This window comes from Triticum urartu, chromosome 3 (genome assembly GCF_003073215.2).
Source record: "Triticum urartu cultivar G1812 chromosome 3, Tu2.1, whole genome shotgun sequence".
Lineage (NCBI taxonomy): Eukaryota > Viridiplantae > Streptophyta > Magnoliopsida > Poales > Poaceae > Triticum > Triticum urartu.
In genome coordinates this window covers 704,105,663-704,177,751 of record NC_053024.1, presented here as the reverse complement: position 1 = coordinate 704,177,751, position 72,089 = coordinate 704,105,663, and the positions used below count along the sequence as shown (strand labels likewise).

General features: G+C 44.4%; 1 protein-coding gene and 1 pseudogene across 1 annotated transcript; one reads left to right on the top strand and one right to left on the bottom strand.

Annotated features, from left to right (window-relative positions):
• Window positions 1–6,202: 6,202 nt before the first annotated feature.
• On the bottom strand, window positions 6,203–9,303 carry LOC125547237 (annotated as a pseudogene).
• A 27,992-nt stretch (window positions 9,304–37,295) lies between these two features.
• LOC125547236 lies at window positions 37,296–39,818 on the top strand. Its single transcript, XM_048711193.1, has 9 exons — window positions 37,296–37,471; window positions 37,592–37,657; window positions 38,094–38,174; window positions 38,259–38,312; window positions 39,148–39,216; window positions 39,303–39,365; window positions 39,478–39,560; window positions 39,631–39,696; window positions 39,788–39,818. The coding sequence occupies exons 1-9, from the start codon at window positions 37,409–37,411 to the stop codon at window positions 39,816–39,818; spliced, it is 576 nt and encodes a 191-aa protein (XP_048567150.1). The 5' UTR covers window positions 37,296–37,408.
• The last annotated feature ends 32,271 nt before the right edge of the window (window positions 39,819–72,089 follow it).

Genomic DNA, 72,089 nt, shown 5'->3' with positions numbered 1-72,089 from the left:
ATACTAGTGGGGTGGTCCCGGCGATCGAAGGTGATCGGGTAAGAGGACCATGGGTTGAACTTCGGGGCGACTGGCTCCAACGCATAGACGTCCCTTAGCGCACGCTTCTGCTCCCTCTTGGGGATGTGGGCTGCGTATATCATGTTCATCGTCCGCACTTGTGGGGGGAACCTCTTCTGTCCTCCGGTGTTCGGCTGCCAGGGCTCCTCCTCGTCATCACTATGTGACCCCTTATCTTTGTTTTCGGCATTTAACTTGCCGGCTTGCTTGAACACCCAACAATCCCTGTTGGTGTGATTGGCTAGCTTGTCGGGGGTGTCGTGTATTTGACACGAACGGTCGAGTATACGGTCCAAACTGGACGGGCCCGGACTGCTTCTTTTGAATGGCTTTTTCCACTGACCGGGCTTAGAGCCTTTGAATCCGGCATTGACTGTCGTGTCCTTGGTATTGTCGCTGTTAATGCGGCGCTTGTGTTTGTTGCTACGTGACCTGCCATTGCCATCCTTGGTATCCGAAGTACCATGGTTCTTTGATATGTTATTACTGCGAGCCAGCCAGCTTTCTTCTCCCGCGCAAAAGCAGGTCATGAGTGTCGTGAGGGCTGCCATAGATTTCGGCTTTTCCTGGCCAAAGTGCCGGGCGAGCCACTCATCACGGATGTTGTGCTTAAAAGCTGCTATGGCCTCTGCATCTGGACAGTCGACGATTTGATTCTTCTTTGTTAGGAACCGTGTCCAGAATTGCCTGGCCGATTCCTCTGGCTGCTGGATTATGTGGCTTAAGTCATCGGCGTCTGGTGACCGCACATAAGTGCCCTGGAAGTTGTCGACGAATGCGGCTTCCAGGTCTTCCCAACAGCCAATGGACTCTGCTGGCAAGCTGTTGAGCCAATGCCGAGCTGGTCCTTTGAGCTTGAGTGGGAGGTATTTGATGGTGTGTAGATCATCACCGCGGGCCATGTGGATGTGCAGGAGGAAATCCTCGATCCATACCACAGGATCTGTCGTGTCGTCATATGATTCTATATTTACGGGTTTGAAACCCTCTGGGATTTGATGATCCATTACTTCTTTTGTGAAGCATAGGGGGTGTGCGGCGCCTCTGTACTGGGCTATATCGCGGCGCAGCTCAAATGAGTCTTGCCCACTGTGTTCAGCCCGACCGGACTTACTTTTACTGTATCTGGCGTGACAATTATCGTCTCGTATAGTGGCGCGCCCTCGTGATCCGTAGATCGATCTTGCATGTTTTGCTTTGTCCTCCAATGCGTCTCGTAGGTCTGGCGTATTTCCCCATGCCTTGACATTTTTATTGGAGTGGCGTCGGAGTGCGGGCTGAGCTTTTGGCTGAAATGCCCACGTGGCCGGTCAGCCGCACAGTATGCCGGAGATGTAGGTTTGAGTGCTTCCTCCTCCAGTCGGGGTTGCAACATATGCTTTGGGTAACTCTTGGAGGGGCGTTCGAGTTTATATTCCTCGGCCGCAAGGACTTCAGTCCATCTATCAGCTAGCAAATCTTGATCAGCTTGAAGCTGCTGTTGCTTTTTCTTAAGGCTAGTTGCCATGGCTATATGCCGGCGCTTGAAGCGCTCTTGTTCGACGGGATCCTCAGGCACGACGAACTCGTCATCGTCAAGGCTTACCTCGTCTTCGGAGGGAGGCATGTAATTATCATCCTCCGCCTCCCCATCTGCCACTCTCTCAGGAGGGCTGGCTTCTCCATCCTCCTGCCCTAAATCTTGCTGGAGGGGATTGTTGTCGTCTTTGGCACTGTCTGGAGTGGTATTATCTCCTATGTCGGTGTCACCGCTTTTGCTTTGGCGAGACTTAGAGCGGCGCCGCTGACGTTGGCGCTTGGGTTGCTTCTTGGAGGGGTCATCCTCTGTTGTCTCGTCGCCATTGCCTTCTTTGGGTGTGTCCACCATGTATATATCATATGATGAGGTGGTTGTCCAGTGCCCCGTGGGCAGTGGTTGCTCTTCGTCTCCTGCATCGTCGTCCATACCGTCGATGTCTTCGGAGTCGAAGTCGAGCATGTCGGTTAAGTCGTCAACAGTGGCTACTAAGTGGGTGGTGGGTGGGTGGTGAATTTCTTCGTCATCTGCATCCCAATCCTGCCGGACATAGTTCGGCCAGGATTCTCCTGACAAGGAGAGAGACCTTAGTAAGTTCAGTATGTAGCCGAAGGGCGGGTGCTGAAAAATATCCGTGGAGGTAAACTCCATGATCAGCGCCCAATCGGATTCGATAGGTACGGGCGCAGGCGGTTCAGAGTCCGTGGTCGGGGAGGAATCCGGTAATTCGGCGTCACGGCTCTTGTGAAGGGTAAGGTCGATACTTGGCTCGATCGCCGATGAGAGTGCGGCCTCCGTGGTGGGGTCTATCCACCCGCCCATGGAAGGCGCAGGTGGCTCCGAACTGAGGGTTGGAGCGGTTGCCGGCGCGATCTCCTGGACACTGTCCGATGGCAGAGCTAGATCATGCTCATCGTGGTCGTGCGGCGCACTAGGCAGGGGCTCGAATCCATCGAAAATCAAGTCTCTGCGGATACTGGCCGTATAGTTTAAGCTTCCAAAACTGTCCTGGTGGCCAGGGGCGTAACTCTCGATCTGCTCCAGATGGCCAAGCGAGTTGGCCCGCAGTGCGAAGCCGCCGAATACAAAGATCTGTCCGGGGAGAAAAGTCTCACCCTGGACTGCATCGCAATCGATGATCGAAGGAGCCATCAAGCCTAATGGTGACGACACAGAGGAACTCTCAATGAAAGCACCAATGTCGGTGTCAAAACCGGCGGATCTCGGGTAGGGGGTCCCGAACTGTGCGTCTAAGGTGGATGGTAACAGGAGGCAGGGGACACGATGTTTTACCCAGGTTCGGGCCGCCCTCTTGATGGAGGTAAAACCCTACGTCCTGCTTGATTATTCTTGATAATATGTGTAGTACAAGAGTTGATCTACCACGAGACCGGAGAGGCTAAACCCTAGAAGCTAGCTTATGGTATGATTGTATGTTGTCCTACGGACTAAAATCCTCCAGTTTATATAGACACCGGAGGGGGCTAGGGTTACACAAGGTCGGTTACAAAGAAGGAGATATACATATCCGTATTGCCTAGCTTGGCTTCCACGCCAAGTAGAGTCCCATCCGGACACGGGACGAAGTCTTCAATCTTGTATCTTCATAATCCAACAGTCCGGCCAAAGGATATAGTCCGGCTATCCGGAGACTCCCTGATCCAGGACTCCCTCACTAGGGTTCGTGCTCAGGCATGCCAAGCTGGGAGGTGCCCGCGGGTGGTACTCGTGCTTTCCTCATGGGTGCGGTGCTCGAGGTGGTGGTAGTGTTACTGTTGTGTTGGTGCGCGGATCGACGCCGGTGACCACAGACATGGCATCGTGTGAGCTCGCCTGGCCATGGGTCGGGGCTAGCTCGTCGGTGGCCGACGGCAGTCTCGGAGTCATGTTCCCCAGTCCACCTGGCATTGGCTGGGGACGCGGGTGTGGGTGCCTCCTACGATGGAGGCGCCTACCCAAACTCGGGGACTGATGCCGGGCTATGAGTAGATGGAGTACCGTCACTCATCCTACCGTGGTTGAGTGTGTTTCGATGTGTGCGACACACAGTATCTAGCGACAGGGATGCCGGGGCGGCGGCCCCGGATGGCGGTCCGCATGGTTGCTCTTCGATGGGCCCCATAGCGGTGGTGGTGGCTCCACTCGTCCTGTGTTGTGTGGGCAACTGGTGGTGCAACATCAGGGAGCTCTGATGTGCCCCCTCCCCTAGATGGGCGGCGTCCCGATCTGGATCTGGGGTTCTTTCATCATCGCGCTCCTCCTAGCGGCCTCGTAGTGGCACGGGTGAGCTGCCGAGCGAAAGCTCCGTGCCTCGGCGCCGACGACGGCGACACCCGAGGGTGCCGCAATTTTCTTTTAAGACGTCGTTGTGGTTCTTCTCTTCGTGTGAGGGCTCCGGGTGAAGACATGTGTCCGTTGTGGACTCGGCAGCAATGACACTCTGCGTCGTCTTCCCTCTTGACGCCGTTGTGGTGGAGCTTAGGTGTGCTAGGTCGTAGCATGGAGGTGTTTAGTTCTTCCGGTGTTTGTGGCTGGTAAAGTAGTTGCGTGCGTTCTGCGTGTGCTGGATATCTCAGGATCGGCTTTGTAAGAGGGCTACCTCACCATCTTGTATCGTTCGACCGTGTACTTCTTCGCTTGGTGCTTTATCTATAATAAAGCGGGGCGAAAGTCTGTTTCGAGAGGAAAAATGACATTTCTCATCAACCTTACAACCTATCTTATGCAAACATAATGACCAATGTCATAAGAAACCAATTACTCAGCTAAACTATGGGTATTAACATTTAAATTATAGACTGTTAGATCTTAGGTAATGTGGCAAGGGTTAAATTGCACATATATACATGACCCGGAAAATCAATTTGGGAACAAGACTCCATCTGGATCATGGTAGTTGATCTATCGATTATTTACTCTATTATGACTTCCGCCATCTCATCCGATAAGTACGTTGTGGTATGCCGACCTAGAACTACGGAACAGCAATGGGGTTGCATTCAGCCACAAACTAAACGTGCATGCCATTCTCCCCTTGGACAACAGTGACAAAGATCTACATCTCACCATTTAACTCCATCGGTGACTCTCCTAGGTTGTTGACGGCTCTCCGGTTTCCATTTAAGTGCATGTAGGCTGCTGGACGCCTGGACTAAAAGCGGCTCAAATGGGCGAGACTAGAATCGTGTTTGGGCTCTAAGCGTCTTTAGTCAAAAGAACATGGTCCCCATCTTTCACTAAGTGGCAAGTCGATCCCAGAGTCTGATTCTCTACATTACTTCAACGGGTGCACAATTAATGGATTTCCTTCATCATATTTTAAAGATGCATTGCAACTTTTATTGCTAATTTAGTTGATAAAGTTCCCGTACAAGCACATATCAACTTAAACTATGATTTAAGGCAAAAATACAACTAGGCACCAGTATTTTGTCCCTGCATTTATATGATGTCAGGTGAGTACATGCGTCCAATTAACCCGTAGCAACTGAAATGTTCATCTACAAACCAATCTGAAAAGAATTTTCTCAGGTCAGTTCAAATTTAGTGACCATACAAATTGAATGACATATGCACATCTACACAAAACATTGAAAAAAATACAAATTTCAAATAGCATCGGTGCAAAATTCCATAAATAATTAGAGAAATACAATCTGTGCTTTTAATAATGTAAACTTGAAAATATACACCCTATCAAACTTAAATTTATTCAAATACCCAATTAAATTTAGACTTGTTCATATAATGACTAGTTTGTGTTATATAGAATCATTCGCCATGTGGTAGCAGGGCTTAAATTTAGACTCATTCATATATTGACTAGTATGTGTTATATAGAATTATTCGCCATGTGTAGGAAGGCTGATGACTAGTCTGCTGTAATGGAAACTCCATCTTTTGACTCCTAAATGGATTTCGCAACCTTAAAACAGCCTGACGTTACAATTACTCGATTTGCCCAATTATCAAACTAGCTGGACGACCCATCAGCCTTTTGCATGTGGGTGATCGAACTAGGCGGAGTTCAAGGTTAATCCCCCCAGGGACAGAGCCAGGATTCTAACATACGGGGTCAGGGGGGGAATTCGCCTTCAATGTGTAAACTTATAAGAAGATCATGCAGAGACACGATAGCCTAGTTTTTTTAGTGGGGCAATAGCCTATGTTGATGAACTATATACCCTAATCAAGCAAAGAAAATTGGCGCGAGCTATGAATAAAATTTCAATCAGAAGTTTTCATAAAGCAAATTCTGAAAGCAATTCAGATGTAACTAAATCATTCAACTACATGAACGGATAACCAATGCAAAGTCTTGTCTCGTAGTTAATATTTGTTTTTGTAGTCTATAAAGATCAAATCTTGTACTTTAATTTGGTTCTACTTCTTCGGTTAGATCATTCGACCTGCATAATTAGATCACAATCTTGGTTTGCGATATGCATATGTTCTATTATTACCAGGTAATAGTCTCCGTTCATTTCTTAAATACTAATTCCACTATTTGCTGATGTCATCATGCAGTGTTATAGAGAAATAAGTAAAGTATGCTCAACTAATTTAAAGGCCTTCTGTACATTATTATCAAATATTTGAAGTGAGTAGGATGTCCATTCATACCAAGTTCAAATACACACTTGTTGCTAATGAGTTCCTTGAAATATTTTGATATTAACAGACAGAAAACGTAAACTAAGCAATTATAACAAGTCACTTCTGTATAGTTTTGGTAGCAATTGTATTGCATCAACAAATGCTTGGAAGTACCCAAGCCCGTGGTCGTCCTGCGTAGTCGGCAACGAGTTCATGCGAAGATCCATCAACCAAAGAATACTTGATACACTGCCCATTGGACTTAATGATGTACAAGCAGTTCCCTCGAACTGCCGGATGATCCGGACCAAGACAACCTGCAAACTGGAAAACATTAAAGAACAAGCTACAGCCACCAAGGGTGGTATAGTCCTCACCCACTTCCTATTACCAGATTGCCACTGGAAAAGATGGTACCCCACCGGGAACCTCACCAGGGCCGGCCCTGGGGAGGGGCAGGGGGGCGGCCACCCAGGCCCCCACAAGGTAGGGGCCCTCACCCAGGTATGTACTAGGTATATACGTATAGCAGGCTGTAGGCCTATGTCAAACAAAATAGCCAAAGGCGAGGCCTTTCATCAGCCTTTCACGCACACGCAGAGTCTCGCAAGCGAAACGAGCCGCAGCGGCAGGATTAGAGACATGCGCGGCTTGATTAGCGATCGCTTTCCTTCATCCTCCACGTTAAAAAAAAGACAACATATGCTATCCTTTCACGGCTTCACCTAGAAAAAAAGGCCGATCGTGATCCTGTCGATTCTCGACAGTTCGACCCGTCTCATCACGCAGGCCACAGTTCGATCCTTTCTCGGAGGCATGCTAAAACACAATCCCTAGGCTGCCGCCCGCCGTCGCCGACGCGCCGTACTGCAGGTCTGCCGACTGCCATATGCCTCTTGCTAATTTCTAATTCTCTTCTCCTAATCTCCTTCCTAATACAGTTCACAGCTGATTTCAATTGAGGGGGCCCTCAGTCTTGGTCAATTGCTCATTGCTCTCCGAGTCTAGGCGCTGCAGACAGCACTCGGACTGACGCTATCAGAATTCAGACCATCAGAACCAGGTATACTATATTTGTGTTTGGCCGTTCCTTGATGCGTATGTGGTACTGTTCAATAATTGATGCAAAAATTACTTTTTCAGGATTGTGTTTTAGCATGCCTCCGAGAAATAGGAAGTATGCATCAGGTAGCAAAAAAAGGAAAAAGAAGAAGGCCGCAGATAAATTGGTACAATCACAACATGGACATGTGCACAGATATTTCAAGCGTACTTCCACTACTTCGATAAACTGAGGTGATGAGTTGGCGATAGTTGCCATAAAGGAAGAGCAACAAAATAATGTGAATTCAGAATCCGATCAGCAAGAAGAAAATGCCGACACCAACATCGACGACAACAATGTAAGTGGCTCCGAGAATATAGGTAATTCATCGGATGCACAAGAACAGTCTCCTAGTGTTGATGAACCAGTCTATACTCCTGATATTTATGATCCAAGAAATTGGGATAATCTTGACAATAAAGCAAGAGATGTATTAGTTGAGAAAGGGCCAATGAGAGAGGAAGAGGATAAAATGGAATACCGTGTAGATGATGCAGGAAGACATTTTTCCTATGTTCATTATCATAGGAAATTAAGCAATGGAGAGAAACATGATAGAAAATGGCTAGTTTATTCAGAAGGTGTTGACAAAGTTTTTTGCTTTTGTTGTAAGATCTTCAAGTCTAGCAGTAGCAGGAGTCAGAGTTCCTTAGCACATGATGGATTAGATCATTGGTTCATCTGATGTAGAGGTATATGATCTTATTTCTGAATTGAAGATTATGAGATTCACTTTGCCAAATGGCGTAATGTCTGCCATGGAGATTTTTGGGCATGTCAAAGAAGTTGATTGTTATCCAAATATCTTCATTGCTTATCGCATCTTATTTACTGTGCCTGTGACGGTCACATCGGCTGAAAGAAGCTTTTCAAAGCTGAAATTGTTGAAGAATTATTTGAGGTCAACAATGATTCAAGAGAGGTTAAATGGTTTGGCTACATCATGTATCGAGAAGAAATTATTGGATGAGATTGACATCGACCCCATCATAAGCGACTTTGCATCGAGGAATGTTAGAAGAAATTTTTAAAGTATTATGTATAAATTATTTGATACGCACACTGATTTTGAATGCATTGGAGTGTTATTGCTAAATATTCATATATACATAAATTTATTTTTACTACTATGATGTGTTTACTAAAGGCCCCGGATTTTAGGTTCGCCCCGGGCCCCCAAAATCTCAGGACCAGCCCTGAACCTCACAGCACTAATGAGCAATAGCTCACCACGGCACTCTGCTAGCCTCAACATCGAAGAATTTTCAACTATTTCTGCACTCGATTCACCTCCAAGAAACGACAGTACCGCGGAAGTGTTGTCAAGCTCGACGACAGCGAGGCTGTGATTTGGATAGATCAATGCGTAGAGGGTGCCTTTCACGAAAATCAGGTCACGAAACCTGTAGCCTTCATCGCACCACGCCTCTTGCCAGCGATTGTCCCCAATGCGGCAGTAGTGGACGGTGTGGTGGTAATGGTATCGATTAAAGGTGAGAATGAGGTCGCCGGCAAAGATGATTCCTTCGTAGTACTTCAGGGGATTGGGCAGGCGGACTCGCTCGCCTGTGAAGAGGTGGCAGATGTGGAGCTCGCGGTGGCTGCCCACGGCATCGCTGTCCTCGATGGCGACACGGCAACCAAAGGAATCGAATTCGTCATTGCTGGGGTCATGTTGAGCTAGGGCGGTGCGGGGGAGGCGGAAGCGGAGGATGCGGCGGAGTGGGATGTGGAAGAGGGCTTCCGAGGAAGATGCCTTGTGGGGGACGAGGAGGAGCGGAGCCTGGGAGGCGAGGTTGGACGGCGACAGCGGGAGGAGAGCCCGGTAGGTGCGGCAGGTGGCGCGGAGGGCGAAGAAATCCTGTAGGGTCGTCAGCCGGCTCGCGACCAGTGGGATCAGCTCGGGTAGGAAGTACGACGAGGACGAGGCGGTTTCTGCCGGGTCTGTGGAGGAGGTGGTGGTGTTGGAGGCGAGGTCGGTGCCCGACGGCGAGATGCTCGTCCCGTTCCTCCCTGACAAATACATTGCTCGCCGCCGCTTCTGCCGCTGAGTGCTGCCGATGCCGAGTTTCGAGGCGAGGGGCGGTGTACACCGTGTAGTGGCTTGGTGAATTTCTAGGTTTGCACACGCTAGAGTCCCGGCAGGGTTGGGCTTACCGGCCAAGTTTGTATTGGGTTCGTTTAGTTTTTTGGGGGATTCGTCTAGTTTCTAGAGTCCGGGCAAGGTTGGGCTCAACTCAAGATGGCAACGGGGATGAAATCTATCGGGTTTTGCCTTCCCAAACTCATCCTCATGAAAAAATCGTAAACCCGTCCCCGTCCCCGTCACCATGCGAGGGGCTAGTTTTTCGTCCGTCCCCTAAACCCATCGAATTTTCTAAACCCATGGGGAACCCGCGGGGAAATCGACATATATAAGGAAACATAGAACCAAGAAAGAATAATATTTCGACAACAAAACCATACCACATTTCAGCAACATAGATAATCAGATTTCAGCAACAAACAGGAGCATATTTCAGCCATACATGGTTAAACAAGATGTCCAATTACACAAGTTCTAAAATATAATTCTTGGTTCACAAATCAGAAGCACAAATGAGACGAAATAGTCCAATACATACGTTTTGAAATAGAATTCATAGTTCACAAGTCACTTTAAAGTAGGAATCAGCATAGCATCTTTCACATCTCCAAGCCTCCAAAAGACTATCTTCAAAGCTTCCAAAGCCAAATCAAAGTGCCAAGTCCTAGAGAAGATCAAAATACGCTCAAGCTTGATAAAAAATATGTATTTTGCCGGGTTTCGGATTCGGGGACTACTGAAACGGGTGCAAACCCATAAAACGTGTCGGGTTGTATAATGTGCCCAACAACAGCCCTGCGGGATGAAAAGCCGCCCATCCCCGTCCCCTAATAGGGTAAAAATCTGCGGGGACGCGGGTTTCGGGGCCCCATTACCATCTTGAGGCTCAACCACGTTCCACCTTTTTTCCATCTAAAAAAAGCTTTCACCCTCAATTACGTTCCACCTCAACTACGTTGCGTTACTATATCAGTACAGTTATTAAGCTCCCACGAAATCCACGCTCCTGGTGCATTGTGGCGAGTGTGCCGTTGTCTTGTGGTCCCGAGTCGCTAGGGATAGTCGGTTTGCTTTTTTTTTTTACCATCGTTGCCTAGCAATATCCCGATCTGAATCTTTGCAAGGCTGTCTCTCTTCTTCCTCCCATGTTTTCTTCGTGCTAGGGCCTCTGCCACCGCCTGCTGCTCGCCAGGCTCCGGCCGCCACCGCCCGCCCAGCTCCGGCCGCCACCCCCGCACCATCTTGCCACTGCCCGCATCCGATTCCGAGTCCAGCAACCTCCCAGGCATGTCTCTTCCCCCACGAACCAATCAAGGTGGCGCACCCACGAACCCTAGGATTCAGCGCCGGGCGCCGGCGATGCCTCCTGTTCTCCCTACCGCTCCTCCTCCGCCACCTGCTCCATGTCGTTTTCTACTTGCCTTGCCTTCTCCAAAGCGCTACCTACTCCAGTCGTCGGTGGGATGGAGACACTAGTATAAAACAGGGCTTTGGTCACAGCGTAATATACATATTAGTCCTGGTTGCATTACGAACCGGGACTAATGTGAGCATTAGTCCCGGTTCGAGCGGCTAAAGGCATTAGTCCCGGTTCAAATGGGTCCTTTAGTCCCGGTTTGAGACACAAACCGGGACAAAAGGGCATCACACCCTTTAGTCCCGGTTCAAGGTGTCTCAAACCGGGACTAAAGGGCCCATTTCTCAAACTCTACCCTCCCTGTATCGGCATTTCAGTTTTGAAAAAAAAAATGAAAATGATAAAAACTTCAAAAAATAAAATCCTTCGAGATGTAGTTATATTACTACATCTAATAGTTAGGAAAATTAAAAAACTTAAATTTGGATATGTTTTGCAAAAAAGTGTCATGAAAAAGTAAAACGACTATAACTTTTGCATACGATGTCAAAAAAAACGTATAATATATCAAAATGTTCAGCACGAAAATCCGCATCTGATTTTGACGGCCTACAACCTGTTTGCAAATTTTTAGAATCCTCAAATTCTAAAAGAAAAACAGATATGCTCAAATTTCATTTTTTTTATTTTGGTTAAATCTAGTCAAACTGCTTGTTCAGGAAGTATTAGTGTTACTACATAATTATTCAAGAATATTAATGTTACTAAATAATTATTTATTTATTTTGAATTGTGGTCAAACTATGGTCAAACTACTTATTCAAAAAATATTAGTGTTACTAAATAATTATTGTTTTTTAGAATAATAGTTTCAAATTCAAACAGTGAAACGTGTGACTTCATACTCAAGCTAAACTCCTGAGGGTTAATAGGATTGACATCTTACTATTGTTAGGAAAACAACAAGTGCAGACTTGGAAACGAGGGGGAATAGAACCCGGAAGATAAGCGTGCTCAGGCTGGAGTATGAGAGGATGGGTGACCGGCCAGGAAGTTAGATGATTTGGAATGATGAGGGGTGATTAGAGATTAGAGGTTAAATTGAGCAGTGATGAGGGGTGATTAGAGATTAAATTGTAAAATAATTCATAAATTTGAAAATACGAAAAAATGCAAAAAATTAAAAAAATCGTAAAATTTCCTTTAGTCCCGGAAACACCAACCGGGACTAAAGGTGGAGCTCCAGACAGCACCCACGTGGAGGGCCTTTAGTCCCGGTTGGTATAAGAACCGGGACTAAAGGGGGGGGGTCTTTAGTACCGACCCTTTAGTCCCGGTTCCAGAACCGGGACTAAAGGCCCTCTAGAACCGGGACAAATGGCCCTTTTTCTACTAGTGAGAGGCTTTACTAGATTCTAGCTCTACGAGAACCAGGAGAAAAGCTGGAGTTGGTGGGGGAGACGGCAACAACATTGGCATACAGGCAATATAAAGAAGGTAAGAATTTTGTATGAACTGATAAATCTGGCTCTGTTTATAACGGAAATTATTTGATCTTTTTGACACAACAAGGTGTGGTTGTTTGGAGCAGGTAGGATGGACTTTTCTTCATTTGTTGGTGTGATGACATGACTTCTGAATTGTATGGTGAGAATGATGGTGTCACAGTTGTGGATGTAGAACACAATCTATTTGCATGGCTTAAGGTAATAATTGTTTGTCATTGTAAGTAGATCCAGAAATGTGTTATTTCTGAATGCCCATTACTGAATCTTTGTCGATCCTATAGAATTTATTGACATGCATGTATATTTGGTGTATAACTTTCTTGGCTAATTGTAGCACTGGTTAAGTAATAGTGTGTGTTCATCCATAAATTTTTAGTTTCTTTGTGCTTGTGTGCTACCACAAGTTAGGCAACGCCATAGCCGCATGATGCTTTATTTCATGTATGTCTCAAAATTCGCTTATGGCGCTTGACCCCTGATTTTTGTATATGGACATGTTCTGAATCTCAAAGGAACTATTGGTGAATTTGCTCCAATCCAAGCATTGAAAATCAGAAGCTCTCACAGAAAAAATGACCAGAAACTATAATGGATTCTGAAAACTCATTATAATGCAATACGAACAAAGGCTGTTAAATTGATGATGAACGTATTATTTGGTCAAATTTGCTGGCGTCCCTTCACATTTCTTGTGAAATGTCTTCTACCAATGGCAAGTTCCTTACTTCCGTGTGATGTGCGAGATGGATGAGGATGTTCTGGTTTTGGTCGTCGTAAGTGGAAGCAGTAGTACGTTCTTGTGTTGGCCAAGAAGTAACCAAATAGGCAGTGGTTCATCTTATTTTGAATTAAGTCTTATGCCATCGAAGCTAATAAATCACATTTCATATTTTGCATTTGATCAGCACCATTCAGTGAAGGATATAATTTGGCATGCTGTATTTCTGTACCACCCAAGATCAGCCTTCTCATGAAGTCATCATATGAAATTTGCAGGAGAGGCATCATGCAAGAAATGATTTTTGTGGTGATTATGCAAAATAATGAGCAATGGCGATTGTTTTGTTGCAGCTAAGTTCCACATTTGGCTGATTGCTTGGATATGGTGAGTTTGAGAATCAGTACAAGAAAAATGTAAGGATGTAAAACTGAATTCTTGATATATGATATACTTTTTTTAAGTAGCCAAATGACTCTGCATTGTAAGATACTTCAAATAAAGTTCCATGCCCTGGGTTGATATTTTCTAAGTCAAAGACAGAGCCTGAAACATCATATACTTTATAAGGTGTGTACAGCTAAGGAGAAATTAATTTCTTGCTTTGAGTTGTGCAACTGTTAGCACATATGCCTTCTTTACTGAAAAATCAAATGGTTTCCATTACTCTCTGACATGAGAGTTCTAGCAATCCAAATATTAATCGACTTGTGCCATGAGCTAACAAAGTTTATCTACTCTTTGCATGGTAAACCAAGATCATGGATTGATTTTTTGAAACTGTGCAAATTAGTTAGCTTCAGTGTACCAAAGAGTTCTTCTTGCTGTAAAGTGTCGTTGGCCTTAACAACCAGAATAACATTTTTTATGTATAAAGATGAGTTTGATTTGGGTAATAGTATGGGAACATTACATGTTCAGAAATGGGCCATCAAATGCCTGGGCATGAGACAATTGGAGCACATACTGTCGATGAAACAACTGAACCACGCCAAAGACGCGTTGAAGGGATAGACAAGGTTGAAAACAACCTTCTTTTATGTTGTAGTTTGTCAAGTATTTGTCTATAGCTGAATGATGATTGTGGTTTGTTGAACATGCCAGTTACTTCGGTTTTGATACAATCTGATCGTTGTCCTTTTACAAGTTACCACAAATATTTTCAGGTCCCATCATTATTGATGATGTATTGGTTTTCTTTTGTTGTCTTTGGAGGTAGCAAGCATTCTTATTATCAAGTATCTCATGTCTTCTTAAAAATCGCTATATGAAAAAACTTAGGTTCTAGACACCAAGAGGAAAACAGCGCAGCGAAGCGCGCGGACGCTTCTAGTATATCCGATAGACGAAGTGTAAGAAACCACGAAAATGTAAAAATAAGCTACTCGGGACTCCTGGATTCGTTAATACATTAATCTAATTTTTTTAATTGGCATTAGTCTCGTTGTTCAGCAAGAAAATTTGGCAGTCATCTTGTTGACAGTCCCGCCAACGCCATCTTACCACCCCCGGATTCGTTGATGCAGGTGCGCCCTGAGTCGGACACTTCGTCGGCCCCGCCTACCTTGCCGGTGAGGCAGCATACTTCCCCAAATGCTTCCTCGGCACCACTGACCTCGTCGGTGCAGTGCCCAGGGGCGATTTTACCGTACGGGCACCCTGGGCACGTGCCCGGGCTCGACGGCGCCGTTTAAATGAACTCCAACGAGCTAGCCAAGCCATCAAAATCGTTAAACTTGTTGAAATATGCTGGAAAATCGTGAAATTAACGCTGGAAACGAATGAACTGCACTATCTGGGCCACTTTGACCATTTCCTTGTTTATTGGGCTTTTCTCGCTACAACCAGGAGGCCATAGGGCCATTCATTTGTTTCGTAACATGGGCTACAGGCCATGCTTTCAGCAACGAGAAGCCATTGCCTCAAAAAAAAAAACAAGCAACCAGAAGCCAGGACCTAGGATTCAGAATTGATCGATTGAGATCTTGCAGTTCTACGTTGATCGTGGCAAAGCCTGCAACAAAGGGTTGAACATAAACATAAACATCGTAGATTGGACCTTGCTCATGTATGAACGTCAAATACTTTTAGTGAATTACCCTGAAAAAAAGAGAAAACTTTTAGTGGATTATTTGGTATTGTATCTGATTTTTTTACTTCTATGATATATGAAACAGAAGTGTGTGTATTACACATGACGTTAATCCAAAGTGGATTTTAACTTATGACCGTGCCCAGGCTTTGGCAATTTGCTAGCTCCGCCACTGGCAGTGCCGCCCTACCGTGGATGCTTCCTGTGCGCCGCTGACCTCACCGATGCAGCATTGTCATGCACTGGACGCCGCCTTGCTGCTGCCTCTTCGACTAAAAGCTCCCCTTTCCGATAGAGATGTACATCCCCAGCGACCCATCCCGACGACCCCACGGACGGGATACGCCAATGCACCCCATTCGCGTCGATGCCAAGGTGTGTCTGGTTAGTGTTATAACTATTTTCCGCATTTTTTTAAATTTTTGTATTTTTACCAAAAAAGTGTTTCCTCCGCTTTGTATTTCAAAGCAACCAACACCGAATACAAAGATCGTTGTGGCGAGCAGCACAACAAGCCAAAAGAAAACGAACAAGAAACAAATGCCAACCACGGCAGCTCGGCAAAGTGCGGATGACCCGCCACCACGGTGCCCACCGAATACCAACCACCACCGGCTGAGACTTCGAACCGCCGCGTACTAAGCAGCACCTCCAAGAACGGATGCGACGCCAACGGCGCTGCTGCCCGGACGAGTCCTAGGGTTTCCCCCGACACGCGGAGGGAGGTAGGGGATGGATACCACCGACACCCTCCAATAAGGAATGGTGGCACCCGCAGATGTCACCGCATCAGGGCCGAAACAGCAGGGATTCTCCCGCACTCCAAACCCAACCGCCCAACTGGACAGAGCCGACCTGCCAAACTGCCGCCCACCACCATGCGCCAACGCAGTTGCGCCGCCACCCACGCCGCCTCATTACGAACACCACCATGAGGCCAAGAGGACCGGAGAGAAGCGCACCACTACGGGAGCAGCAACCCCGAAGCCGCGCTGACTGCTGCCGAGTTCCGAGGCGAGGGCCGGTGTACACGGTGTAGTGCCTTGGTGAATTTCTAGGTTTGCACACGGTAGAGTCCGGGCAGGGTTGGGCTTACCGGCCGAGTTTGTATTGGGTTCGTTTAGTTTTTGGTAAACGTTTGTGTGCGGCGCGCCGGCCGAACTTTCGGCCGGTCACGCCGCTGTACTCGTGCACATACATAATAAGTAGAGGCCCATCATACGTCACGTCCTTATCTCCACTAACTCCAGCGGACCATCACCGCTTTCCCTCGTCCACACAAAGCCTGCAGCTCGTCCTCTCCGCTCGCACATCGCCTACCCTCAGCTTTTGCTCTCCGCTCGCGCAACTCTGCCTCGTGCCATCGGATCCTAACTCCGGCGAGACCCACTACCACCCGAGAGTTCCCACTGCTGCTATTTCTCCCTCTCTGGCCAGCTTTCCCCCTTTTTACTCCATAGCTACGCTGGTGTCCTTCTAGCTCCCTGACGCTCCCTCTCGTTCCAGGGATGGACCACGGACGGCGGACGGTGGAGCTGCAACCGGCCACGCCGGGAGCTACAACCGACGATGGGTTGAGCTGCATCTGACGGCGCTGTGCCAACGGGCGAGCTACAACCAGCTGCTACCAGAGCATCAACCACTGGTGGCGGAGGTGCATTCGACGTTTGGGCAAGCTTGATCGAGCAGGCAGAGCTGCAATCGACGTTTGGGCAAGCTGCATCGAGCAGGTGGAGCTGGAACCTGCTGGGGTCGCCCGTGTTGGAACCAGTATGGTGGCAAGCTGGAACGGGCGTCCCATTTTGCTGGAACCGGAGTAAAGTGTTCCTGGAACCTGCTGTTCGATTTGCTAAAATCAAATTTATTGGAGTTTGCTGTTTGTGGTATTTTTGCTGGAACCAAAATAATTTTTTGCTGGAACCGCTTTTTTGTTTTGCTACAATCGAATTTGCTGGAGTTTTGCTATTTGTGGGATTTTGCTGGAACCAGTGTTCTTTTTGGCTGGAACCAGCCATTTTTTTGCTTCAACTGACCACCATAGTTTTTTTTTGTTTTGCTAGAAGCCGGCGGTGCTAGGTGACGATGGCGGCGAGCCGGAGCCGAGGACACGAGGATGTTGCAACCATGGCGACCATGTGCTGGAACCGGCTGGTGTCAGAGCTACATCCACGGTCGTGCTGCAATCCCGGCGGCCACGAGCAGGGGACTTTGCCAGTGCTCGTTGGCCACGGCCCCGACGGTAGGGCAAAGACTACTTTTGAGATTTGGAAGCGTCGAGCCGGGGATGGCACTAGTCTCTCTTCCCTTTCTTTTTTTCGCTGCTTTTGTTTTTTGCTGTGAGGTGGTCGAAGATACCGCATCGTATGGTTTAAAAAAGCCTAATCGTGTGGTGGCGTGTGGACCGGCTCCAATTTGGGCCGGTGCGCGGGCGCCTATCATCGCCCTTAGTTTTTTTGGGGTTCGTCTAGTTATGTAGAGTCCGGCACGGTGGGCCTCAACTACGTTCCACCTTTTTTCCACCTAAAAAAACTTTCCAGAAGTTCCCCTCAATTACTGAGAGCTGAATAAAACTGTTGCTTATTGATTGATTTGGTGTGGCATACAAGAGTATATAAGAGGGTACAAACCGACTTGGGGTTGCGGTACAAAACTGGCTTGGACTAGAAGTCGTATACCATAAGGACTACTCTAACATCCCCCCGCAGTATCAACGGCAGGCTCGACGACGTTGAGACTGAAACATATATCTTGAAACGGCTTAGTAGGCAGTGCCTTGGTGAAAATGTTAGCAAACTGAGCCGTAGAGGGAACATGAAGCACCCGAACCCGACCAAGAGCAACCTTTTCACGAACAAAATGAATATCAATCTCAATATACTTTGTGCGTCGGTGTTGAACTGGATTGCCGGTCATGTAGACTGCTGATATGTTGTCACAGTAGACAATAGTGGCCTGCTCAATAGGCAAGTGTAGCTCGGAGAGTAACTGCCGAATCCATATTGTATCTGCAACGGCATGTGCCACAGCGCGATACTCAGCCTCGGCCGGCGAACGTGAGACTGTAACATGTCTTTTCGAAGACCAAGAAATCAAATTGTTACCAAGAAAAACACAAAAACCGGAAGTGGACCTTCGAGTGTCAGGACAACCAGCCCAGTATGCATCAGAGTATGCGGTAAGCGAGTTTGGAGAAGAATTATTGAAGTGAAGACCATGATTGAGAGTTCCTTTTAGATACTGAAGAATGCGTTTAACATGATTATAGTGAGGAACCCGGGGATCATGCATATAGAGACATGCTTGTTGAACAGCAAAAGAGATTTCAGGACGAGTAATGGTGAGATATTGGAGAGCACATGTCAGGCTATGATAGAGAGTAGGATCGGAAAAGGGTTCACCGGTAGCCAAAAGTTTAAAACTAGTATCGACGGGAGTGCGAGATGATTGACAGTCAAGCATACCAGCATGATTAAGAAGATCAAGAATATACCGGCGTTGGGAAAGAGAATGACTGGAGGAATCTCGAACAACAGCAATGCCTAAGAAATGATGAAGGAGTCCTAGGTCAGTCATAGAAAATTCAGACCTAAGAAGAGAGACAATATGATCTAAGAACTTTTGAGAGGATGCGGTAAGAATGATATCATCTACATAAAGAAGTAAATGGGCAGTGTCAGAAGTTTGATGATACACAAAAAGGGAGGTGTCGGAGAGAGATGGAGTGAAGCCTATTGTTTGGATGAAGGAGGAGAAGCGTTGAAACCAAGCTCGTGGGGCCTGTTTAAGACCGTAGAGAGATTTCTGAAGAAGACATACATGAGTTGGAAAGGATGGATTTTCAAAACCCAGAGGTTGCTGGCAGTAGACAGTTTCTTGAAGGGAACCATGGAGGAAAGCATTTTTAACATCAAGTTGGTGAATAGGCCAGGAAGAGGAGACAACAACACTAAGAACGGTGCAAATGGTGCTAGGTTTAACAACAGGAGAAAAGGTTTCTTCGTAATCAATTCCTTGTTGCTGAGAAAAGCCACGACAAACCCACCTGGCTTTATATCGTGAGAGGCTCCCATCGGAGTGGAACATTTGGCGAAAAATCCATTTGTCAGAAACAATATTTGTATTGGGAGGACGAGGAACAAGTTGCCAGGTGTTGTTTTGAAGTAAAGCATTATATTCTTATTGCATGGCAGCGGCCTAGTTGGGATCAAGTAGAGCAGTTTTGTAATTCTTTGGGAGGGAAGTGAGAGATACAGAGGTATGAAGGTTTAGGCGGTTTTGGGGTTGATGAAATCCTGATTTGGCCCTAGTACGCATGCGATGATCATTAATCGGGGCAGCTGTAGGAATAGCACGAGGGGGTATGGTGGGTACGGGTGAGTCCGGCGCAGCGGAAGAGTCGGACGAAGGAGCGGGGCTGGGTGATGGAGTGGGAGTAGGGGCCGGGGGTGGTGGGGAGGGAGGAGGGGTCGGAGGTGTTGGGGACGTCTCGGGTGGGGTGAGGGTAGGGTTGGTATCGGCTATAGCGGGTGTTAATGGTGGTGGTGGTGTGTTGTGTTCAGCAGGTAGGGGAGTATATAGTTGGAAAGGACGGGGAGAGGGGGTGTTTGCAGAGCTAGGGGTGTTTGATGGTGTAGTAGTGCGTTGTGAGAAAGGAAAAATGTGCTCAGCAAACGTGACATGACGAGAGACATGAACGTGTCCGGTGTGAAGGTCGAGACAACGATAGCCTTTGTGCTTGTCAGAGAAGCCAAGAAAGGCACATGGGATAGAGCGTGGTGACAATTTATTTGCAGAAGTGCGTAGGCATTGGGAAAACAGAGACATCCAAAAACACGAACAGCGGAGTAGTCGGGATGGGAAAGAAAGAGAGAATAATAGGGAGTAGTGTTGGGTTTAGTTTTAGAAGGGCGAATATTTAGAAGGAAGGTGGCCATGTGTAGGGCTTCAGCCTAAAACTTGGGAGGCATAGATGATTGAATGAGGAGAGTGCGAACGATATCGTTGAGGGTGCGAAGAGAACGTTTGACTTTACCATTTTGAGGGGATGTGTAGGGACATGAGAACCTTAGCAAGATGCCATGTTGTAAGAAGAAAGTACGATTTTTAATGTTATCAAACTCGCGACCATTATCACATTGGATAAAGCAAATTGGGAGGAAGAAGTGAACAGACACATAGCGTTGAAAATTAAGAAAGAGAGAATGGACCTCGGATTTGTTGTGTAGAGGAAAAGTCCAGACAAAGTGGGTGAAATCATCTAGGATAACAAGGTAGTATTTAAAACCCGAAACACTTACAATGGGAGAGGTCCATAAATCACAATGTATTAATTCAAAGGGATAAGTGCTACAAGAGCTAGAGGAACTAAAGGGAAGATGCACATGTTTGCCTAATTGACATGACTCGCAAAACACAGAATTATGAGAGTCCCTATTACATGGTATGGTAAATTCACTAAGCATAGAAGCTAAGACGGCAGGGTTGGGATGGCCCAAGCGATGATGCCAGAGATCGACAGAGGCCAGCATGGATGTTGGAGGGGTGGCGGCAGGAACTCCATTAAGAGAATAAAGATCACCGGAGCTATTGAAGCGAGCGATCTCGCCCTTGGTCAGGTAATCCTTCACGGATAAACCAAAAGGGTCGAATTCAACCGAAACTAGATTGTCACAAGTAAAGTGGAGAACAGAAATAAGATTTTTAATGAGCGCTAGAACATCGCGAAGTAAAAGAGGTTTAGTGAAAGAGGGAATTTGAGCCTGACCAACACAATATATAGGAATAGATGGTCCATCTCCAAGGGTAATAATGGAAGGGAAATGAGATTTAGTGCAAGATGATAACCAATTACTAGATGCAGACATGTGACTAGAGGCCCCTGAATCAAAGATCCAATCTATACCTGAGTTTCCTTGTGCAGCAAAGTTATTCATGGCCTGGAGAAAAGCAACTTGATCCCAGCTCGGCGTCGCAGGTGAGGGTGGCGTCGGGAGCAGTGCCGGCATATATGATGGTGAAGGAAGTAGGGCCGGCTGGGGAGTGTAGTAGGCGCCGCCGTCAGTGGAGTAGTGACCATAAGGAGCATACATCGGGACGGCGTGAGAGGCATTGGCCGGCTGTGGTGAGGGTGGCGTCTGGAGCATGGCCGACTGAGGTGTGTAGTTGGCGCCGCTGTCGGTGGTGCAATGACCATAAGGAGCATACGTCGGGCCGGCGTGATAGGCATTGGCCGGCTGTCGGGGGTTGAGAACCCCGGGAGCACCAGTAGGCGGCCGAAGGCCGGGTTGCCAGGCACATGAGTATGCCGGCAGAGCACCGAGGGCGGACGGAGCGGACCAGGGCATGGGCCATGCCTGAACGAGCCCCGTCCAAGGATCATGAGGAGGCCGCCATGCAACCGCAGATGGAGCACTGGTGGGTGGTGCAGGACTCGGTGATGGTGATGTCATAGGCGGAACCGAACGAGTCGACGGCGGCCTGTAGATAGGGTTTTTGCCGCGGTAGTTCGGACTAGGGCGCCAGCCTAGGGGCGGTTGAGCATATGACGATGCGGACGGCCCGGCGGCAGGAGCCGGCATGGAAGGCGACACTGGTGTAGACGACAGAGGAGGACGAGCCGCAGCATGAAAGACATTGGGGCGAGAGTCCTTGCGAGCTTGTGTTTCTGCCGTGAGTTGTAGCAGGGAACAAACTTCAACGAAGGTAGGAGGAGGCCGTATCATCGGTATGAACGAGGCTTGCTTGTCAAAATCTTCGCTGAGTCCGACAACGACGATGTTGATTAGCTGTGAGTCGCTGACTGTATCGCCGAGTTCGCGGAGCTCATCACCAATGGTCTTAACGCGCTGGCAGAACAGGTTCACCGGGGCGTCTCCTTGCTCCAACGACCCATCCCGATGACTCCCACAGACGGGATATGCCAATCTAGTAAGCGTGCATGTGTAACACACGTATAATCATAGGAAAGAATTTCCTCCTTTGTCACAATTGGCAGACAACTATTTAAAATAAAAAAGTCTTGCAATCATATGTAAATGTCACACATCAACGGCAATCAACTGGTTGAACTTCTCCATATAGAAGATAGAGGCATAGGCTATTTAGTCTAGTGCATAGTAAAAAGGGAGTCAAATATCCTAGAATGTCTATATTCTATAATGCAAACTTCATAGTAACTATGGAACGTGTAAGAATTGTCCAAATGAGCATGGCCAAGGTGCAAACTTGGAACAAAATTGTAAAGTTTCTCAAAGGTACAACTCATAAAGGCCATATACTGTGGCATGGGATAAACATTGGCTTTTAAAGCCGTGAACAAAAGAAGTAAAATTGTAATATGATTCTTCATAGTTATTACATGGACCACAAATTTTCCCAAGAATATAAGGAAAAAAGGATAATATATTATCTGATTTAAGAACAGGCTCATGTCATACATGCATGAGAATAACGGCAAATTCACAAATAAACTTCAACCTTAATAAGTAGAACAATGTCACGTGAAGGCTTTGAATACTACATGAATCATCGGTTATAATTGTGCAGGGCCACAAAACAACTCACCAATCTAACTGATCACAATGTCATTCAATTTTACTCATAGAAGCATTGGACATAGTGCTTTTAAAGGCAATGCTTTCATCTTGGTAGAGTTCCCGTTGATTGGTAATGACACATAAAGTGCATCACCTTGATACAGGTACGATTGTGATAACAATAGCTTCTATCCTGAAAGAAAAATATGAGATACCTTACCAATCATTATCTAACAATAGCATATTTAAGAGAAGTTGGACCCTCTCAAGGTTTTCTTCAAGCTCTGCACCAATACTTCTTACCGAAAAAGAATCAGACACGCCTACTTACATATATTATGATATAGCAAAAACCTGTTCTAAAATGATACCATGAATCCAGTGAATCCACAATGAAACTTTTAACTAATATTTCCATGAATCCAGTGAATCCACAATGAAACTTTTAACTAATATTTCCATGAATCCAGTGAATCCACAATGAAACTTTTAACTAATATTTCCATGGTTTGGGATTGTGCAATGGAATAAGGATAGGTTAATCTTAAGGCCCATGAAAATATTCAAAAGTGAATTAACCTACAATATATAGTAAGACAAGAGTGAACTAAAATTGATTACAGAATTTATTGCTAATAAAATTCACTGCAGATTAGTAGGCCAAATTTCCTCCAGTGATGGCATGATCTTGAGGAGGAGTATTAACGTAATTGCAGAATACCTAATGCTCAACCACTGAATCTTCCTTCAACTATTTTCATGCCCACACCTGCACCGTGAAACTCAATCAACTGAACAAAAGCTATAATTTCAACAAATGTCACCTCTTTATTTGTAAGTTTGTCCTCTTGTTTAGCGTACTAAACTTTCCTTTCTCTAAAAGAATTTTTTCATACACAATATGTACACAAAAGGAAATCCAATAACTCCAGTTCATGACAGGTCGATAGTTTGGTAGACAGAAAAACTCTTATGATATGGATCATAATATAATTTGCGGGAATATATGTATGTCTGTCCTTAAGTAGATTCAAGGTCTTAGCTCAGAGAAAATAAGAAGTACAAACGAAATTTTCAACGGTTCTACATTCGACACGGCTGCAAAACTTCAGTTAGTACATGGTATACATGGCATACGTTTCTTTCCAATATATCACATACCTATAATTGCAAGTCAATCCAAACGGTGGTTTGCATGCATAAACTACAACAGAGCATTAACCATGTGATTGCATATAAATCAAGCTTGCCTGCATAAAACAAAAGAAATCACTCGTAGAAAAATCTGATCACCATATGAAGTTATTAAGATCCACCTTCTCATCACTCAAACGCACCCTCTAGGAGCAGCGGAAAATAAACTGAATCCATGCAAGACAGGAACTGAATCCCTAGCACAAGAATATCAGTTCTGCACGAAAAATAACCTCACAAACTACAAAAAAAAACTGAATCCACGCAAAAACAAAATCTAAACTGAATGTCGTGCAGAACATGCCACATATGCTCAAAACAGTGAATCAAATCAACAAGACAGTAGGTTAATATATAACATCAGCGTCTGGGGGCATCAACTGCAAGGAGTCGATGAGAGGGGAGGCGGAACATTTGTGATATTTCTTAGGCCACAAAAAGTGTCTGAGACCAATTAAGTCATTCCCTAACAAAGATGAGGCGAACCTGACGGATCATCACTTCAATTTTGGCCACCGCATTGTATGTGATCCCTTGATTCTAAACTGAACTAAAATATTAATGAGAATTCTTCTAGCTTACAGTGTACATGACCACACCGGCAATATATATCTACGTTGATCCAATATAAAAAATTAGATAAAAATATCTAATCTGCATTTTATAATATATATATATATATAGATGATACAATCATACCGGTAGTTGAGCCATGTTGATTCTCGAATACATCAGCCAAAACTGCACATGCAACGGGAAAGTATGGTTAAATGAAAAACAATCATATTATAAATGCAAGAATAACAGCATGGGGAGATGGAAAAAGATTACAAGAAAACTGTACCGGCCAACAAAAAAACTTGCATAGGCCATGATGCTTTGGACGTGGTATCCCAGTTTTATTTTGCCTTCCAAACATAATTCTAGACTACATCAGCAGACTCTCCAAAGAAATTTGGTTGCTTAGTACCTTATTTGTTTGGTTCAGAATAAAAGCATCCACACACTTCTGAACATGCCAGAAAACAAACACACTTCTGAAGGATAGGTCCGTATAGCGAATTAGCAATATGATGTCTCTTAACACAAGTACAGAAAATAAATCTATATCTTCTACTACATTTTCTGCCAATTATTTGCAAGGCAATATACTAATAGATCTAATCAAGACTGTCGTATTGTGTGGGGTGCATGTGCAGTCTAATAATCTTGACAGAAACAAAAAAGTGATTATATTGACATGGCGCAGTTCATTAATCTTGATAGTTAGTGAATATCAGTGATGTAATAGTTCAGGCATTTCACACAACAAAGGTGCCCGATCTATCTACATCCCTACAAACCTCAAGCATGTTAAAACCTCCCGGATATACTTCTTTTGCAAGCTAGAAAAAGATCTACGTAACATAGCACAAGTAGATGAAGGACTTCTTTTGAATGATGATTTGTGGAGAACTCACCTAGTTATTAAATAAGTAATAGATGGTAAGGATTGGGTAAGCATTACAGGGAGTCAGACCATTGTCACAGATATTAGCTGATGTTAGTACAGGGAGATGCAACTGAAGAATAGCAATGCAGAGATAACTTTTTTTAATACCACTGAGGAATAGCGTTAGCAAAAATGATTTTAGTCAAAAAGAAGAATTAACCCATCATGATTTGTGAACTGCAAAAAGTGTGAACTAAACTGAACTGGACACTGTACATTGTCAGAATCTTCAGAACCGGACAATGACTCGCACAGAAAATTGGAGCAATTCCCTTTGACGACCTCCCCTGCAACTGAACTTTGTCAATTTATTTGTCTAGCAACGTTCAGAGATTGATCCTCCCCTACAACTGAACTTTGTTAATTTCTTTGTCTAGCAACGTTTAGAGATTGACGAGAAAAATTAAGGGAGAGAATAGAGCAGATTGCTTTTGCTGAAGAATTATAATATTAACCTGTATGATTGTTAAACCTGTGTTATCTCATTAGTATAACCGTCCGTGGTCTTCCTCTCAGGCAGCGCCACCACCGTCGACTTCCCGGACCAGGTGGCGGCAAAAAAATTGTGAACCATACAAAGAGCTTAAATACTCAATAACCAGACTAACCCCGCCGCAGCAATTGCTCCGGAATAATGGTGGTTAACTTTGTCTGCTGCCTGGAAGGATCATCCATGCACTAACCAGAAAAATCAAATTCTCTTGTGTGGAAGGAACATAAAGCATGCTGTTTTATCAATCCACACTTAAATGTAAAGAAAACTTACTGGCTCGGATGAGGTCGTCGGCAGCAGAGGAGGATGCCGCTCACATTTTTCCGAGGGGCAGTAGAGGAATGCCGGCGGGATGCTGACGCTCTCCCGCCTTGTTGGGGCAGCAGAGGAGGACCGGCGGGGGACTGCTCACGCTCGCGGCGGCAGAGAAGAGTACTGGAGGGCGGTGGCGGACCGGCGGGCGGCGACGGACCGGCGGGCGGGGGCAGAGGACCGGGCGGGCGGCGGGTGTTGGCACAGCCCGAGGAAGAAGAAGACTCTCTCACACACAAAGGTAGAAGAACACACATAGAGGCTTGGCACCGCACACAACTTGTGCCCTTTTCTCTTGTATAGTAATCGAGCACGTGCAAATGCATGTTGTCATCGTGGCAAAAATCATGCCCTCATAGGGTATATATACAACACCCAATGTTTACTTCCACAAAATATGTATAATATGAAATTTCTATCATGATAAAATATCACAAGAATTTTGGGCTCATTGTCAGCATTGTCAAGAGAAATTATGTGATATCTGTAACTTCTCATACCTATATATTATACATGAGAAAATATTTCTTACATTGATTTTAAACCATGTATTGCCATAATATTGAAGCATATGAACACCAGTTAAAGTAATAACTTTGGCAACTCTCACCCTATAATCTCAGTGATCATGCCATGGTCTATTGACACATTTCCGCATAAATGACAGGCAACACATAATTGTTGTGTGAAGTGAGGTCTGATTATGCTCAAAGTGCGCACCTTTATGACCATGAATATAATAATCTATTGTCTCAGTGGTACACTATTCATGTGCAATGGCTGCGATAAAATAAGTCTAATATAAAATCATGGGGAAACACTATAATCACTAAATATAAAAGGGAGAAAGATAATACACTTGTGGAGAACATGGCATTTCAAATTTGAGAAAGCAGTATAATCTTTGTTAACAAGGTCACCCTCACCAGATCAAGAAGAAGATGCACCCGGTTGATAAAGATATGCGATACACCGATTTCTGTACGAAAAAGACAAATGCAAATTACAGACAATCGGCAACAAATCATACATGCACCTTCTTTAGAGTACATATATGTCTAATTATCTGTAAGTTCACATCTATAATTTTTATACATGATTGCAGTCCCTATATTTTCCAGCTCAGTTTTTCTCATATGAGCCATTTCCTCATATTGCCAATAAAATAGCAGCTCCTGCTACTTTCATGGAAAAAAAGGACTTGCACATACATGCAAATCAGAATGGATAGAGCATGGTTAAATATGGTACCAGTGACATTTAAGTGGTTACGTACGGCTGCTTAATTCCTACCAAGAGAACTGATACACACAGATCAGAGCATGGTTAATTTCTAACATCAGTCATAGCACATCATAGGCCAACTTGAAGGCAAGAATTTGGATCGGATGAAATACAAGTATGGAGAAACAACTAAAACAGTCAAACTATCCACCCTTCACGTACATACATATATTCTTCAACCACATAATCTGCTATCACTGTAATGTCAAAAAAGGAATATTCTGATCAATGTATTTTTTTCAATTATAGATGGGGAACCAGGAAAGCTACATCATGTACCTCAAAAGTCAGTTCACAAAATGTATCATGTATGTTCAATTAAGAGTAACCTTTCATTCTGAATAAAATCCCCATGGTGTGCCAGTTCAACCAAAGAAGGATTGTGCAAAGTAGAGTGAGAAGAGTACCCAAGTTTCTTCCTGATTAGATAATTGACATAAATTTTCATGATTAAATTGATGAACAATTCAGATCAAGCAAATAACAGCAAATGTTCTTCCTGATTACATAAATCAACGATTCAGAAGAGAGTGAATGTAAATTGGTAGGATACTGGGGAAGAGAGTAATTTCGGTATCTTGGTCATCCAGGTTTGATTGTGTCATTGTTTTATGAAGAGAAAATTTGTTTTATCTAAGCGGACTACATTGCTGATATATATGCTGAACATCAGCCGGCACAATAGTAACGCAATCACTCTGTCACAATGCTCTAAATGAAAACAATATATAGAAGGGCATAGAGAGAGTGGTGAAGATCATTTAAAGCATCAGCAATTAGTTTATTATAAAGATAAAATAAAGAATTGAGGATTGACCTCTATATGCCTGGGGGAAATGTACAGTATGTGTATGTCTCACAGAATTTAAGATGCATAGAATAAAGAAAAGAATGTATGATGGAATATGTATTTTGTTAGTAGGAGATATTGAGAAGATCAATTCTTAAATGTTGCAAACAAAGTAAGCACAAACTCTTGTTAAAAGAAACTTACTTGAAGTAGAAGAGGACCGGGGGCGGCGGGGCAGAGGCCAAGCTGAGCGACTCGGGTGGCGAAGGGCGACAGGCGGCTCCCGTGGCGAAGGGGCGGCGGCTCCGGCAGAGGAAGGGGCGACGACTCCCGCGGCGAAGGGGCGGCAGCTCCAGCGGCGGAAGGGGCGGCGGCTCCGGCGGGCGGCTCCCGCGGCGAGGGGGCGGCGGCTCCCGTGGACGAAGGGGGCGGCGGCTCCGGCGGCGCGGCTCCCGTGTCGGCTAATGGCTGCGGGAGGAGGAGGAGGGGGCGAGAGGTCGTGCAGGGCTGCGGGCGTGCTTGGCAGCGGTTTTTTTTAGCGCGAGGGGCGGGGGAGGGTTAGCGATCGATGGACGTGGCTTAATGCGTGGTTTGCAGTGTTAAATATAGAAGGAATAAGGGCCATTAGATATTGATGATGGATGGATCTGATTGTTTGTATCTGCCCCTCTCTTCCTTTTATAGTGGTAGTAGATAACTATTTTCCATATTTTTTAACTGCATATTTCAATGTTCATAGAAAAATTAGTTTGATGTCACGCCACGAAACGACTCCTATCCCCAACCTTGAACATCTCATGTTCTATGGAGCTTCCCTCAATTCACTGAGCGTAGACAAATGACATCCAGTTGGATAACACAAGTGCCCCCTCTAATATTCCACCAGATGGCCTAGCCGGAAAGGTCGTTCAAGGTTCTAGTGTTCCAGTCATTGAATTTAAGCTCAACGAATCTGACATGTTCCTGTACTATATTGGTTGCGATATATATATATTCATCTATGTGATTGTAGATATGGTACCTATTTTTTCATAGTTTTAAGATAGCCCATCAATCATCCCGAACGGTATACAAAACATATTTACATGTATGGAAAATGTGGTCACGTATCCATAAATATTTGAAAGGAAAAGTTTTCAACTTTCCGCTTCCATGAGTGAGTCCCACATTACGGTTTCCTCACCTCCTGCCGGTGCCTTTGTTGATTTGCCTCGTCTCTTGTGGCCTTAGCTCCACGGAGCCATTGTGAATTCTGGCATTTGACGATGGGAGGGCTCCTGCTCTGTTTTTAGGTATTTTTAGGGTTTGTTGCATGCTCAGGAAGTCGAGGCGACGGCTGCTACCTGAAAATGAAATAAGGTTCACTCCACCCAGTCCCCGTTATGTTGATGTACCTAGCTTCGTCGGAGGGCATGTGGAGGTATGTCTTCAAAATATTTCGCAGGATTCGATCAGTGTTTGTCTTCGGTGGATATGCTTGGATACGATATTCACTCGTCTGCGTTCGTGTGATTAGATCCTTCGAATCAGTGGCAGAGCGTATTTCAATGTTCATAGAAAATTAGTTTGGTGTCACGCCACGAAACGACTCCTATCCCCAACCTTGAACATCTCATGTTCTATGGAGCTTCCCTCAATTCACTGAGCGTAGACAAATGACATCCAGTTGGATAACACAAGTGCCCCGGCTAATTTTCCACCAGATGGCCTAGCCGGAAAGGTCGTTCAAGGTTCTAGTGTTCCAGTCATTGAATTTAAGCTCAACGAATCTGACATGTTCCTGTACTATATTGGCTGCGATATATATATATATATATTTTCATCTATGTGATTGTATATATGGTACCTATTTTTTCATAGTTTTAAGATAGCCCATCAATCATCCCGAACGGTATACAAAACCTATTTACATGTATGGAAAATGTGGTCATGTATCCATAAAACTTTGAAAGGAAAAGTTTTCAACTTTCCGCTTCCATGAGTGAGTCCCACATTACGGTTTCCTCACCTCCTGCCGGTGCCTTTGTTGATCTGCCTCGTCTCTTGTGGCCTTAGCTCCACGGAGCCGTTGTGAATTCTGGCATTTGACGATGGGAGGGCTCCTGCTCTGTTTTTAGGTATTTTTAGGGTTTGTTGCATGCTCACGAAGTTGAGGCGGCGGCTGCTACCTGAAAATGAAATAAGGTTCACCCCACCCAGTCCCCGTTATGTTGATGTACCTAGCTTCGTCGGAGGGCATGTGGAGGTATGTCTCCAAAATATTTCGCAGGATTCGATCAGTGTTTGTCTTCGGTGGATATGCTTGGATGCGATATTCACTCGTCTGCGTTCGTGTGATTAGATCCTTCGAATCCAGTGGCAGAGCATTCCCCCCCCCCCCGCCTATGCGATCGAGCAAACCATCGAGTAAGATCTACTTCGATTAGCGATCTGTTTCACGTACATGAAGTCTTCCCCCCCCCCCCCCCTATTCTAATTGGCCAGTCGCTATCGCCTCTCTCCGTGGCTCCGCTATTAGCGCTGGGAATTCTCTCCCGTGATTGGCGCGTGCGTGGGTTAGTGCTGCGCCGCTAGCGTCCTGCGACATTGCCGCCTGTTCGCCTCTTCTTTCCCTGTTCCCGATCTAATTCATCCGGCTACACACTACACAGGCTTCTAAACTCGCCAATTCTTACTAAGGCTGCAGCCAACGAACTAGCCAAAGCCAAGGTTAATACTTCATCACACTGTTTACCAATCTCTCTCACTTCCCAGCTTGTTTGTTATACGTACGTCAATTTTTTTTATTGTCGTGCGCCTGAGAATGACGGCTAATCGATCTACTTCAACCTAGTGGCAGACCGGATGAGGAGGGGTTAGATTTGATTCTCCATGTATGTATTCTGACAACATTGATCATTTTTCCTAATACAACGACAAAATTACATAATACCACAGGTACTGATTTGCTATTCAAACTTGTATACATTTTTAATTGTTCTTGTTGTTATATCTTAAATTTTCTTATGACAATGTTTTCTAGCAAGACATTTCGTGTCATGTTTGGAATAGTTTGAATATCAACTTCGCGCATATGTGGAATTATTGATCCGTATTAGCTATAGCTATAGACACCTCCGGCTACAAAAAAACATTGTGTGTATATAGACGACGTTAAATGTGAGTGTAACTTGGATATAAACTATTGGGTAGTTTGTGAGGCACAAATTTATTTTTTGGCTTCACAGTCGTCTCCCCCCCCCCCCCCCATGCCTAAATCCTGGCTCCGCCTCTGCTTCGAATTTACGCTTCTATTCATCGGTGATGGTTGTTGTTCATGCAAGCTGGTCCTTTAGGGATTTAGCAATACGAACTGAGCCTAGGTCAAATGTTTAGGTTATGTGTGGTAAACCAGCCCACCACTAGTGGTTGCATTTTACTAAATTTATTTCATGCCTTCCCATGATGTTTGTTTAGTGGGAGGAGACATTTCAATCGACTACAAAAACGACTTCGTCAATCTTAAGATGTTTTGCCAGCTTAGTATCTTAAAGGTGCTCATAGGGATAGATTGTTCATATGATTGAGTGTATCTCTGTGTGTATGTGAGCATCTGCATTGGCATGGTGTTAAAAAATGAAAGCAAACAGTTGTAGAAAAAAACAAAAAGAAACAACAAGTTCACACACAGGAGCCGACGAAAGAGCAATTAAAACATTTGGACCTCAATATCTGGCGTCCATGCGCTAGGGAGGACCTCCCCCCATTCGAACGATTCGTTCGGCGCGGGGCAACTCCCAGTGATAGTTTCCATTGAGTACTAGGTGGCAGGCTGGGGCGACCCCCATTGACCCAAGATGGCCAAGTTATCTGCTTTTTATATTTAAAAAGTCCAGGACCCCCCCCCCCCCCCACACACACACACACACACAAAATTATTCTTATAGAAACACATAGAAAATATAAAAAATAAAACAGTTTTGCTGAAACTCAGCTAGCTGAGTTTTAGTTATCATCTCATTCACGTATATATTCGTTGGATCAAAAAGCACGTAGCGATTCGTGCATGTCCCAGCGAAGTTGTCCTCGGCCTATGTTTTCCCCGGTTGTTTGTTATCTCGTGCTGGTGGCCCGTCGCAGCCCGTTAGGTCCTCCCGTCGTTGATCCAAGAAGAGGTAGCGATGCTCCTTGTTTATTTTTCACGGATAATGACGCTGCCTTTGGTTTTTTTTCAGGGGTAGCGACGCTGCCTTGTTTCATTATGTGGTAGTCACTGTATATACTAGATGATGCCCCGCACGTTGTTGCGGGAATATTTTGCAACATATTTCAATGTGATTCGTTGTATGAATAATGAATAACTAAAGTAATAATATAAAAAGCTAAAACTGAAAATACATATAATTTATTATGTTTGATTACTATATAATTGTAATTTTTTTTATTAACTATAAATAACATAGTAGAATGAAAATTCTCTTGAATGTTTGCATGTTGAGATGAGTCTTTTTTTCATGCATGTTTAATGATGAAGTGACATGCTTGCATGTTGGGAGACATATGATAGTGGAGGTGGGCCTTTTCTCATGCATGCTATGGGATGATGTGGCATGCTTGCATGTTGAGAGAAATAGTTAGTGGGGGCTAGCTATTTAGATATAGAAGATGTGTATCGGGCCATGTTCGCCTTTTCTCATTTGTCTTTTTCTCAGTGTTTTCTTTTATTTGCCTTTTTATTTTTGCTTTTTGTTTTCCATTTTCAGCTTTACTTTTTTAAAAAATATATTATTTTTGTTTCTTTATCGGTTTTGCTAGCACAGTTCTAGTTTGCCAGCATTCATTGTATCATCCGTTGGATGTTTTTTCCTGTCACTATTTGTGCTTTCCTTACTTTTTTAGGGGTTCGTGCTTTCCTAGCTGGCAAGGTTGTCCCGGTGGTATTCAGTCCTCGTTTGCTTTTTATCTGTCGTGGGCTGTTTTCTTTTGTTTTTTTAATCCATTTTCGACAGTTGACGTTTACAGCGCGACAGTGGCCTGTTATCTCAAGCCTGCTTACCGTTGTTCATATCCCCACTTCCCTACCGACGTTTTCTGATCGTCTCCCCAGAGACTAGAGTGTGCAAAGAGAGTGAGAGCTGAGAGGGGGGAGATCGTTGATTTTCCAAGGCATGGCACAACTCCCATGTTTTTCCAACGTCGATGACAATTTGCATAATGTTTTTATTTTTTATTTTTTCAAGTTTTTCTCTTGTTTTCAATTCCTTTTTTGTGTCATGTTTTTCTTTCCTTTTTAGAAAAAATAAATGGTATAAAATGACAACTTTGAAGATCTCAACTTTGAAGAGGGGGTCACAACTTTGAAGATCTCAAGGGGGGGGGCACAATTGCATGTCCCGAAGGGGGAACCGCAACTACATGTTTCCAAAGGCAACTTTCAGATGGGGAATTGCAAGTGCATGTTTTTTAAGGCAGGTCGCAACTGCATGTCCCCAAGGAGAATCACAAATGCACTTTTTTCCAGATTGCAATCGCAAGTTTCTAGGCGTTGTCGCAACTGCAAGCCCCCAAGAGGTGTGAACCGGGACTGCACTGTTTCCAAGTCATGTCGCAACTGCAAGTTTTCTATGGTTTTGTTGCAACTACATGTCCCTAAGGGAGGAATTACAACCGCATGTTTTTCAAGGTAGGTCACAACTGCAAGCCCCATGCGTGGGATTTCAAACTTGACGATTTCTAAGGCATGTTGCGGCTACAAGTGTTTTTAGGGTTTGCTGCAATTGCATGTCCCCAAGGGGAAATCGCAACTGCATGTTATTCAAGGCAAGTTGCAACTGCAAGTTTTCTAGGATTTGTCGCAATTGCATCTCCCGAAGAGGAGGGGGGTCGCAACAGCAAGTTTTTTAAGGTAGGTCGAAACTGCAAGTTTTCTAGGTTTGTCGCAACTACAAGCCCCCAAGAGGTGTGAATCGGGACTGCTCTGTTTCCAAGTCATGTTGCAACTGCAAGTTTCCTACAGTTTTTTGCAAATGCATGCCCCCAAGGGAGGAATCGCAACTGCATGTTGTTCAAGGTAGGTCACAACTGCAAGCCCCAAGGGTGGGATTTGGAACTTGATGGTTTCCAAGGCATGTCGCAACTACAAGTTTTTTAGGGTTTGTTGCAATTGCAAGTCCCCAAGGGGGAAATCTCAACTGCATGTTTTTCAAGGCAAGTTGCAACTCCAAGTTTTCTAGGATTTGTCGCAATTGCATGTCTCGAGGAGCGGGGTCGCAACTGCATGTTTTTCAAGGTAGGTCACAACTTCAAGTTTTCTAGGTTTGTCGCAACTGCAAGCCCCAAGGGTGAGAATCAGAACCGCATGGTTTCCAAGGCATGTCACAGCTGCAGGTTTTCTAGGGGTTTGTCGCAATTTCATGTCCCCGAGGGGGAACCGCAACTGCACGTCTTCTAGGTTTTGTCGCAATTTCATGTCCCAAAGGGGGGATCACAACTGGACGGGCCACCAAGGTGGTTGCAAGTGTTGCAACCCACACTACAACTACGGTGGTGCCCCAACGCGACTACAACTAGTGGTGGGTTTCATTTTTATTTATTTATTATTTCTATTTTTAATCATGATTTTAAAAAAAGGTGAACATTTTGGAGAAATTGTGTTTTCTTCCAACTTCATGATTTTTAAATGCTGGTGAACATTTTACTATTATTTTTTATTTGATGAACATTTTTTAATATAGGGAGATTTTTATATTCGTGAACAATTTTGAAACCGACAATCACATGTTTTATGGTGTAATGGAACAATAGTAAATCTACATGGCTCCGTTAATATACTTGCAACTACATTTTTGCCAACGTATTATGGTGAAATGGAATAATAGAAAATCGAGAAAATGTCATGGCTAATAAGTTTGTGATGTCAATTTTTGAACCAATATTTTTTCTACAAGTTTCCACCTAGCTCCCATGTCTTCAAACAGCAACTACTAGCTTTTTTTCCGAGCGGTAGCAACTACTAGTAGCTCAAGCGTCTTGGCAAAATTTACTAGTAGTCTTGCCGCACAATACGAGAAATGGCTAGGGCAAGTCTGGCCCAACAAAAATCAAGAAAAAGCACAGGCCAGCCACACACAAAAAAGGAAGACAACCAGATCATAGGGGAGCGAGAAACAAAGGCACTAGAACAGGCTGACATCATCCATGAATGAGACCATAGTATGTCTCAGCTAGATGAGTTCCAGGTGCTCCCATAATAAAAAATGTGATACTCTGAATTGATGAAAAATGCCGTCCTTCCATATCAGAAATTAACCATCAATGTTAGAAAATATATTTAAACTTGTCCTGGTCATACAATTTCAGCTCCATGGGAAAACAAGAGAAACAAAAAAAATACCATGATAAAAAAAATGCCATCACTTGACAAACAAAAAATGCCATCTCTTAATAATAAAAAATGTCATATATAAAAATACCATCTTTTTGGGGACTATGGACAGTGGGGGAAAGTCTCCCCAATGACTTTAATTAAAAATAAAATATGTTCACATAATTACATGTTAGTGTCTGCTTGTCTGGAGAGGGAGAGGGGCGGGTTAGGGTAGATCAGAGGGTAAAGTCTAAGAGGGGGTACAGAAGAACAAGGTAAGCGCTGGGGATAGGACTGCAGGGTATCTACCAAGATACTCCTATTTATGAAAGGAACTAGCCTACATGAAATCTCTCTTTTTTGCAGGGGAAAAGCACTTTATTTAATAAACCTGGGCCTTACAATCTTTTGAAATGACAATACTAATCTCCTATGGGGAGTTTGCTAAACAACAAGCAGTGTGTTGTTGACTAAAACCTAGAGCTGCCATAGCATGAGCAGCATTATTTTGTGATCCACAGATTTTTCTGGAACTGTCCAGGTCGTTCCTTCGACATCTCGGCAATCCCAGCCACCTGATACATATTACTAGAGTGATCTATAAGGCTAGAGTTAAGCAGCTTGATGATTTCGGAGCAAACTGTTTTCACCTGAAGCGGTAGCTGAGTCCAGTGTGTGTATCAAAGGGACTAGCCAACAGGAAATCTCTTAATTTATACCAATACAAAAAAAAATCCAAAGAGGCAGATCCAACAAATCCCGGCCATCAAATCAGGTCAATGGAACGACTATGACTGCTTCAATGGTGAGAGCTCAACACGTTTAGTGTGCAGTTAATATCATACCAAATATTAATGTCAATGCTAATCACATAATTAATACTCAAATAATATCGTGCCTAATATTCATGTGCAATTAATATATTACCTAATATCAACGTGCATTGCACGTCACATTTACTAGTAATAATAAAATGTCATCTCTTACTATAAAAATGCCATCTCTTAAATAAATAAGAATGTCATCTCTTATTATAAATAAAAAATGCCATGTGACCTATTTTGAAAATTTATAGCCATGTTGATTTTTCCAAGAGAAAATACCATCTGGTGAAAAAAAAGAAAATGGAGAAGACCAGGATTCCAACAACGGTGTCCTAAGTGGAGGATCAAGATGCTAGCCAGTGCGCTGCCTCTAGTTTTTGGTAAATAATCGCTGGCCTTTTTTTACATCGAAATGGTATAGAATTCCAATGTAACTTGGATCCTGCGCCAGGACTCATGCAAATGAATCCTAAGTGTGAGATAGGGCGTTCGCTGGCTCCTGGCCGGTGACGGACGCCAGATAAGATTTCCGAAATTTTTTGGTAAGCTTTTAAAAAAATGGGAATTTTTTTAGGGATATTTTGCGTGGCTTTTCTGCCCGTTCAATTGTGAGGTGTAGAGAACTATGCCGCGGAAAATCGTGTGAAAAGAAAAGAGCCTACCAAAAAAGCAAGAAAAATTATTGGGCCGGCCCAGTAAAGCCCAGTCTGAACGCGAGACATGACGTGCCCCCCACGTCCGTCCGGCCTCCCGCAGTCCGTCTCGTCCCACGATCGGACCGATCGATCCTTCACACTTCCTGATCGGCGTCTGCGAGTCCACGATAAGTACGACCGACTGTATGAGAGGGGAAACATCCCGGCCGTCCTCTTCCCCACACCACCAGGCCAGCCAATATGCCACGCCCTACGGCGGCCCTAGGATCTGATCGCACTCGCAAGGGCAAGGTGCTGAGGCGCACAAGTAGCCCATCGATATCAGCGCCGCAATCAGCGCAGTCGGCGGGTAAGCAGCCCTAGTGCCGTAATTTTTCTGAATTTCGTTCCAAGCTCTTTTATATTCATCTGTATTGTTGCTTGAAATCTTTTGCCATGTCTCTTGATGCTCGCAGCCAGGTTGGAGGCGACCCGCGTCTCCGAGGGCTTCCGCGCCCCCCAGTTTGAGGTCATTTCATCGCTTTAAGCGCTTGCTTTTTATAAGTTTCTAGCCCATGTTTTAATCAAGATTAAAGCCTGATGTTGTTGCTGTGCTGTTCTTTATGGTTTCTTGTTGCTGATCATGCAGCTCCCGGAGCCCCTGACAGGGAAAATCTGGACACTGGATGACTTCGAGGGCAGCCCTGCTTTGCTGGTCAATGATTTTTTTTTGGTTAATCTGTTCAGAACTCAGTTTTGTTACCTTCAGTTAGACTAGGGCAGTGGATGTGCACTCGCAATTCACGCAACTTGTGGAAGGGACTTACAGGGAAGATATTTGTCACGTAGCTACTCTTGCCACATCATCTTAATTGAGATGTTTGAACAGCCACTTGGTTAGTAAACATTTGTCTCTGATGTTGAGGTTCTCTACCCCAAAGCCCACATCTCCAAAAAGGCTTAGGTGTTCAACCAACTGCTCTTACAGGAACTGTTGCATGTGTCCCTCCCTTGAGGAAAAATACTCAGTTGTACAACCAACTGCTCTTACATAATTGTAATTGTTGATGAAGGTGTTTGAGTTTGACACAGGCCCGTTCTTATAGTTTGCTGACTAACCATCTCATTCATCAACTTTGTCTTTCTTTCAGGTTATGTTCATATGCAATCACTGTCCGTTTGTAAAACATCTTAAAAAAGATATTGCAACGCTCACTTCATTCTACAAGGAGGTAAGCACATTGGAAGACCAGATGAAATGTTCTCTTTGATTTGAGCTTGTAGCCTTAAATTGACATCGATACAATGCAATGCAGAAAGGACTTGCTTCTATCGCCATATCCTCAAATTCAATTGTGACATATCCCAAGGTTAGCCTTTACAACTTACAACCAATAAGCATGAATACCTTTTAGTTCCTTTCTATGTACTCCCTCCGTCCTGTAATGACACTAGTGTTAAAAAACGTCTTACATTATGGGACGGAGGGACTACTTAACCAGGGCGCTTCTTCCAGAGAACTTAAAACGGTTTTCTACAAAAATTCATATTTTACTTTAATTTATTATCAAAGCATCTATCCAGATAATAAAATGAGTATAGTTAACTGGAATAATGTAGTGAACAAACATGCTCCCATTTTAGAAGAAACAAATAACTACGTTGAGCTTTGTGATAAAAAAAATCTTCTTCTTATGTGCTTTGTTTCTTACCCATATTAAAAAGATGAATTTCATTACATGATGCACATGTTGATCAATTTGCAAACTGTCTACTCTTTGAATATTATTTAAAATGCATCACTTAACTAGTATCTTTGATGAATAATACTTTTACCACAGATATATCTATCCTGTTGTTGTTGTCTCTTAACGTACTCGTTAGTTTGTTTAGTTTTAGTCATGTAGCTATTGCTGCTGGCCCCTAAGACGATATGTTTGATTGCGAGCTTTCACGAGCTTCCCTTTCAGAATGATGTCTTAGAAATATTTCCTACTCATAGTATTATGTACCGTCTCAGTTCAAGTTGTTGTACATATTAGTAAGGATTGTTGTAGAAAAGTTAGGGAGATGCCTCATTTTGTTCTTTGCTTGTTGAACTTATGTATTGTGACGCTTCTGTGTCAATAGGTGTTACTCCAATATGGTTGATGCAACTTGTCATGTTTTCCCATTTGGACACAAATTAATCTTTTGATTCTGCAGGATGGTCCTGAATACATGGCTGAGGAGGCAAAATTGTTGAAGTACTCTTTTCCTTATTTGTATGATGAGGTCTGCCCACTATATTCCTGATGCAGTCCCTGTGATCTCTCGAACTCTTTGCTTACTTTTGTTTGATATACTACTGGATCTTGCAGTCTCAAGAAGTTGCCAAAGCATTTCGAGCAGTCTGCACACCAGAGTTCTACTTGTTCAAAAAGGTAACATCATTGGCTCGTATTTTCACGATTATGAACTCATGATTCTTACATATCCAGTGTCTCAGCTTTTGTCCATCACGTCGTGTCTGATTTTATCTAAACTTTGTGCCAGGATGAGCAAAGGCAATTTGAACTCTTTTATCACGGCCAGTTTGATGATTCAAGACCCAGAAACAATGTGCCAGTCACTGGAAGGTACATATTGTGAAACAAATGCACAAACGGTCCAGGTTACCCAGTGCTCTTACTCATTTTCAATGTGTAGGGATTTAAGCCATGCAATTGACTGTGTACTTAATGGCGAAGAATTGCCTTTCTACCAAAAACGAAGGTATGTCTGTGTCAAGTAGAATTTGAGCATGTTTTCAAAGGTCTTCGATTCACTTTCTTCGGTTCTGAACATTTGTTTTCTGTTCCTGTAGTGTCGGGTGCAGCATCAAGTGGCATGAGTGAAATCAAAGAAGTAATATCATCAGCAACTGGACAAGAAGCTAGGCAACTGAGCAAGCAGTACTGTCGTGCTAACTTCGTCGGCTGAACATCGGCAATATAATTTGGATCGGAGGGAGTAGTACTTTTTTGGTACAATGTATGAAAGAAATGTCTTCATAGTTTTATCACATTTCTGGTTTTAAGCCTCTTATTATATTCAACTGAAACACCTTATATACAAGTAAACTGTGCACCTAATACTGGATGTTTGCTTTGTTCATAAATATTTCAAAAAGCAAATGAAAATCTACAGAAGTGAAGTATTTTCTATAGAAATGAATGAACCAGGGATAGATGAAGTAGAATAAGAAAACAGAAAAAGAAGAAGCAAAAATCAAATGAATGAAAAGAAGAAGAACCAAACCAACCAACAATGTACGAAGAATTAAGCACGAGCGAAAGAATAAATGAAGAAAAAGGTGTTTGAGTGAGGGAAGACGGTTGACCCCAACTCTCCCCCGCCCCCGCGGCTCCCGCAAGCGCATGTGCTTGCTCTCCCCCACGTCCACTCCTCGCCGCTGATGATCAGTCCCCCACGCCTGCGCTACTACTACCCCGTTAGTTGCAGCGCCCTAGTAGTAGCGTGCAGGGGCGGAGCCAGGATTCGGACATGAGGGGGGCGAGGAAGATAATAATTGTTCGAGAACACAACAAAATAATATAGTCTCAAAAGTATAATTTGATTGTATCGCAACATATATCTGGTACTCTCTCCGTCCCACTAAAGTTGACATTTATTTTAGGACGGAGGGAGTAATATATAAAAGAAGACTATGTATCTGTGAGTTGCATATCAACTGGACTTGGGTTGGAATTATCATGTACAAATATTTGCATTTGCCATGACAGTTTAAGCTAGAAGCAACGGGCTTGAAAAGTGAATATATTTTAGTTGTATTCTCTCTTCATCCTTCAGTGATGAAACATTAAACGAGCAGTAAAATTAGATTCTTAGATTGTAATTCAACTGTATCTAGTTAGTAAATTAAACCACTGCCTTCAACGGAATTGTATTAATTCAAATAGATTATTAATTCAAATAGATTATTGTTTGCCAGTGGTGTACCTTGATTCATTGAAATAGACTTGTGATGCATAATGCCGGTGCAGCAGACAAACCAACATGGTCTCCATCGTGGACTCAGTCGCCGCTGGAGTGGACAGTGGAGTGCCCTCTACCATGTGACGCAGCGGCGGAAGCAGCGAGAGCCGATAGACGGCGGCGGAAGCAGCAAGAGCCGAGTGACGGCGGCGTAGGGGCGTATGGTGCCAGCAGACCTAGAAGCCATGGTGCCCACGAACGAAATTACAGGGTAGATATAGGAAGGAAACTGACGGCCTAATATTATGGATGCACGTAATTCTTTTCTTTCTGATGTGTACAATTAGCGATGTTTTCTCACGTTGGGCTTTGGGCTGGAAAGGTATCGTGCTGGGCCATTAGCTTTAGGTCTACAAGTGGTCTGCACTTTACGTATTCGTACAGATTAGAACTAGTACCTGGTAACGGAAACTCACAGGGCGGGCGAAACCATGGGGGTGTCTGACCCCTGCTCGCACCCCCTGCCTCCGCCTCTGGTAGCATGGGCACCCGCGCTACCACTAGGCTTTTCCCTAATAGTGTGAGGGTGTCTGCACGGGCTTGGCCACGGCTCATGGGGAGCTGGGTCTAGCAGGGCCTCCGGCGGCAAGCACGTGCGGATCTGGTGGCTTCCAAGCTGGAAGGCGGCGGTGCAAGCACATGACAGACGGTTGTCTCATATTTTTTGTCCAATGATCAATTCCATTCATGGTGACAATTGACACACCCATCAAACAATCCACTGACGCATACATGAGCTAGCTAGACGAGTCACTTATCTAAGGATGGCAATGGGTAGGTATGGGCAGGGTAGAGCAATACTATACACATATCTGTATAGTTAGTGGGTACAAAATTCTATCTATAACTGTACCCATGGATATGAAACTTTACCCATACCCATACCTGATGGGTACCCATACCCATTGGGTACCCAGCAGGTAAAGTAAATAGTACACAAGTTGTTTATAATATTACGCTTATTGATAGCACATTTGACAAAAAAAATCTCAGCTCAATAACAGGTAAATAAGTAAATAACCGATATCAAAATTTAGAAACCACAACATACTCTTATGTCAATTGGACTAGACGAGTAACACGACAAATTAATGACAAATTAACATTAGTTCACAAACGGGTAGGGTATGCGCATACCCGCGGGTACAAGGCTACCCGTACCCTACCCATGACTTAACAAGTAGGATATGGGTACTACCCATGGGCATAAAAGTGTTCCCATACCGTGCACATGCGGGTACGATACCCGCGAGTACCCGTACCCATTGGTAAAATTGCCATCCTTCCAACAGTTACTTATTTATTCTCCCCAAGCACTAATTCAATCCAGAGAACAAAAGAAACGAAAAATCTGAAAAAAAATACCTAAGAAACAGAGCAGAGCAAGAAAACAGGCATGCTATTTAGGGCATCTCCTACGCCGACCTGCAAACTTCCCCAATCGTTCGGACCACGCTGTCCGGACAACGGAAGCCATCAGATGCTGACCTGTATTGGTCTGCAGAGCGGTCCAGACGCGATTTCTCCCGCAAACCGGAGACAAACATGGGGAGGTTTGTTGGAGTTCGGACACGCGAAATGTCGCTCTCCGCCACCCTGGCCCATCCAAAAGGAAGGCCGAGACCGCGATTTGTAGCATCCGCACTCTTTCCACGCCAAAACCCCCGCACTCTCTTCTTCCACTCCCAGCCGCTCTCCGCCTAATTCCCGCTCTTTTCTCCCACCCTCTCCTTCTCCATCACCAAAGCATGGAACCGTCAGAGAACCTGTCGGAGATGGAGGCGGCGGAGGTGCCGGAGGATCCGAGCATCACGCTCGCCCGAAAGAACAGCTCGGAGATATAGCAAAATCGCCATGTCAAAGCAAAGGCTGCAAAGGAGGAGAGGATGAAGAAGCACCTGGTTGTCGGTGGGCTTGGTGGTGGCGATGCGCGTGGTGGGTGTGACGGACGGGGCGATCAGCGAGGCCATGGAGGATGCCGCTAGGCGGACGCACCCACAGTACAGACGACGCCGTGGTCGGAGCCTTACAAGCCTCCATACTACTATGTCGCCAAGCAGCTCGCAAACCCTGCCGGTACGGTTTCTTACATCCATGTTAACACGAAGCCTTACAAGCTTCCGTGTATTTTTCGTCGTCGCTCATCCGGGCAACGACGGCGGGTGGAGAGCAGATGGATGCCCATGCGCTGTTGTTGAGAGCGTGGGAGGTTTAAGCAGTTGATGGAGGCGACAGTGAAGAATATCAAGCTTGAAGAGAGGAGGGCCATGATCGAAGAGAGGAAGGCGGTGCTCGAGAAGAAGAAGGCTGCGCTCAAGGAAAAGAGGGTGAATATCGTTGCCAATGCGGAGGACGCCAAGATGCTAACCTTGAATATCGAGTCTTTGGACGCCCATGCTAGAAATCCAAATAAAGAAAAGCACTTGCAAGGGGATCGAAGTCGTGACCTCACCATATTGAACACAAGCTGGTAGCCAGTTGCGATGAAGCGCGGGATATTTAAGAACACACTGCAGTGATGAGATTTGAAACTTTACGGATTTAAGAAAAAACTTTCTTGATAACTGTGAATTTTTTTTGACATATGAATATTCTTTGTAAATGCAAACAATTTTTTAACTTCCAAAACATATTTGAAATGTGAATATTTTTTGTAAATCGAGATTTTTCAAAAAACACAAACATTTTTGGAAATAGGAACAAGTTGTGAAATCCCAATAATTTACTTGAAAGTTCCAAACATATTCTGAAAAACATGAACTATTTTTTGGAAACGTGATTGTTTTTTTTTGAAAATGTGAATATTTTCCTGAATCTCCAATTTTTTTGGAAAAGAGCATACATTTTTTGGAACTATGAATAAGGTTTACAAATAGGAATATTGTTTGAAAAACTCTGATTTTTTTAAATTGCGAACATTTTTACAAACTAGCGAACTTTTTTTGGAAAACATGTTTCTTTTAAGGAATAATTTTATGAAATCACGATTTTTTTGGAAATTATGGAAAAATATACAAAAACGTAAAGAAAATGTAAAAAAGAAACCACCAAAAAAACGTAAGGAAAACTATAGAAAAAAGAAAAACCGGTCCGAGAACCTTCAAAACCTGTTTTCTTTTTGTTTTGAGGAAAATGCCTAAATCTTTATTTAGTAAAGTCCACAGAGAGTGGGATGATGTTTACATTATGTGGTTGGCCAAACCACACATGACGCCCTGGAACTAAATTAAGAGCAAATCTTGCTAAAGAATGGGCTTCTACGCTATGCTAAAATGGGCCGGCCCATCCAGAGCGCTCGCCTGGCACATAGTGTGAAACCTTGCACAATCGCCGTAACAAGCAACAAATAGGATTTTTCCAAAAGAGGACTCGGCGCTACTCCCTCCGTTCGGGTCTAGAACCAATGCGGCGAATCCGCCATGACGGATGCTACTGGGGTGGTCCCTTCGATCAAAAGTGATCGGGCAGGAAGACCATGGGTTGAACTTTGGGGCGACCGGCTCCATCGCGTATACGTCCCTTAGCACACGCTTCCGCTCCCTCTTGGGGACGTGGGTTGCGTATATCATGTTCACCGTCCGCACTTGTGGGGGAAAACCTTTTTGTCCACTGTTGTTCGGCGGCCGGGGCTCCTCCTCGTCATCGCTATGCAGCCCCTTGTCTCTGCTTTCGGCATTTAACTTGCCTGCCTGCTTGAACACCCAACAATCCCTGTTGGTGTGATTGGCTGGTTTTTCGGGGGTGCCATGTATCTAGCATGATCGGTCGAGTATTCGGTCCAAACTGGACTGGCCCGGAGTATTTCTTTTGAATTGCTTTTTTCGCTGACCGGGTTTAGAGCCTCTGAATCCGGCATTAACTGCCGTATCCTTAGCGTTGTCGCCGTTAATGCGGCGCTTTTGCTTGTTGCGACGCGACCTGCCACTGCTGTCCTTGGTATCCGAATTACCAGGGCTCTTGGTCATGTTATTGCTGCGAGCTAGCCAGCTGTCTTCTCCCACGCAAAAGCGGGTCATAAGTGTCGTGAGGGCTGCCATAGATTTCGGCTTTTTCTGTACTAGGTGCCGTGCAAGCCACTCGTCGCGGATGTTATGCTTGAAGGCTGCTAGGGCCTCTGCGTCCGGACAGTCGACAATTTGATTTTTCTTGGTTAGGAACCGTGTCCAGAATTGTCTGGCCGATTCCTCTGGCTGCTGAATTATGTGGCTTAGGTCATCGACGTCTGGTGGTCGCACATAAGTGCCCTGGAAATTGTCGAGGAATGCAGCTTCCAGTCCTCCCAACAACCAATTGATTCTGCTGGCAAGCTGTTAAGCCAATGCCGAGTTGGTCCTTTAAGCTTGAGTGGGAGGTATTTGATGGTGTGTAGGTCATCACCGCGGGCCATGTGGATATGAAGGAGATAGTCCTCGATCCATACCCCAGGATCTGTTGTTTCATCGTATGATTCGATGTTCACGGGTTTGAAACCCTCGGGGATTTGATGATCCATTACTTCATCTGTGAAGCATAGTGAGTGTGCGGCGCCTTTGTATTGGGCTATATCACGACGCAGCTCAAACGAGCTTTGTCTACTGTGTTCGGCCCGGCCGGATTTACTGTATCCGGCGTGATGAGTACCGTCTCGTGTCGTGGGGCGCCCACGTGATCCGTAGATCGATCTTGTTTTCCTTGCCTTGTCCTCCAATATGTCTCGCAGGTCTAGCGCATTTTCCCATGCCTTGGTATTTTTTGAGTGGCATCGGGGTGCGGCTTGAGTGGAGGGCCGAGAGGCCTCTCTGTCGCGGCCACGGGGTGGTCGGTCGGCCGCATCATGCGCTGGTGATGTTGGTTTAGGTGCTTCCTCCTCTAATTGGGGTAGCAACCTGCGCTTTGGGTAGCTCTTGGAGGGGCGTTCGAGTTCATACTCTTCGGCCCCAAGGACTTCAGTCCATCTGTTGGCTAGCAAATCTTAATCAGCTCTAAGTTGTTGCTGTTTTTTCTTGAGGCTTCTCGCCGTGGCCATAAGCCTGCATTTGAAATGCTCTTGTTCGACGGGATCCTCTGGCACAACAAATTCGTCGTCGTCGAGGCTTGCCTCGTCTTCGGAGGGAGGCATATAATTATCGTCCTCGACCTCTCTGTCTGCCGCTCTCTCATGAGGGATGGCTTCTCTATCCTCCTGTGCTGAATCTTGCTGGAGGTGGTTGTCTTCGGCACTGTCCGGGGTGTTATTATCTCCCGTGCCGGAATCACCGTTTTTGTTTTGGCGGGATTTAGAGCGGCGCCGCTGACGCCGGTGCTTAGACTGCTTCTTGGAGGGGTCATCCTCCGCTGTTCCATTGCCATTGCCTTCTTTTGGGGTGTCCACCATGTATATATCATACGACGAGGTGGCTTTCCAGCGCCCTATAGGCGCTGGTTCTTGATCGTCTCCTGCATCGGCGTCCATACTATCGATGTCTTCGGAGTCGAAGTCGAGCATGTCGGTTAAATCATCGACAGTGGCTACGAAGTGGGTGGTGGGTGGGCTTTGAATTTCTTCATCATCCGCATCCCAACCTTGCTGACCATAGTTCGGCCAGGGCTCTCCTGACAAAGAGAGAGACTTTAGTGAATTCAGAATATCGCCGAAGGGGGAGCGCTGAAAGATGTCCACGGCGGTGAACTCCATGATCGGCGCCCAATCGGGTTCGATCGGTCGGGGCGCGGGGGGTCGGAGTCTGGAGAGGAGTCCGGCTCCTTAGAGTCACGGGCTTTGCAGAGAATAGGGCTGGTGTTCGGCTCGATCGCCATAGAGATTGCAGCCCTCGAAGTGGTGTCTAACCACCCATCCTCGATTGGTGTGATCAGCTCCGAGCTAGGGGTCGGAGCGGACACAAGTGCGGCTTCCAGGGCACTGTTCGGCGGCAGAGCTAAATCATACCCATCGTGATAGTGCGGCGCGCTCGGCTATGGCTCGAATCCGTCGAAGATCAAGTCTCCGCGGATGTCGGCCGTTTAGTTCAACCTTCCAAATCTGACCTGATGGCCAGGGGCGTAGCTTTAGATCTGCTCCAGATGACCAAGCGAATTGGCCCACAGTGCAAAGCCGCCGAATACGAAGATCTGTCCGGGGAGAAAAGTCTCACCCTGGATCGCGTCGCTGTTGATGATCGGAGAAGCCATCGGGCCTAAAAGTGACGACACAGAGGAACTCTCAATGAAAGCACCAATGTCGGTGTCAAAACCGGCGGATCTCGGGTAGGGGGTCCCGAACTGTGCATCTAGGCCGGATGGTAACAGGAGGTAGGGGACATGATGTTTTACCCAGGTTCGGGCCCTCTTGATGGAGGTAAAACCCTACGTCCTGCTTGATTAATATTGATGATATGGGTAGTACAAGAGTAGATCTACCACGAGATCAAGGAGGCTAAACCCTAGAAGCTAGCCTATGGTATGATTGTTGTTCGTCCTATGGACTAAAACCCTTCGGTTTATATAGACACCGGAGAGGGCTAGGGTTACACAGAGTCGGTTACAATGGTAGGAGATCTACATATCCGTATCGCCAAGCTTGCCTTCCACGCCAAGGAAAGTCCCTTCCGGACACGGGACGAAGTCTTCAATCTTGTATCTTCATAGTCCAGGAGTCCGGCCGAAGGTATAGTCCGGCTATCCGGACACCCCCTAATCCAGGACTCCCTCAGTCACCCTACCTCCTCTCCCGCGACCATGTGCTCCAGCTCCTGTCTTCTTCCCTCCCTTTCCTCGTCCCCTGCTGGGCACCGCGGTTGACGAAGAAGGGCCCGACGCTCGAGGAGAAGAAGGTTGCGCTCAAGGAAAAGAGGGTGAGTATCGCTGCCAATGCGGAGGACGCCAAGATACTAACCTTGAATATCGAGTCTTTGGACGCCCATGCTAGAAATCCAAATAAAGAAAAGCACTTGCAAGGGAATTGAAGTCGCGACCTCACCATATTGGACACAAGCTGGTAGCCAGTTGCGATGAAGCGCAAGATATTTAAGAACACACTGCAGTGACGAGATTTGAAACTTTACGGATTTAAGAAAAAACTTTCTTGATAACTGTGAATTTTTTTGACATATGAATATTCTTTGTAAATGCAAACAATTTTTTAACTTCCAAAACATATTTGGAAAAAATGTGAATATTTTTTGTAAATCGAGATTTTTCAAAAAACACAAACATTTTTGGAAATAGGAACAAGTTGTGAAATCCCAATAATTTACTTGAAAGTTCCAAACATATTCTGAAAAAGATGAACTATTTTTTGGAAACGTGATTTTTTTTTGAAAATGTGAATATTTTCCCGAAACTCCAATTTTTTTTGGAAAAGAGTGTACATTTTTTGGAACTATGAATAAGTTTTACAAATAGGAATATTGTTTGAAAATCTCTGATTTTTTTTAAATTGCGAACATTTTTACAAACTAGCGAACTTTTTTTTGGAAAACATGTTTTTTAAGGAATAATTTTATGAAATCACGTTTTTTTTGAAATTATGGAAAAATAAACAAAAACTAAAGAAAATGTAAAAAAGAAACCACCAAAAAAACCTAAGGATAACTATAGAAAAAAGAAAAACCGGTCCGAGAACCTTCAAAACCTGTTTTCTTTTTGTTTTGAGGAAAATGCCTAAATCTTTATTTAGCAAAGTCCACAGAGAGTGTGATGATGTTTACATTATGTGGTTGGCCAAACCACACATGACGCCCTGGAGCTAAATTAAGAGCAAATCTTGCTAAAGAATGGGCTTCTACGCTATGCTAAAATGGGCCGGCCCATCCAGAGCGCTCGCCTGGCACATTGTGTGAAACCTTGCACAATCTCCGTAACAAGCAACAAATAGGATTTTTCCAAAAGAGGACTCGGCGCTACTCCCTCCGTTCGGGTCTATTGGACACCCTCATAATTTGGGCTAGACTTTGATCATCTATGTGATTAATAAAATACAAAGTATATTCTAGAGAAGTATATTATCGGATTTGTATTTGAAAGAGGTTTCCTACAGAATAATAATTATGACCTATATTTTACATTTTATTAGTTAAATATATAGGTTAACCTTCAACCAAAGTAAGAGCGGTCCTAATAAACGAGGCACATATACACCCAAGACCCAATTCAGAGTACGATACATATGCATATGTGGGTGTGAATTGAAAATGTTGCTACTATAGCTTGGACCTTTTCATTTTAAAATTACATTTGGCCATTGCCTTATTGTTCCCGAGGGTCTGTCTTTTGCTATTTGATTGAGCTTACACTCTATGTCGTCGCTTTTCATCTGTAAGGCTGTAAGTACCACATGCTTTCTTGATTTGTCTACCAGAAATTGTAGTCAAGCTGGCTTTTCCTAGAAATATAAGTTTCTTCCAAATGTATTACATCGGAGTTCACTGTAATTTACATGTGCAAAGGTACATCCATGTCAAATCCAAATATTATGTCATGCAGTACATCTTCCTCTATTTAAGTTATTTCTCCCCAACAGCGCTGACAACATTTAAGTAACATATACTCATGATCATTGGGAAAAAATAAATTAAATTGAAATTATTTTTCCCCGACCAAACACTGGCCATGAACAAATGAGTAGGTTTTAGTTGTTTATTCCCGGCCGCAGCAAAGCGTGGCATTGCTTCTTGTTCTATACAACTCCCATTGTTCACTATTATAAAATGTTTTAACTTTTTTCTAACTCAAATGTATATAGACATGTTTTAGTGTGTTTGTTCATTCATTTTTGTCCATATGTAGTCCATATTGGGATATCCAAAACATCTTATATTTGTGAACGGAGGGAGTATATTGCAGCTAAATAAAGTCTATGCTGCAGCACCGACTGGATTTTAATGCATCCGTCGTCCCCAAGCTTGTTGATTGAGGACGGAGTGCAAGCACAGCATGACAGCATCCTAGCTACAAGATCAGGTTTCTCAAAAAAAAAAAAGCTACAAGATCAGGTTGGATCGTGCTTTAGATACAACACATATGTGTTCTTGCTCTAGTATATACGTTTTGATCTAGAAGACGAAGGATGCTCATGGATCTGAGTCCCTTTTGCTTGGTGACCAACTGCTGCAAATCTCGCTTCGAACTGCTCGCATCCCTGATGGTTGCTGCCGGTGTTCATCACTACAACTCAGACGTTCACTAGTGTTCCTAGAGGTGGTCTGCTGCCCGCGCTACTTCACGCAACCTAGACTTTCATCAGTGTTCGTCAAGGTGGTCTGCTGCCGGTGCCATTCCACGCAACCCAGATGTTCATGAAGGTGGTCAGCTGCGAAGGGCGCCTAGTATGCAGCTCTGCGTTCTTCTTGTCCAGCTCCACGAGTTGTCCTCCATGTAAACCAACAATAGAGAGGTGCTTCCCACACACGTCATTGCAGAAACTCCATTGGAAGATCATCCTTGCACTTCTCCCTTTACGGCTTGTCGCAGTTACTAGCACAATGCTCAATTAAGTTTCAGCAAGGAATGTGCATCCAGATACCTCCCATTTCCATGGATAGTCCAACTCCACCTAAATAATCCTGGTTTGTTCCTTTTGTACAGCTCTTTCTCTCCTAAAACACTAGTGCATGACTAGTGGTGTTTGTTTGGGTGCTAATACTATCATGGTAGAGCCGTAGAGAGATAAGACATGCATGGGCAGAGTAGTAGAGAACTAGAGACTGGCTAGCTACATGCAACGATAGATATGTCAGCACATGTTTTATAACAACGGATCATACTCAGATGGTTGATCTAATATCTTCTCTGCCTAAAACAAAGAGTATATCTTTCAAGAAAATATATTTTTACACCATAAATTAAGTCACATGGTTCATATGCTTTAGTCCAGTCTAGTAAAATCATAGATGAGCTAACTTCTTCCATATTTATTCCCCACTGGCCAGTGGTGATACTACATACGTGGTGACAAGGGGGTCATGTCCTTGTTTTCTCCCTATTAATTAGTATGCCCACCATCTCTTCAATTTGACACTGCAAATTGGTACTTGCGTTTTAAATTTCGATTGTGGAAAGACTCGTGTTCAGTCAGAATCACCAAAACGATCAAATGAATTTCCTTGAAAATTGACAAATTTGAGTCATGTAGTTTGAATATGATCTGTAATCTAATACATATAACCGGATGGGCCACCATGTCTTAGACGTTCGCCATCCTAGTCCTAGTGCTTCTTCATTGAAATGAAGATCTAGGGATTCAATTCTTTCCGCTCAAAACAATTCGCACTGCCAAAGAAACATGATTATAAATCTCAAACTGGTCTTCCACACCCTTTCTGGACTCTTGAGATGAGCAGAATAAAAGCGAAAAAATTATTCAGAACTACCTAACAGAATTAACACCTAGGTAAGACAAAACTCTAACTAGTACTCCCTCCGTAAACTAATATAAAAACGTTTAAAATACTAAAGTAGTAATCTAAACGCTCTTATATTAGTTCACAGAGGGAGTATAAATCAAACAACTCATGAATGTACTCCTCACAAGTAGTACACATGCTTCCACAACCCATCTTGTGATTTTTGGGTGGTAATCATAGCTTTTGCTTTTAAAATATGGGTGGTAATCATAGCTTGTGAGGACACATGCATATTGCTCGTACATAGGATTAGGAGGCATCGGAAGTGGAACTATTCCAACTATGTTTCTCCTGGGTGTCATGAACAAGATAGTCAAATATAAATTCAGTATTTCTTCCCTCCCATCTCGTCCATGTGGTTCGTTGAACGAATTAAATGTTGAAGAATTAAGGCCTTCTCTTATAATAAAAGAAGAAGTAAGAGGTCTTCCATCATTTCTCAAAAGAAAAAAACTCAAGATGCAACCCTAAAAAAGGAACTATGTCGTTTTCTGTGACAACTCATGTTTTGGACATCACCATGTCACAAAAGGGATTAACTTTTTTCAAGGATGGGGATACGACAAATCAGCACGACACATCCATGACCGCTACCACAATAATCATAATTAGTCACAACATCCATTTTGACGGTGAGTGTTGCTGGAATTTTGTCTATTTTGGGTCTAGCCCAATAGCAGTTTCAGAAATTCCTAGAGGCCCACACAGCACATTCGTGCAAGGCAAGAGGTGGTACTAAAGTTTAGTCCCACATTGCTAGTTTAGACGAAGTTGGACCTCTTTATAAGGGAGGCTCTCTCTCCACATGTATGAGGATGAGAACAAGAGAGACATCCACGCGCGCTCCTCCTCCGCCCGCCTCGCCACGATGCGCCGCGGGAATGAGCCGATGTCTAAATTTTTGCCATGCACGACGGGTATATGAAAGGTCACGCGGAAGCTTTCGTCTCCCTCGTTCCCTTCAGCTCCCGGCGCAGCCTCTCGCCTCCTTCTCTTGCGCCTATAAAAGGGAGGTCGCTCCTCTCAGAGAGATGCACCAGAAGATCCTCTTTCTCTCGCCACAAAGTTCCTGAGCACTGCGCTGCTGCTACGATCTTCTCCATCCCGGCTTGTGGCGTGCACCGAAGGTCGGGACAGTAGGCCTCCGAAACTTCACCTCTTTGAGTCCTGTACAGGAGAAGTGTGATAAGGTTTTTGGGGAGGGCTTAGCGCGACTACTGACTTCTTCGTCACGGACGCCCCGGACTCCGACGACTACTTCCCCGACGACGACTTCTTCCCCGACATCGACAACCTCCTCGACGACATGGCTAGCGAGGACACCGACCCCAAGTCCAGCGCTTCTGCTGCTGCCGTCCCGTACGTGTTCTTCCTCTTTCTATTAGAGGCCCTGTTGTAGTTCTTTGTTCTAGTGTTTGCCCCAGATATGTTAGACTCTGTTTTATATATGCAACTTGATATACTGTCTGCTCTAGATGTGTTTAGTTACAGTTCATATATGAAGATGTTGTTTATCTTCTCTTTGTCAAATCGCATGACTTGTTTTATCACTGTTATACTAGTCGTGTTTTATCTAGTATTTCTGTTAATAAAATCATTCGGTAAATTGCTCATATTTCCAACAATGCAAAAACCTTATTATAGGCAATTTACACCAAGTGGTTTTGTTGCTTCCATGAGACCTCCTATGTTTGAGGGTATCCACTATAAGAGGTGGCGCGTCAGAGCAGTCTTATGGTTTCAAACCATGAGTTGCTATGATGCCACTCTTGGCAAACCTGAAGGGGAGCATGATGCCCAGAAGGAACAAGCTTTTCAAAAATGGATACTCTGTTTAAGGCTGCTCTCTTGAGTGTTCTTGGTGAGAACATAGTTGATGCGTATGCGTCAATTGACAATGCAAAAGATATGTGGGATGCACTTGAGGCCAAGTTTGGGGTCTCGGATGCTGGCACTGAGCTGTACATCATGGAGCAATTCTATGATTACAGGATGACTGAAGAGCGTTCCGTGGTTGAGCAAGCTCCTGAGGTACAGTCATTTGCTAGAGAACTTGAGCACTTCAATTGTATGCTACCAGACAAGTTTGTTGCCGGAGGTATCATCACTAAGCTTCCTCCTTCATGGAGGAACTTTACTACCTTACCGAAGCATAAGAGACAGGAGTTTTCCGTTCCGGATCTCATTGGTACTCTTGATGTGGAAGAAAAAACGAGATCAAAGGACACACGTGCTCAAGGTATTGAGGGAGGATCTAGTGCCAATCTGGTAAGAAGCAGAACTTCCAGCCCCACAAGTTCAAGAATAAGGGCAAGTTTGATGGTAAAGCAAAGTTTGATGGGAAGAACAAGGCTGTGCAGCACAAGAACTTCAAGAAGAAGAATGAAAAAAAGAAAGGTGTTTGTCACGTGTGTGGGGATCCTGGTCATTGGGCTCCTAGTTGCCCTAATCGCTATGACAAGCGTCATCCTGGGAAAGGCGGCAAGACCGCTAATGTTGTCATTGGAGACACTGACATGAAGGATGTTGGGTATGGTATATTTCCCACTATTCTTTCAGTATGCCATTCTCCTGATTGGTTGATTGACATGGGTGCTAATGTGCATGTATGCGGTGATATTTCCATATTTTCGTCTTATCAGACCGCAGGGACTTCAACCGTGCTGATGGGCAACGGTTCAAGTGCTTCTGTTCGTGGTGTTGGCACGGTTGATCTGAAGTTTACTTCAGGGAAGATCGTGCGGTTGAAGAACATGCATTATGTCCCCTCCTTCAATAAAAATCTTGTTAGCGGATCTCTTCTGTGTAGAGATGGCTACAAGCTTGTCTTTGAGTCGAATAAATTTGTAATATCCAAGTATGGAACCTTTGTTGGTAAAGGCTATGAGTTAGGAGGCATGTTTCGTTTATCCTTATCAGACGTTTGCAATAAAGTTGTTAATCATATTTGCAACAATAGTGAATCAAATGTGTGGCATTCACGTCTTTGTCATGTTAACTTTGGTTGCATGTTGCGACTAGCCAAATTGAACTTAATCCCTAGTTTCGCCATTGTGAAGGGATCTAAGTCTCAAGTTTGTGGGCAAGCTAAGCAACCTCGTAAGTATCACACGACTACGGAAATGAGAAATCTTGCACCACTAGAACTCATACATTCATATCTATGTGAAATGAATGGTGTTTTGACAAAGGTGGAAAGAAATATTTCATGACGTTAATTGACGACTCCACTAGATACTGCCATGTGTATCTTCTGAAATCTAAGGATGAGGCTTTCAACTTTTTCAAGATCTATAAAGCTGAAGTGGAAAACCAACTTGATCGGAAAATCAAGAGGCTTAGGTCCGACCGTGGTGGAGAGTTTTTTTCCAATGAATTTGATGTTTTTTGTGCGGAATATGGTATAATCCATGAGAGGATGCCTCCCTATTCACCTCAGTCAGATGGGGTGGCCGAAAGAAAGAACCGTACTCTAACAGATTTGGTTAACGCCATGTTAGACACATCGGGTATCTCCAAGGCATGGTGGGGGGAGGCGATATTGACTGCATGGCATGTCCTAAACCGAGTTCCCACAAAGAATAAAGAGATAACTCCATTCGAGGAATGGGAGAAGAAAAGATTAAAACTCTCTTATCTATGAACCTGGGGTTGTTTGGCGAAAGTCAATGTGCCAATTCCAAAGAAGCGCAAGCTTGGACCAAAGACCGTGGATTGTGTTTTCCTGGGATATGCTTTTCATAGCATTGGTTATAGATTCTTGGTTGTAAAATCTGAGGTACCTGACATGCAGGTCGGTACGATCATGGAGTCGAATGATGCGACTTTCTTTGAAGATATCTTTCCAATGAAGGATATGGCTACCTCATCTAATCAGGAGATGCCTAGTTCATCGAATCAGGAACCAATTACAATTACTGAACCTGCCATTTCGATGGAACACTTTGAAAATCATATGGAGGAGAACAATAAAGTTTCTACTAGCAGCAAGATACAGAGGACTGCAAAGTCCTTTGGTGATGATTTTCTTGTGTATTTCATAGATGACACTCCCAGTTCTATTTCAGAGGCCTATGCATCTGAAGATGCTGACTACTGGAAGGAAGCGGTTCGTAGCGAGATGGATTCCATCTTGGCGAATGAAACTTGGGAGATAACTGATCGTCCTTATGGGTGCAAATCTATAGGATGCAAATGGGTATTTAAAAATAAGCTTAGGCCTGATGGTACTATTGAAAAGTACAAGGCTTGGCTCGTGGCTAAGGGTTATACCCAAAAGGAAGGGGAAGACTTCTTCGATACTTACTCACATGTGGCTCAACTCACCACTATTCGAGTTCTACTTTCACTAGCTGCCTCACATGGTCTTCTCGTTCCTCAAATGGATGTTAAGACTGCTTTCCTAAATGGAAAGTTGGATGAGGAAATTTATATGGAACAACCAGATGGGTTTGTACTAGATGGTCAGGAAGGAAAAGTGTGCAAGTTGCTGAAGTCTTTGTATGGACTCAAGCAAGCACCCAAACAGTGGCATGAGAAGTTTGAAAGAACTTTAACACCTGCAGGCTTTGTTGTAAACGAAACTGACAAATGTGTGTACTATCGCCATGGTGGGGGCGAGGGAGGTATCCTTTTCTTGTGTGTGTTGGGGAACATAGTAATTTAAAAAAAAAGTCCTACGCACATGCAAGATAATGGTGATGCATAGCAACGAGAGGGGAGAGTGTTGTCCACGTACCCTTGTAGACCGAAAGCGGAAGCTTTAGCACAATGCGGTTGATGTAGTCGTACGTCTTCATGATCCGACCGATCAAGCACCAAACGCATGGCACCTCCGAGTTTTGCACACGTTCAACTCGATGACGTCCCTCGAACTCCGATCCAGCCGAGCTTTGAGGGGGAGTTCCGTCAGCACGACGGCGTGGTGACGATGATGATGTTCTACCGACACAGGGCTTCGCCTAAGCACCGCTACGATATGGCCGAGGTGGATTATGGTGGAGGGGGGCACCGCACACGGCTAAGAGATCCAAGGGATTAATTGTTGTGTCACTAGGGGGTTCCTCCCTCCCTATATATAAAGGAGTAGAGGAGGGGGAGGGGGCGGCCACCCTTGGCGCGCCCCATGAGGAGTCCTACTCCCATCGGGAGTAGGACTCCCCCCTTTCCATGTTGGAGTAGGAGAGGAGAGGGAAGGAGAAAGAGGGAGAAAGGAAAGGGGGGCGCCGCCCCCCTTCCTAGTCCAATTCGGACTTGGGAGGGGAGGGGCGCACGGTTGCCCCTTGGCCGCCTCTCCTCTTCCACCAATTGGGCCCATGAGGCCCATTAACCTCCGGGGGTTCCGGTAACCCCCCGGTACTCCGGTATATATCCGATAACCCCCGGAACCATTCCGATGTCCGAATATAGTCGTCCAATATATCAATCTTCATGGCTCGACCATTTCGAGACTCCTCGTCATGTCCGTGATCACATCTGGGACTCCGAACTACCTTCAGTACATCATAACACATAAACTCATAATATAACCGTCATCGAACTTTAAGCGTGCGGACCCTACGGGTTCGAGAACTATGTAGACATGAACGAGACATGTCTCCGGTCAACAACCAATAGCGGAACCTGGATGCTCATATTGGCTCCTACATATTCTACCAAGATCTTTATCTGTCAATCCGCATAACAACATACGTTGTTCCCTTTGATATCGGTATGTTACTTGCCCGAGGTTCGATCATCGGTATCTCAATACCTAGTTCAATCTCGTTACCGGCAAGTCTCTTTACTCGTTTAGTAATACATCATCCCGCAAATAACTCATTATTTGCAATGCTTGCAAGGCTTAAGTGATGTGTATTACCGAGTGGGCCCAGAGATACCTCTTCGACAATCGGAGTAACAAATCGTAATCTCGAAATACGCCAACCCAACAAGTACCTTTGGAGACACCTGTAGAGCAACTTTATAATCACCCAGCTACGTTGTGACGTTTGGTAGCACACAAATTGTTCCTCCGGTAAACGGGAGTTGCATAATCTCATAGTCATAGGAACATGTATAAGTCATGAAGAAAGCAATAGCAACAAACTGAATGATCAAGTGCTAAGCTAACGGAATGGGTCAAGTCAATCACATCATTCTCCTAATGATGTGATCCTGTTAATCAAATGACAACTCATGTCTATGGCTAGGAAACATAACCATCTTTGATTAACGAGCTAGTCTAGTAGAGGCATACTAGTGACACTTTGTTTGTCTATGTATTCACACATGTATCATGTTTCCGGTTAATACAATTCTAGCATGAATAACAAACATTTATCATGATATAAGGAAATAAATAATAACTTTATTATTGACTCTAGGGCATATTTCCTTCAGTCTCCCACTTGCACTAGAGTCAATAATCTAGATTACACAGTAATGATTCTAACACCCATGGAGCCTTGGTGCTGATCATGTTTTGCTCATGGAAGAGGCTTAGTCAATGGGTCTGCAATATTCAGATCCGTATGTATCTTGCAAATCTCTATCTCTCCCATCTAGACTTGATCCCGGATGGAGTTGAAGCGTCTCTTGATGTGCTTGGTTCTCTTGTGAAATCTGGATTCCTTTGCCAAAGCAATTGCACCAGTATTGTCACAAAAGATTTTCATTGGACCCGATGCACTAGGTATGACACCTAGATCGGATATGAACTCATTCATCCAGACTCCTTCATTTCCTGCTTCCGAAGCAGCTATGTACTCCCCTTCACATGTAGATCCCGCTATGACGCTTTGTTTAGAACTGCACCAACTGACAGCTCCACCGTTTAATAAAAACACGTATCCGATTTGCGATTTAGAATCGTCCGGATCAATGTCAAAGCTTGCATCGGCGTAACCATTTATGATGAGCTCTTTGTCACCTCCATAAACGAGAAACATATCCTTCGTCCTTTTCAGGTATTTCAGGATGTTCTTGACCGTTGTCCAGTGATCCACTCCTGGATTACTTTGGTACCTCCCTGCTAAACTAATAGCAAGGCACACATCAGGTCTGCTACACAGCATTGCATACATGATAGAGCCTATGGCTAAAGCATAGGGAGCATCTTTCATTTTCTCTCTATCTTCTGCATGAGTGTTTGAATGTTGTAATGCTATTTATGTACTTGATTGACGTGGCGAGTGTAAGCCAACTATGTATCTCCCCCTTTTATTATCTATATTACATGGGATGTTGTGATGATTGCCTAACTTGCGACATTGCTTTCAATGCGGTTATGCCTCTAAGTCGTGCCTCGACACGTGGGAGATATAGCCGCATCGAGGGCGTTACAATACATGATAGAGCCTATGGCTAAAGCATAGGGAACATCTTTCATTTTCTCTCTATCTTCTGCAATGGTCGGGCATTGAGTCTTACTCAACTACACACCTTGCAATACAGGCAAGAACCCTTTCTTTGCTTGATCCATTTTGAAATTTTTCAAAACTTTGTCAAGGTATGTGCTTTGTGAAAGTCCAATCAAGCGTCTCGATCTATCTCTATAGATCTTGATGCCCAATATATAAGCAGCTTCACCAAGGTCTTTCATTGAAAAACTCTTATTCAAATATCCTTTTATGTTATCCAGAAATTCTATATCATTTCCAATCAACAATATGTCATCCACATATAATATTAGAAATGCCACAGAGCTCCCACTCACTTTCTTGTAAATACAGGCTTCTCCAAAAGTCTGTATAAAACCATATGCTTTTATCACACTATCAAAACGTTTATTCCAACTCCGAGAGGCTTGCACCAGTCCATAAATGGATCGCTCGAGCTTGCACACTTTGTTAACTCCCTTTGGATCGACAAAAACTTCCGGTTGCATCATATACAACTCTTCTTCCAGAAATCCATTCAGGAATGCAGTTTTAACATCCATTTGCCAAATTTCATAATCATAAAATGCAACAATTGCTAACATGATTCAGACAGACTTAAGCATCGCTACGGGTGAGAAGGTCTCATCGTAGTCAATCCCTTGAACTTGTCGAAAACCTTTTGCAACAAGTCGAGCTTTATAGACAGTAACATTACCATCAGCGTCAGTCTTTTTCTTGAAGATCCATTTATTCTCGATGGCTTGCCGATCAACGGGCAAGTCAATCAAAGTCCACACTTTGTTCTCATACATGGATCCCATCTCAGATTTCATGGCCTCAAGCCATTTTGCGGAATCTGGCCTCACCATCGCTTCTTCATAGTTCATAGGTTTGTCATGGTCTAGTAACATAACCTCCAGAACAGGATTACCGTACCACTCTAGTGCGTATCTCACTCTGGTTGATCTACGAGGTTCAGTAACAACTTGATCTGAAGTTTCATGATCATTATCATTAACTTCCTCACTAATTGGTGTAGGTGTCACAGGAACCGGTTTCTGTGATGAAATACTTTCCAATAAGGGAGGAGGTACAGTTACCTCATCAAGTTCTACTTTCCTCCCACTCACTTCTTTCGAGAGAAACTCCTTCTCTATAAAGGATCCAAATTTAGCAACAAACGTTTTGCCTTCAGATCTGTGATAGAAGGTGTACCCAACAGTTTCCTTTGGGTATCCTATGAAGACACATTTCTCCGATTTGGGTTTGAGCTTATCAGGTTGAAGTTTTTTCACATAAGCATCGCAGCCCCAAACTTTAAGAAATGACAACTTTGGTTTCTTGCCAAACCACAGTTCATAAGGTGTCGTCTCAACGGATTTTGATGGTGCCCTTTTTAACGTGAATGCAGCAGTCTTTAAAGCATAACACCAAAATGATAGCGGTAAATCGGTAAGACACATCATAGATCGTACCATATCTAGTAAAGTACGATTACGACGTTTGGACACACCATTATGTTGTGGTGTTCCAGGTGGCATGAGTTACGAAACTATTCCGCATTGTTTCAAATGAAGACCAAACTCATAACTCAAATATTCTCCTCCAAGATCAGATCGTAGAAACTTTATTTTCTTGCTACGATGATTTCCAACTTCACTCTGAAATTCTTTGAACTTTTCAAATGTTTCAGACTTATGTTTCATTAAGTTGATATACCCATATCTGCTTAAATCATCTGTGAAGGTAAGAAAATAACGATACCCGCCGCGAGCCTTAACATTCATCAGACCACATACATCTGTATGTATGATTTCCAACAGATCTGTTGCTCGCTCCATAGTTCCGGAGAACGGCGTTTTAGTCATCTTGCCCATTCATAGTACCAAGTGATTCATAATCAAGTGGTTCCAAAAGTCCATCAGTATGGAGTTTGTTCATGCGCTTTACACCAATATGACCTAAACGGCAGTGCCACAAATAAGTTGCACTATCATTATCAACTCTGCATCTTTTGGCTTCAATATTATGAATATGTGTATCACTACTATCGAGATCCAATAAGAATAGACCACTCTTCAAGGGTGCATGACCATAAAAGATATTACTCATATAAATAGAACAACCATTATTCTCTGATTTAAATGAATAACCATCTCGCAACAAACAAGATCCAGATATAATGTTCATGCTCAACGCTGGCACCAAATAACAATTATTTAGGTCTAAAACTAATCCCGAAGGTAGATGTAGTGGTAGTGTGCCGACTGCGATCACATCGACTTTGGAACCATTTCCCACGCACATCGTCACCTCGTCCTTAGCCAAGCGTCGCTTAATCTGTAGTCCCTGCTTCGAGTTGCAAATATTAGCAACAGAACCAGTATCAAATACCCAGGTGCTACTGGAAGCATTAGTAAGGTACACATCAATAACATGTATATCACATATACCTTTGTTCACCTTGCCATCCTTCTTATCCGCCAAATACTTGGGGCAGTTCCGCTTCTAGTGACCAGTCTGTTTGTAGTAGAAGCACTCAGTTTCAGGCTTAGGTCCAGACTTGGGTTTCTTCTCTTGAGCAGAAACTTGTTTGCCGTTCTTCTTGAAGTTCCCCTTCTTCTTCCCTTTACCCTTTTTCTTGAAACTAGTGGTCTTTTTGACCATCAACACTTGATGCTCCTTTTTGATTTCTACCTCCGCAGCCTTTAGCATCGCGAAGAGCTCGGGAATTGTCTTATTCATCCCTTGCATATTGTAGTTCATCATGAAGCTTTTGTAGCTTGGTGGCAGTGATTGAAGAACTCTGTCAATGACACTATCAACAGGAAGATTAACTCCTAGTTGAGCCAAGTGATTATGATACACAGACATTTTGAGTATATGTTCACTGACAGAACTATTCTCCTCCATCTTACAGCTATATAACTTATTGAACACTTCATATCTCTCAATCCGGGAATTTTCTTGAAATATTAACTTCAACTCCTGGAACATCTCATATGCTCCATAATTCAAAACACCGTTGAAGTCCTGGTTCTAAGCCGTAAAGCATGGCACACTAAACTATCGAGTAGTCATCAGCTTTACTGTGCCAAATGTTCTTAACGTTATCAGCAGCATCTATAGCAGGCCTGGCACCAAGCGGTGCTTCCAGGACGTAATTCTTCTGTGCAGTAATGAGGATAATCCTCAAGTTACGGACCCAGTCTGTGTAATTGCTACCATCATCTTTCAACTTTGCTTTCTCAAGGAACGCATTAAAATTCAACGGAACAACAACACGAGCCATCTATCTACAATCAACATAGACAAGCAAAAAACTATCAGGTACTAAGTTCATGACAAATTTAAGTTCAATTAATCATATTACTTAAGAACTCCCACTTAGATAGACATCTCTCTAATCCTCTAAGTAATCACGTGATCCAAATCAACCAAACCATGTCCGATCATCAAGTGAGATGGAGTAGTTTCAATGATGAACATCACTATGTTGATCATATCTACTATATGATTCACGCTCGACCTTTCGGTCTCAGTGTTCCGAGGCCATATCTGCATATGCTAGGCTCGTCAAGTTTAACCTGAGTATTCCGGGTGTGCAACTGTTTTGCACCCGTTGTATTTGAACGTAGAGCCTATCACACCAGATCATCACGTGGTGTCTCAACACGAAGAATTTTTGCAATGGTGCATACTTAGGGATATCTTGATAATTTAATGAGAGATCATCTTATAATGCTACTGTCAATCCAAGCAAGATAAGATGCATAAAAGATAAACATCACATGCAACCAATATAAGTGATATGATATGGCCATCATCATCTTGTGCTTGTGATCTTCATCTTTGAAGCAACATCGTGATCACCATTGTCACCGGCGCGACACTTTGATCTCCATCGTAGCATCGTTGTCGTCTCGCCAACTTATGCTTCTACGACTACCACTACCACTTAGTGATAAAGTAAAGCATTGCAGGGTGATTGCATTGCATACAATAAAGCGACAACCATATGGCTCCTGCTAGTTGCCGATAACTCGGTTACAAAACATGATCATCTCATACAATAAAATATAGCATCATGCCTTGACCATATCACATCACAACATGCCCCGCAAAAACAAGTTAGACGTCCTCTACTTTTTTGTTGCATGTTTTACGTGGCTGCTACGGGCTGAGCAAGAACCGTTCTTACCTACGCATAAAAACCACAACGATAGTTCGTCAAGTTAGTGCTGTTTTAACCTTCTCAAGGACCGGGCGTAACCACACTCGGTTCAATTAAAGTTGGAGAAACTGACACCCGCCAGCCACCTGTGTGCAAAGCACGTCGGTAGAACCAGTCTCGCGTAAGCGTACGCGTAATGTTGGTCCGGGCCGCTTCATCCAACAATACCGCCGAACCAAAGTATGACATGCTGGTAAGCAGTATGACTTGTATCGCCCACAACTCACTTGTGTTCTATTCGTGCATATAACATCAACACATAAAACCAGGCTCGGATGCCATTGTTGGGGAACACAGTAATTTCAAAAATTTCCTACGCACACGCAAGATCATGGTGATGCATAGCAACGAGAGGGGAGAGTGTTGTCCACGTACCCTCGTAGACCGAAAGCGGAAGCGTTAGCACAACGTGGTTGATGTAGTCGTACGTCTTCAAGATCCGACCGATCAAGCACTGAACGCACGGCACCTCCGAGTTCTGCACACGTTCAACTCAATGACGTCCTTCGAACTCCGATCCAGCCAAGCTTCGAGGGAGAGTTTTGTCAGCACGATGGTGTGGTGATGATGATGATGTTCTACCGACACAGGGATTTTCCTAAGCACCGCTACGATATGACCGCGGTGGATTATGGTGGAGGGGGGCACCGCACACGGCTAAGAGATCCAAGGGATCAATTGTTGTGTCACTAGGGGGTGCCTCCCTCCCCGTATATAAAGGAGTAGAGGAGGGGGAGGGGCCGACCACCCTTGGCGCGCCCCGATGAGGAGTTCTAATCCCACCGGGAGTAGCCACTACAGGAATCAGCTACTTTGCCGTCTGCCAAGGCAGACGGCAAAGGCATGGAAGGCGGATGGCAAAGGCCTTTGCCGTCTGCCGTGGACGGCAAAAGACGCCGGCAAAGAAAGGATCAGTAAAGACCTTCTTTGTCGTCTGCTTCCTGACGCGGACAGCAAAGGAGCCTTTGCCATCCGCGGTGGATGGCAAAGAAAGCAGACGGCAATAAACTCGCTGTTAGTCCATTAGGTGGCTAACGGCAGTCTTTGCCGTCCGTGGCTGACGGCAAAGAGCATCAGGCCTTTGCCGTCTGCCACTGTAGGCAAATTGACCAAATGGTCAGCTGCCAGAAAACACAGGTGGTTGCCACGTGGCTTCTTTGCCGTCCGCGGCGGACGGCAAAGAGCCCGTTGCCGTCGGTGGCAGATGGCAAAGAGCCTGCATTGACTCTTTTTTCTGTTTTTTTCTTATACTCAACCATTTTCACAACAAATAGATGACACATATATATTTTTCACATGGCAAGTTCACAGCAAACATATGAGATATCCAACACATATAATTTCATCATAAATGTATAGTTCCATCAACCATACATAGCAAGTTCCACATACATCCATCCAACCATACATATTACAATAGTGTCATCAAAGCATACATGCATAGTTCATCGATACAAAAGAAACATAGTTCATCCAAACAAGCACTCCATGTATGCAAGCTTCCGTGAAGCGAATGAATTCTGCAAAATGGGAAATAAGAAAGTTAGAAGAAGAAGATTAGAAGAAGAAGAAGGATAAGATGATGATGATGAAGAAAATGAAGAAGAAGAAGAAGAAGAATATATGACATTTATGAGCTAATTTAGGTGAAATTGATTGTTTGTGAGCTAACATAGGTGAAATGGATCGTTTATGAGCTAACCTAGGTGAAATGGATCGCTTATGAGCTAACTTAGGTAAAATGCATCATTTTAGAGCTAACCTAGGTAAGATGGATCATTTTGGAGCTAACCTAGGTAAGATGGGTCATTTTAGAGCTAACTTGGGTAAAATGGATCATTTATGAGCTAAGTAAGGTAAAATGGGTCATTTTAGAGCTAACTTAGGTAAAATGGATCGTTTATGAGCTAACTAAGGTAAAATGGATCATTTTAGAACTAACTTAGGTAAAATGGATGATTTATGAGCTAACTAAGGTAAAATGGATCATTTTAAAACTAACTTAGGTAAAATGGATCGTTTATGAGCTAACTAAGCTAATTATGCCATTTTTCACATAAGTAAGCTAAGTACATGTCATTATTGAGCAAACCTAGTTAACTAAGCATATTAGAGCTAACTTTGGTCATTTTGGAGGAAACAAAGCTAAGTATAGATCGTTTTAGAGCTAACTTAGGTAAAATGGATGGTTTTGGAGGTCAGTAAGCTTATTAAGTCATTTTGGAGGAAATAAAGCTAAGTCTAGGTCTTTATGCATTTGTTAAGCAAAACACTAAAGAAACTTACCGTGATCATGGAGATGTGGGAGCAGGCTGGCTCGTGCCGGTACCTGGAGAAGGATCGTGCGATGCTTGCACTACTAGGAAAAGGCCTACTAGTGGCGCACCTGTTTTGCCTACTAATGGCGCACTACAGGTGCGCCACTAGCATCACGTCATTAGTATTTTTTACTAGCATCACGCCATTAGTATCTCACAGGTGCGCCATTAGTATCTGGTATACTAATGGCGCACTACAAAGAAGTACGCCATTAGTATCTGGTATACTAATGGCGCACTACATAGAAGTGCGCCATTAGTAACAATTTTTTTTAAAAATTAATATTTTTTTCTTAATCTCGGATCAATATGCTTAATCTCAAGTCAAATCGCACTCTGTGGTCAAACTTCCCGGAAGGTCACTCATCCTCACACTACTAGGAAAAGGCCTACTAGCGGCGCACCTGTTTTGCCTACTAATGGCGCACTACAGGTGCGCCACTAGCATCACGTCATTAGTATTTTTTACTAGCATCACGCCATTAGTATCTCACAGGTGCGCCATTAGTATCTGGTATACTAATGGCGCACTACAAAGAAGTACGCCATTAGTATCTGGTATACTAATGGCGCACTACATAGAAGTGCGCCATTAGTAACAATTTTTTTTAAAAATTAATATTTTTTTCTTAATCTCGGATCAATATGCTTAATCTCAAGTCAAATCGCACTCTGTGGTCAAACTTCCCGGAAGGTCACTCATCCTCACACTACTAGGAAAAGGCCTACTAGCGGCGCACCTGTTTTGCCTACTAATGGCGCACTACAGGTGCGCCACTAGCATCACGTCATTAGTATTTTTTACTAGCATCACGCCATTAGTATCTCACAGGTGCGCCATTAGTATCTGGTATACTAATGGCGCACTACAAAGAAGTGCGCCATTAGTATCTGGTATACTAATGGCGCACTACATAGAAGTGCGCCATTAGTAACAATTTTTTAAAAAAAATAATATTTTTTTCTTAATCTCGGATCAATATGCTTAATCTCAAGTCAAATCGCACTCTGTGGTCAAACTTCCCGGAAGGTCACTCATCCTCACACTACTCCAGCCCGAACACACTTAGTCAAACTTCCCGAAAGGTCACCCATCCTCACACTACTCCATCCCGAGCACGCTTAACTTCACTCATCCTCACACTACTCCAGCCCGAGCACGCTTAACTTCACTCATCCTCACACTACTCCAGTCCGAGCACGCTTAACTTCAAGCACACTTAGTCAAACTTCCCGAAAGGTCACCCATCCTCACACTACTCCAGCCCGAGCATGCTTAACTTCGCAGTTCTATCCAACCCCAACACCAGCTCACTTCACAGGCACTTGTTGATATATCTGTCATATCAATCCTATTAAACCTTGTTGATGTCCAGGACTTTGTTCATGTTCATGAGTATGATGACATTTTGAAAAAATATTTCAAACTTCCCGGTCATATTACGTATCATATTTTGAAAAAAAAAATCCATTTTTTTTTCGAAACCAATTTTTTTCCAGTTACTCGTGGCGCACCTAGCAAATGGTGCGCCACGAGTAAGTTTGAATTTTTTTTTTCATTTTCCCCCCTCTAGATCTTAAAAACCCCGTATCTTTCGTTCTGTTAGGTTTTTGGGGATTTTGAAGATGTTGAACATAGTTCCCCCAGTTCAGTTCGGATGTAACTTTTCGAGTAGATGATTTTTCATATAAAAAACTTTTTAATCCAAGTACATATGCAAAAGTTATGCCCATTTTACTAAATTCCAGAGAAATTTTGCAAATAAAGTCGAAATTCATATTTGTAAATTTTCCCAACAACTAGACCACATATCACATGGGAAACTTATTTTTTTTAATTTTCTGACATTTCCATCATTTTCTATTGTTTTTTAAAAAACTGAAAAGGCGGTCCACCGGGGGGGTGCATTTAGCACCAGGGTTACTAATGGCGCACCACAGGTGCTAAATATATTACTAACGGCGCACCTGGTGTGTGGTGCGCCATTAGTAGTTTTGGAAAACAAATTGTTAGTAATGGCGCACCAGTGGACGGAGAAAATATCTAGTGCTCCCAGGCTTGGGGTGCTCCCGGTGCTCCAAATGTCCGAAAAACATTTTTAGAATGTTCAAAAAATTCTGAAAAAATGAAGCACATCGACGGAACATCAATGTCTCTTGTCACAAAATTTCAAATCAAAATTCGCAACATTGCTTGAGATACAAAAATGACAAATTTTTGTACATAACATAAGTTGGGCTTTAGTTTTGGCCCATTATCATATTGATGTCAAATTTGTCATTTTTGTATCTCGAGCAATGTTTTGAATTTTGATTTGAAATTTTGTGACAAGAGACATCGATGTTTCGCCGATGTGCTGCATTTTTTAAGAATTTTTTGAACATTTTAAAAAATGTTTTTCACATCGGAGCACCGGGAGCACCCTAGGCCTGGGAGCACTAGATACTTTCCCCCAGTGGACGGTGCGCCATTACTAGTTGTCACAGCCCTAGCTTAGTCTTGCCTATCCTTGCATAACCTCCATGCATCATGTTTACTTTTCCTCAGAAAGTTGAAATGGGGATGGCAGAAACCCCCAACACCACTTAATCCAACTAGGGTTACTAAAATATTTTTTTCAATGATCCTGAAATGCCCTTCAAAATGTTCATCATCTTTGTCTTGGTCTAAAACCCATGACAAAAATGGTGCAAAACTTTCTAGGTCATCCAAAGGTCACTGGATTAAATCATATGTTATTTGAATTTGGTCATTTAAATGCTAGTAAATATTTTAAATGCCCAAGTAATAAATATTACAGAAAAATAGAAAAGAAAAATAAAGAGAGAGAGAGAGAGAGAGAGAAACCCACCTGGGCCTCACCTGTGCTGGCCCAGCCCACCTGGCTTGTGCCAGTCGTCACCCACCTCTGCTAGTAGGCAGAGGCGTGTCGCCGGCGCGCGCACCCGCGGCCACCTCCTGCTTCCACCTCCTGCTGCCTCCTTGTCCCCAACCGAGCGCCACGAAGACGCCCATCACCCCCCTGCACCCCTCCCCTCTCTCCCCCTCGTCTCCCTCACCCTCTCCTGCGATGGCCGAGCGCCATCCTCACCGCCGTTCGCCATAGTCATCACCAGAGCCACCCCCTCGCCCCTTTGACGTGCCCGTGGGCTCCGCCTCCATCGTCTACGCCTCCTCGACGACTCATGCGACGCCGGACGCCTCCAAGCACCGACCCGACTCCTTCTTCTTCCTCGGTCCGCCGAGATCGCCGGCGACCGTGTGCCCTCCTCGACGCTTCCCCGAGCCTGCTGAGCACCCCGACGGCCTCACCGTGAGCACCTCGTCGTTTCCCCTCTCCTCTCTTCCTCGTTTGTGTGCCGTAGCCGCACTAACCACCGGACCTGAGAGCTCATCGCCGCCGTAGTTCCTCATCACCGTGGCTAGGGCCACCCCAGCTTGCGCCTGAGCGCGCCACCGTGTTCGCTGCACTCCCAGGAGCCCGCAGCACCCTTCGGTTTCCCCTCTAGTGCACCGTAGTGTCGACCCCTTCCACGTCCGAACTCCGGCCACCGTGGATGCGCTCGCTGTCGTCGATTCCGGCGACCACGCGGCCTCCCGTGCGGCTAGCTAGATGCGGGCGTGCTCGGGCTACCTTTTGGTGGCCTTCACGCGTCCATACGCCGCCTATAGCGCAGCCCCGGCGAGCTTCCGCCGTAGATTTGGTCACCGCCGGTGGGACTCCGGTGAGCCGACGTGGCCGCGTGATTAGCGCTAATCACCGCCAGCTAACCCTCCCAGAGCCACTGACTACTGGGCCCCATGGCCTAATTAACACTGCTTAGCTCCTGTTTAGACTAAACTAACCCCACGGCCCCACAGGTCAGTTTGACCTGGCCATGTCACCATTGACCAGGCCCCACCTGTCATTGGCACTGAACATCATTGTGTCACTGACCAGTGGACACCACTGGTCAGGTTTGACCTAGACCGCTGCTGTTGACTTGCTGACGCACGCATGATGCAGTGCTGACGCAATAAGTCATTTCTAGATTAAAAATAATTCAGAAAATTCCAGAAAATTGCCTAAACTTCAAAAATTCATAGTAAATCAACCGTAACTCCAAATGAAATAAATTATATATGAAAAATTATCAGAAAAATTCAAGGAATCCATCTGTACCATTTTCATGCATGTTTGAACAATGTTTGTCCTCTGTTTTGGACAAAACAAATAAATGGCATTTAACTAATCATATATGGAGTTTGAATTTGAATCTTGTATTCAAACCAACTTCATTTAATTGTGTTGCTAGTTGCATTAGCTCAATCAACAACATATTGCCATGTCATTATCATGCATCATGCTGTGCATTGCATTGATTGTGTTCCTTCTCTGTTGCCGGCGGTTGTCCCCTCTCGGTAGACATTGTACCGACACTGTGATCGTTGACACTGATGAAGACCCAATGATATCTTCAGAAGTGCCAGGCAAGCAAAAACCCCTTGTTCATTCCGATACAATCCCACTCTCTCGCTCCTGCTCTCTTTTACTGCATTAGGACAACAACGATTCAACTGTTACATGTTGCGGTAGTTGAACCCCTTTCCTCTGCATGACCTGTCATTGCCACAGTAAATAGATGAAACCCACTAGCATGAGCAGGAGTTGTTGAGCCCTGATGTGCCTACTCATTCATGCTTGTTTGTCATGCCTCCTATTGCATAGAGTTGTGTCAGGTCTGATTCATCGGGAATGAATCAGAGGTGTGTGAACATGTCCTACTGTGTGTGAGCTAAGTGTGTGAACACATTTTGGTAAAGGTAGCGGTGAGAGGCCATGTAGGAGTACATGGTGGTTGTCTCATTGAAACCGTCCTCAAGAACTGAGTTTTGTGTCTGTGATCCATGAACAACTACTACCACTCATTGGGATCCTTAATTGACCCTCTCAGCTTCTTAATCACCCTAGTACTCTGTCCAGGAGTTGCAACTAGTTTCTGGTGTTTGTAGGTTATGTGTTGGCGGCCGTGCGTAGCGCTGACCCTTGGGGTGGGCTATGTTGCGGTAGATACACCATGACACGGTGTACCGGGCGCCCGTTTGGTGTCTCGGGAACCCTGTTCACATCGTTCGGGGCCGTATGTGGAAACCTCGGCCGGACTCCCTGCGGATGGAACCTGGATAGGCGACAAATCTGGACTAGAGACTTAAGTGTTTAGGTAGCCCGTGGCCGACACCCTCGCCAGGCTTCCGCTTAAAGGTTGCCGAGATACATGACGTGTATATGGTGGTAAGTGGTGGGAGCGTGTGTGAAGAAGTAAACCCCTGCAGGGTTATCATTATCTATTCGAATAGCCGGATTCCTCAGATATGGAAACTTGGACTCCTTGCATAGTTCATAGACAAGTGAAAGTGGATACCCTAAAACTCGCAAGATAAGCGTGAGTGCTATGGATGGCCTTCTCGTAGGGAGACGGGAGCGGATCCATAGTGGTGTATTGAATGGTGAATATGTGGACTCGTGTGCGCCACCTCAAAAAAGTTGCTTGCAGTCGTAGTTCAGGTTAGCCACTGAGTCAAAGCTGGCCTGCTGCAGTTAAACTTCACCACCCCCTTTGTTGATACCGATGCATATGTAGTTAGTTCTGATGTAAGTCTTGCTGAGTACAATTGTACTCACGTTTGCTTAATTTATGTTTTTGCAGAGAGGCTTCAGTCTCGCTAGTAGTTCCGCGTGGACTTCGACGTTTACATTGATACCTCAGCTACGATCTTGTGCCCTCGGCAGGATCTAGTAGATAGTCGGGGTTCTTAGCCTTTTTCCATTTGTAGATGTCTGTACTCAGACATGTTAAGCTTCCGCATGTGCTTGATTTGTATGCTACGATTGTTGGGTCATGAGACCCACGTTTGTATTTCTGGCTCCTCGGAGCCTAATGAATAAATACTTAAGTCGTAGAGTTATGTTGTGATGCCATGTTGTATTTACTCATATCGAGCATATTGTGTGTATGATTGAAATGCTTGGTATGTGTGGGATTCGACAATCTAGTTGTTTATCCTTGGCAGCCTCTCTTATGGGGAAATGTAGTCTTGTGCTTCCATGAGCCATAGTAGTCCGCTACAGCCCGGTTCACCGGAGTCCTGCTAGCCCAGCACTACTGCTCAGGACACTTGACTGGCCGGCATGTGTTTCACTTTGTTCCTGTGTCTGTTCCTTCGGGGAAATGTCACGCGGTGACATCCGGAGTCCTGCCTAGCCTACTACAGCCCGGGTTCCCGGAGTCCTGTTAGCCCAGTGCTACTGCCCGGATTCACACGCTGCTGACCGACATGCTCGATGTGATTCATGTATGCCTGTCCCCATAGGTTAGTGCCGCTTTGGGTTCACGATTAGCCATGTCGGCCCGGGTTCTCTGTCATATGGATGCTAGCGACACTATCATATACGTGAGCTAAAAGGCGCAAACGGTCACGGGCCATGGTAAGGCGACACCCGTGGGAATACCGTGCGTGAGGCCACAAAGTGATATGAGGTGTTACCGGCTAGATCGATGTGACTTGGAATCGGGGTCCTGACAATAGGCGCACCGTCCACTGGTGCGCCATTACTAACAATTTTTTTTATTTTTTTTCAAAACTACTAATGGCGCACGGTGGGTGTCGGTGTCAAAACTGGCGGATCTCGGGTAGGGGGTCCCGAACTGTGCGTCAAGGCCGGATGGTAACAGGAGACAAGGGACACGATGTTTTTTACCCAGGTTCGGGCCCTCTCGATGGAGGTAATACCCTACTCCTGCTTGATTAATATTGATGATATGGGTAGTACAAGAGTAGATCTACCACGAGATCAAGGAGGCTAAACCCTAGAAGCTA

Excerpts from the sequence above, each read along its gene's own strand:
- LOC125547236 (XM_048711193.1), top strand. The coding sequence starts at position 37,409 with ATGCTCGCAGCCAGGTTGGAGGCGACCCGCGTCTCCGAGGGCTTCCGC. Across the intron at positions 37,658-38,093 it reads AGGGCAGCCCTGCTTTGCTG|GTTATGTTCATATGCAATCA; the intron begins GTCAATGATTTT and ends TCTTTCTTTCAG. Across the intron at positions 39,366-39,477 it reads AGTTCTACTTGTTCAAAAAG|GATGAGCAAAGGCAATTTGA; the intron begins GTAACATCATTG and ends ACTTTGTGCCAG.